Source organism: Thamnophis sirtalis, unplaced genomic scaffold (genome assembly GCF_051295495.1).
Source record: "Thamnophis sirtalis isolate CommonGarterSnake01/CBP01778 unplaced genomic scaffold, rThaSir2_p1.2 scaffold_15, whole genome shotgun sequence".
Lineage (NCBI taxonomy): Eukaryota > Metazoa > Chordata > Lepidosauria > Squamata > Natricidae > Thamnophis > Thamnophis sirtalis.
Genome location: NW_028261395.1, coordinates 43,059,348 through 43,130,708, shown reverse-complemented (window position 1 = coordinate 43,130,708; position 71,361 = coordinate 43,059,348). Strand labels below are relative to the sequence as shown.

Genomic DNA, 71,361 nt, shown 5'->3' with positions numbered 1-71,361 from the left:
CTGCCTTCCCTATTGACTTTGCTTGCCAAAAAGTGGCTAAAGGGAAAGGTTCCCCTCGCACAGGTGTGCTAGTTGTTCCTGACTCTAGGGAGCAGTGCTCATCTCCGTTTCAAAGCCGAAGAGCCAGCGCTGTCCGAAGACGTCTCCCTGGTCATGTGGCAGGCATGACAATGCGGAAGGTGCGCAGAACGCTGTTCCCTTCCCACCAAAGGTGGTTCCTATTTTTCTACTTGCATTTTTGACGTGCTTTCGAACTGCTAGGTTGGCAGAAGCTGGGACAAGTGACGGGAGCTCACTCCATTATGCGGCGCTAGGGATTCGAACTGCCGACCTTTCCGATCGACAAGTTCAGCGTCTCAGCCACTGAACCATTGCGTCCCTTCTCTGCTAGTTAGTCATTGATAAAACAAATCCCATGGCACTGGCTCTTCGACTTTGAAACAGAGATGAGCACCGCCCCCTAGAGTCGGGAACGACTATATGCGAGGGGAACCTTTACCTTTAGCTAACAGAGACAGACGTTAGAAACTTAAAAGCATAAGGAAATGATTAATAACACTGAAGATTTACTAAAATGGATAAGCAAATATTATGTGATTACTATTAATTTTATGAATATGATTGTTGTTGTTATTATTACCATCTCTTAAAAACAACAGTACTCGGACAACACACTGTTTATATAGACATTGAATTTTGATGTTTAACATTGTTAACGAAAAACAGAATCTTGTCCTGGTGACACATTTTCTGTATCTCTGCTTTGACGGAGCTTCGGTGTTTCTGCTTCCTCCCCCCGTAGGTTGTGTCTTTCCATTACTGATTTCCACCCCGACACGTGGAACCCAGCTTGGTCCGTCTCCACAATCTTGACAGGCCTCCTTAGTTTTATGGTTGAAAAAGGACCCACTCTGGGCAGTATAGAAACAACAGAATTTACGGTGAGTCCGGCTCTGTGGCTTATTTGTTCGCTGCCGATTTAAAAATCGGCCACGGAGGAATCCAGAGGCAGGGATGGGGACTCTTGATCTCTTTTCCATTCAAATGGAAGACTCCAAGACTGACTTTTTTCTCTCTCTTCTCTTTCTCGTTCTCTTCTCTCCTCTTCTGGCTCCCTCAGAAGAGGCAATTGGCTTCGCAGAGTTTAGAATTTAACATAAAAGACAAAGTCTTTTGCGAATTGTTTCCCGACATGGTGGAGGTGAGTGACAGGCTAGTCCTTTTCCTTGGGCGATATTTGCAATTGTTCTTTTTTAAAAAAACAAAACAAAACACAATTACACCCGGTCATTTAAAAAAAAAAAAAACGTTTGTTTCACCTAGAACTCTGAGGGTGAACCTGTGTCATGTGTGCTACAGGTGGCACAAGGAGCCCTCTCTGGGTATGTGAGCCGTTGCCCAGCTCCACTCCACCGCACATGAGCACATGCCTCCTGCCAACCAGCAGATTTTCGGGTCTCTGCTGCACATGTGTGGCGCTGTTTTTGGTCCCAGGAGGCTTCAGGGAGGCCTGCTAGGCCCAAAACGGGGGTTGGGGGTGCATGCATGGGGGGGGCACATGGGGTGTCGCTCAGGGATTGAATTGTGAATGGCGCCACGCGCGCCACGCACACCACTCATTTCTAGCCATCCCTGACCTAGAAATTCAGCCGTCCTTGGGGAAAGGGTCCCAAGGCTCTTGATTGTGTCACACACACCCCACCCGAGCAGGGGTGTCAAACTCAATTCCATTGGGGGCCACATCAAGGTTCTGTTTGTGGGGGGCCTGGCGAACTGTTACTTGTCGAGGCCCTTTCTTCACTGGCAGAGGGCTGCAGGAGGCAGTCGCGGCCAAAAACGGAGCCCGGGCAGGATGTGCGCGGCCTCCCTGTACAATGTTTTGTGCTGGCGGAGGGCTGCAGGAAGCTGTTGCAGCCAAAAACGGAGCCTCAGAGGGGCTGCACACGGTCCTCCTGCGCGTCATTTTCGCTGGAAGAGGCAGCTGCAAGAAGCTGGTCCTTCGCTGTTTCCAAGAGCAGCCCCGTGGGCCAGATCTAAGCACCCTGCAGGCCGGATCTGACCCATGGGCCTTGAGTTTGACACCCTTGTGTTAGAGGATGACCATGGACCTCTGAACACCAGACCAGAAAGTTTCTATGAACACATACGCATTGTTCTGACAATCTGGGTATTCATACTATAGCGGGAGGCTCATTGGATCCTTCCATCTGCACACAAAGAGAGCTAAGGCAGTGACCTTTTTCTCCTCACATGTGCGACAGCGTACGCATGTGTGGCCACACCCATAATGCAATGTGTCCCCCTATGCATGTGCACATGATCCCCCTGTGCATGCATGCGATCCCCCGCACTCCCCCTGCACATGTGCGGCCCCACTCCGTGCTCCTGTTTGAGCCTAGCAGGCCTCCCTGAAGCCACCTCCTGGGACCAAAAATGGGGCACGGGGGGGTGCACCATACCCCATGCATGCCTGTGCGTCTCCCACATGCATGACAGAAATCCGAAAATTGGTTGACTGGTGGGCGGCGCATGTGCGGTGGAGCTGAGCTGGGCAACAACTCGCATGCCCGCAGAGAACGCTCCATAGGTTCGCCATCAACCAAGTCAAGGTGGCGCAGAGCCAAGGTGGCGCAGTGGTTAAATGCAGCACTGCAGGCTACTGCTAGATCAGCAGGTCAGCGGTTCAAATCTCACCGGCTCAGGGTTGACTCAGCCTTCCATCCTTCCGAGGTGGGTGAAATGAGGACCCAGATTGTTGGGGGCAATATGCTGACTCTCTGTAAACCGCTTAGAGAGGCCTGAAAGGCCTATGAAGCGGTATATAAGTCTACTGCTATTGCTATTGCTATCATGGAACTAGGGAAAAACTAGGGAGTTTTGCCTACTTCTGAAAGCTCTGAAAAGGTTTTAGTTCAAACCCAGAATCGTGAAACTGCTGTATTTTTCAGAGTATAAGACGCTCCAAAGTATAAGACGCACCTAGCTTTTGGGGAGGAAAACAAGTAGGAAAAAAATCTGCCTCTGTCTCCCAGCAATTTGCCTCCTTGCAACAAACAGCACAGACAATATACACTGTTTGTGGTGTTCCATTTCAGGCTAGTACAGATGTTGGTAAAATTGATATGGCTTTCCGGAAGTATACATTATTCTCTGCTAATTAAAAGAAGGTACAATAGCACTGGGCCTCTTCAGATCAAGCATTTATTTTAAAAAGCTCCTTCATTTTGTTCAGTTGTCGAGAACAATAATAAAGCGGTCTTTAAAAAAAATAAGTCTAATTATTTGAACATTCTATAGGCATTTATAGCTATTGACTCACCTCCTTGCAGCAAACAGCAAACAGCCTGTTTCAGTTTAGCCTGATTGGAAGGAAAAAATAAATCTGCCTCTGCCTCCCAGCAATTTGCCTCCTTGCAGCAAACAGAAAGTTTCCCTTTCAATTTCAGCACCGCCTATTGCTGCCTCTTGCAAGCCCCATTTTCTCCGTTTGCTGCAAGGAGGCAATTTGCTGGGAGGCAGAGGCCAAAGGGTGGGTGGGCGCGGCTACATTTGGTGTATGAGATGCACCCAAATGTTCACCCTCTTTTAGGGGAGGAAAAGGTGTGTCTTATACTCTGAAAAATACAGTAAGTTCCATCTCGAACTGAACTTCGGTTTGCTTCGCTGAACCTGGCCCGTTTTGATGTTTGATCTCTTCCTGCTCTCTCTCTCTCTCTCTCTCTCCTGCCCTTCGTGGCTGTCCAGGAAATCAAGCAGAAACAGAAGGCGCGGGACGATCTCCACAGCCGGCCCACGACTCTCCCGCTGCCGGATGTCATCCCCGACGGGGAAGCCCACCACGGTCAGAACGGCCTGCCGATCCTCAACGGGCACCCGCCTTTGGTGGCGGCCAACAACCCCCTCGGCCTCCAGCAAGCTAACCGCCACCACGGACTCCTGGGTGGAGCTTTGGCGAACTTGTTCGTGATCGTGGGCTTTGCGGCCTTCGCCTACACAGTGAAGTACGTCCTGAGGAGCATCGCGCAGGAGTGAGCGACGCTGGAGTTCTCCTCCTCCTCCTTCCAAGTCTGGGTTCTGAGACCAAAATAACAGTAGCGGCGGGAAGGAAACCAAACCAAACATTTGAGACTTTGTGGGTCTCGCACTCCCGACTGTGGGCTAACTGCTGTGATGTGTACAGGGGTTGTGTTTTTTTTTCCCCTTCCCCACGTTTTGTTTTAATTACTGGTTTTGGCCCATGGAATTAAGTTTCGTTGGAGGGGAGGGAAAACCCCCCATTTGGGATGGAAAAGGATGGGATGGGATGGAGCAAGGAAGAGGACGCACACACATTGTCTCCCATGAAAAGAAGAAAGGGGAAGGGGGGGAAAAAAAACCCGCTTTCTGAAACTTGTAGGATCTAAATTTACCGGCCTACGAAATCCCCCCGTGTTTCTTTTTCTTCCTTTTTTTTCCCCCAGTGTACTCTTGAATCCGTTCTAACATCTCGGAGCTTTGGGGAACTTGGGCGGAAGCGTCCCCTCTTTAAGGCAACGTGGGGGCGATAGACGGGTTCGGGAGAGGATGGGGCAGCCCTTGCCCGTTTTAATACTGGCGGATAGCTGAAGAAGGGACGGGGGGGAGGAGCAGAGGAATAAGGAATAAGGGGAGCGCTCTTCGTTTCCTTAAGACGCACTTTTAGATCGCCTCGCTTGACAAGTTTGGTGTCTGCTGCTGAAACAGGTTCCCAAGCCCAGCAGATTGTTTGTGCGAATGCTTAGATCCTCGAGGAAGCCTTTCGCGTCCTAAGTCGGCGGTGCGGGAAGGCGAAGTTCAAAAAGGTTCTTTTTCAGAGTCGAGCGTGGAATCGAGCCTAAAGCGTTTGCTCTTTGGAATCGGCGTTGAGCCATCCCACAAAGTTAGGAGTTTTGGTGCTCACAGACAAGAGACCGTTTTCGCAAAAGAGAAAACGTTAACCGCGCGCGCCAGGCCAACCCCAGTGGTCGGCGGCTCTTGTCTGAGTTGACGCGGGGTGTGTTTTAAAGCAGGCCCCTTCTTGGCCCAAACTCCTCACAACAAAAGTACAGGTTTTTTTTCTCCTTTTTTTTTAAAAAATGCTGGCCCAGTGAAAAACTTGCCCTAATGCTCTTTGAGAGAGAGAGAATGAGGGAGAGAATGAGAGAGAGAGAAAGGAGAGAGAATGAGGGAGAGAAAGAAAGAAAGGAGAGAGAGAGAGAAAGAATGAGGAGGGAAAGAGAGAAAGAGAGAGCGAATGAGAGGGAGAGGGAGAATGAGGGAGAGAAAAAGGGAGAGAATGAGGGAAAGGAAGAGACAATGAGAGAAAAAAGGAGGGAGAAAGAAAGGGAGAGAAAATGAGGGAGAAAGAGAATGAAGGAGAGAAAGAAGGAGAGAATGAGGAAGACAAAGAGGGAGAGAAAGAGAATGAGGGAGAGACGTGATACTGAATAACCAGCTCTCTCTGGCCTTTTGATGAGCATTTCTTTAAAAAACAAAAAGTTTAAAAGTTTGGTGTTCTATGTTCCTTTTATTCCCCCCCCCTTCCAAAAGGACCCCTGTTTGATGACTTGGGGAGGGGGGGGTTGCAATCATGTTACGTTTTGTCATTCATCTCCAGGTTTTGCTGCTATAAAAAGAAAGGAAATGACAAAAAGAGTTGACACCGGTAGGATTTGAGGCTGTTGCCTGCATTGGTTTCTCTTGCTCCAGTTGAAGGCATCTCTCTCTCTCTCTCTAAAGCAGGGCTCACTCCCAAGCTAGGATTTAACATGCTTTACATGGGAGAAGTTAAACAGATAATATTCGCGGACGGACACCCTACTGATTTTCAACCAGAATAGCTGGAGCTTTAACATTCCTCATGCTGGGACAGGGAAAGAAGCTCCACAGTTATGCTTCTGGAATTGGTAGGATGGGCCCTGTCCATCCAGCTTACAGCCCGGCTTGGGGTCAAATTATAGGCTATGGGAAGATAGATTAAAAAAAAAAAAACAGAAGAAAAAGAGAAAATCTAAGCCTAACCCATTAAGCGTGGTTTTATCCACCCCACTCCGTTGGGATTGCCGAGGTCTTGCAAAATACGTCCTTTTAAAGCACTCAGAGGTATTTTTAAAGATGAGATTTCTGCTTTCCGTGAAGTTTTTGAGTTATTGGTTTTATTCCAATTTTTGTCACGCTTTTTTCTTCTTTTCCTGAAACAAATTGGAAAAGTGTAACTTTTACGGAATGATTATCGGGAGTATTGACCGGGGAAACGCCACCGAAAAAAGGATGAATTAAATCCATAAGGTGTTCTAACTTGGGCGACAAGTGAATTCATCTGCTTTTGACCAATTCTTCTGCCAGTAGGTGTGGTTTAATTGTCATTCCCCCCCGGTAGCTCTGTCCGCGAAACAAGACATTTGTTAAAATAAACCTTATCGTCGGCGTATGAATGGGAGAGAGGGAGAGATGACTACGACGGAAAACCATTTTAAGAAAGCCTTCTCAATGTGCCAGGTTGCTGATGTGGGACTACATGGCCCATTGTCCCCGGGCAACCCGGGATCCAGGACAAACTGGGGAAGGGTACTCGGTGGTGGAGGCGGATTTAAAATATGTATTTCCATTTTTAGAAATGCTTCAGGGACTGTGTGATGGTGTCCCATCTGCCCTGTCTTTTGATGAAACTTTGTGATCATCTTCCTCCTCCTCTTCCTCTTCAAAAGCTTGGCCTTCTGTTCACATTTTGCAGCCTGCGGTTGTCACGAGATCTTAAATGTACATATTCATGCAAAGGCATTTCTTTCTACTTGAAAAAACAAACAAACAAGCATACATTGCGTTCTTTAGTACCTTTAAAAAAAGGGGTAGAGAAAAGAGGCCTGTTCAGTTCATCAATGGAGCTAAGCTTGGGGTTTGTTTAACCATAGTTTGTTGAATAAATCACTGTCTTGAGTTCACACTTTGTGCTCGATTGCGTGGGGTGGCTCGACTTCCATATTAAGGCACTAGCTTAAATCGGCTTAATAAATTAATTGGACTGCTGTCCAAAAGTGGACTTTTTAGAGAGATGTGGCTCAGTGGCTAAGATGCTGAACTTGTCGATCAGAATGTTCGGCGGTTCGAATACCTAGCGCTACGTCGGGGAGGGAGCTCCCTTTACTTGTCCCAGCTTCTGCCAACCTAGCAGTTCGAAAGCACGTAAAAAATGGAAGTAGAAAAATAGGAACCACCTTTGGTGGGAAGAGAACAGCGTTCCGTGCGTCTTCAGGAGTTGAGTCATGCCGGCCACCTGACCACGGAGACGTCTTTGGACAGCGCTGGCTCTTCGGCTTTGAAGTGGAGATGAGCACCGCCCACCAGAGTTGGGAACGACTAGCACAGATGTGCGAGGGGAACCTCTACCTTTCAATAGCACCTTCAAAAGAGCAGAATTTTTCAGGGAATGTGTGTTTGTGTGTGTGAAGGGGAAGAGAATGTTGCATGAGTTCTAAACCAGGTGGAAAACCTTATTATTTTTAATCCAACAATATTTGGTTGGTCAATTGCCGAAGAATCCTCTAGTTGTAGGAGTGTCCAACCTTGGCAAAATTTTAAGACCTGCCTGACTTCAACTCCCAGAATTCCCTAGCCAGCCATGCTTCCCTATACTGGCTGGGGAATTCTGGGAGTTGAAGTCAGGCAGGTCTCAAAATCGGACATACCTCTGCTCTAAATTGGAGATATCTGCTCTCTAGTGTGTTACGATCTCAGCCAGCAGTCAGAGAACCAGTTGGGCCTATTGGGGGTAGAATAAATATTTATTTAGACAATTTTCAATTCAATTTCAATTTAATAAAATTTGTATGCCGCCCACTCCCTTGGGACTCTGGGCGGCTTACAGGCAAAGTAAAAGAAGCATTTAAAAATTTATGATAAAAGATATGATTATTAAAATTCCACACCATTCTGTCTAAGTGGGGTTGGATATTGATCAACAGCCCCAGGCCTGCCGGAACAGCCAGGTCTTGGTGGCTTTGCGGAAGGCCGGGAGAGTGGTAAGGATCCGTATCTCTACGGGTAGTTCGTTCCACAGGGCCGGCACAGCTACAGAGAAGGCCCTCCCCGAGGGGGCCGCCAGCCGGCATTGTCCAGTCGACGGCACCCGAAGGAGGCCCAACCTGTGCGATCTTGTTGGTCGTTGGGAGGTAAGTGGCAGGAGGCCAGGTCCTAAACCATGTAGGGCTTTAAAAGGCAACAACAGAGATTGTAGAGGGGGAATTGGGACCGAACAGAACTTCTGACTCTTTGCAAGATGTTGCAAGCCAAATAAGTGGGATTCATTTAAGTGGGATGGGTATTATTTTGCAGGGACATGATAGATGTAGATATGGAAAGTCGATGTCCAGAAGCTTCCAAGTATTGGATTCTGGGGACAAGTAACAGCAGAGTTCCACTAGTTTGGGGCAGATTTGAATATGGTTGAAGCAACTCAGTGCTTGGAAGAAGAATCTGTGTAGACTCTTAGAAGTCTAGTGTACCACACTAGGAAGTTGAAACAGGCGCCAGGAGAAGGTGGGGCAACTCACGCTCTTGCTGCCAAGAAGTAGTCCTCACGTAGTGACTTCTTGCTCAGCAACCATTCGAAGTTGCAACAGGGCTAAACAAGATGGCCGGTCCTTGAAGTTGTCGCAATTGTCCCTACGGTCACAGGATGTTGATTGCGGTGCTTGGCAACTGGCCCGCCTTCACAATGGTCACCGCTTCCCATAGTCACATCCCTCACCCCTTGCGATCTTCACGGCCAGCTTCCAATCAATCAAGTCAAGGAGGAAATGCAGCCGCCCCCTGATGTTGCGCTGAAGGACTGCATGATTCCTTAACGACCGCAAGCTGTCGTCGTACACTGAAGATCGCATTTAATTTTGTTGCACAAGGGTGCCATGACAATAAAGAAAACTAAACTAAGAAGTTACACGGGACGAAGGACCATTTTTCACGAAGGACGTCTGACTCGGAAGGTCTTTTGAAACGGAGCTATTTATTCATTTATTGATTTATTTGTTACATTTCTAGGCTGCTCAATCCCGGAGGACTCTGTGTGGGCCACCTACTCATTGTTGTATCAACAGATGCTTCTGCTTTAGATTTTTTTTTTTTTTTAGAAAGAGCTTAGATTCTTAGGCCTGGTTGCAACTTGATTGAAATAAGAGGGGTGGGGGGAGAAAAAGATGAACAAATGACCCCGAGATATAGAGAACCAGTGACTTCTTTCCAATGGTGAAATCTTTTTTTTTTTTGCCACTGGTTCTGTGGGCGTGGCTTGATGTGTGTGGAGGGTGTCATGTGACCGGGTGGGTGTGGCCCAAAGCATTTTTTTTCCTACCGATTCCGGCGAATAGGCAGGAAACAAAAAATGCTTTAAAAAGTGAAGGGGAAAAAAAAAGCTCCTGACGATTGCTCAGCACCTACCGGTTCGCCGAACCAAGGACAATCGTCCCGACCAGTTCTGCCGAACCGGCAGGATTTCACCTTTGCTTCTTTCCCTACATGTGCCACCCTTCACCTGGCTAATACACATTGGATACAGGTAATTTCTTCGGTAATGTCATCGTTTAACCAGCAGGTGTCGCTACGTCACCAACGTTCAGACAAATAGCAGATAAGCCATGTTCTCGTCTTAAGTTGTTTTATTGGGGATGAATTGAGTCATATCTTGGTTACACATCCTCTCTAGTTTCTGGTCTGTAAAATAAGGGGGGGGGGACCCACCTAGAGGAACCCTAATCTTGCAGGCCCAGAATTTGAAAGCTGCCATCCCCCCCCCAAAAAAAGGACAAATGCGAGGGAAAACCAGTCTTTAAAAATCACGTTTTCAGGAAAAGTGAAAACTTTTCAGGAAAAATTCCATGGGTGACCATGTGAATGCAACCTGGGGAATTTCCTGGTGGTCTATCCAATTGCTAACCAGATGCTTGCTCTATTTCTGGCCCCGGGATTAAGACATCAATTTACAGAAATAATTCTGAGAGAAGACGGGCGAGGGCATCTCCGACTAGAGTGGTATGCCCGAAAATAAGATGGGGTCTTATTTTCTTTTGACTCCCGAAATAAGCGCTTGGCCTTAATTATTTTTGAGGTGTGGCGAATGTGGTCACCTCGTGGCTGCTGCCGTGTTGCATTATTTTCAAAGATGGGCTTTTTTAAAAAAAAAAGTTATTATTTATTCTCTTACATACAATTATAGTTATACATTCACAGTTATTCTTTACATTTGTCCTTATATATTTGATATTCCTTTTAAAAGGTTGTTATATACAGTTTGGGTTGCTTTATTTACCATCCCATCCACCTGTTTTAACAACATTTTTTCCCTTTCTTTTCTACCTCCTCTACTTCCTTCCTTCTCTTTCCTTCTTCCCTTCCTTCTCCCCTACTCCTATTCTTCCTCTTCCCCTTCCTACCCTCTCTCCTTCTCTTTCTCTCCCTTCCACCTTCCTCTCCTCCCTCCCTTTCTTTTTCTGTTAGAATAGAGTAGAATAACAGAGTTGGAAGGGACCTTGGAGGTCGTCTAGTCCAACCCCCTGCCTAGACAAGAAACCCTATACCATTTCAGACAAATGGTTATCCAACATCTTCTTAAAAACTTCCAGTGTTGGAACTTCACAACTTCTGGAGGCAAGTTGTTCCCCTGGTTAATTGTTCTAACTGTCAGGAAATTTCTCCTCAGTTCTAAGTTGCTTCTCTCCTTGATTAGTTTCCACCCATTGCTTCTTTTTCTAACCTCAGGTGCTTTGGAGAATAGCTTGACTTCCTCTTCTTTGGAGCAACCCCTGAGATATTGGAACACTGCTATCATGTCTCCCCTAATCCTTTTTATCAAACTAGACATACCCAGTTCCTGCAACCGTTTTTCATATGTTTTAGCCTCCAGTCCCCTAATTCTCTTTGCTGCTCTTCTCTGCACTCTTTCCAGAGTCTCCACATCTTTTCTACATCGTGGCGACCAAAACTGGATGCCGTATTCCAAGTGTGGCCTTCCCAAGGCCTTATAAAGTGGTATCAACACTTCACATGATCTTGATTCTATCCCTCTGTTGATGCAGCCTAGAACTGTGTTGGCTTTTTTGGCAGCTGCTGCACACGGCTGGCTCATGTTTAAATGTTGTCCACTAGGACTCCAAGATCCCTTCTCACAGTTATTACTATTGAGCAAGGTACCACATATAGTGTACCTGTGCATTTTGTTTTTCTTGCCTAAATGTAGAACCTTACTCTTTTCATCATTGAGAACAACACCATTGTTGTTATAGGCGTATCGTTGAAATCTTCAAATGAGCCGGATTGCTCTTATTATCTGGGGAGGTCTTATTTTCGGGGAAACGGGGGTATCCATTCAATCCATTCAAAATCAAGCTTGTCGGTTTAAAAAAACCACATCGATTGCATTGACCCAAAAAAACCACATCGATTGCATTGACCCAAAACTCCAGGAGCCACTTTAAAAGAGACAGAATCTTCCTCGAACGACGAAATAAGTTAAAACAGCCCATCTCTCCTTCACGCCGTATCTTTTTTTCCCCTTCTCTTCCCCTCCCCTTCCCCAAAAATAAAAAACTATCTTGCATTCCTCGCAAACTATGCTGGCAACCATTCTTTGTTAATAATATTTAACTTGCTTTGGCGTCTCGAGCCCCATTCGGGGTTAGCTGCAGACAGGCTGCGAATCTGGGAGGGGAGTGTGGTGGGGGGGAACGATCACTTGATGACATGTTAATAGGACAATCTGTCATATGGCAGCTCAGCAACCCAGACAGTTTTTGCAGAGCTTGGCGAAGGCGAATCTTTTCTTGTGGTTGCGTTCTACTCTTGTTTTCTCACTTGGTTTTTCCTGGCTTCCTTGCTTATCCTCTTCTCCCTCCCCCACCCCCTTCGGATTGAGCGCACAACATCGCAAAACACGGGAGACGGTGCCAAACAGGCCCTCCTCTTCCAATTGGGAAAAAAAACCATTTTATTTTTAAAATAAAGATGTCGTAGTTTGCCATTTCCCCCCCCTTTTTTCCCCCTAGCTTCAGATAGCTCTATTCTGCCGGCAAAACCCGCAAAATGAAAACCTCTCGAAACCATCTTCTGAACAGGCCTTGATAGAATGGAAGATGAAATCTATTTATTTATTTATTGTACTTATTTTAGTCAACGAGTAGGAAAAGACGTGAAAAAAATGGCACAAATAAATGGCTATAAATAACCAAAACATAGCCATCAACACATAAAAAGAATACATATCAATGGGGACAATAGGACAGGGCGTGACCCGACAAATGCGCGCACAACAAAAGCACGCCAACGAAACCGTGGCGAGAAAACCGTGATGTCATAAACGCGCCGACAAAAGCGCACCCACAAAAGCGCGATTTAAGTTAAGGTAAGGGTTAGGTTTAGGGTTAGGTTCAGGGTTAGGGTTATTAGGTTGTTAGTTGTTTGTTGAAGGCGTGCTTTTATTGGCGCGCTGTTGTTGGCGCGCTTCTTCGCACATTCGTCAGCCGATTTCGACCTTGCGGTTTTGTCGACGCGCTTTTGTCGAGAGCGCGTTTGTTGGTGAACCGGACAGGGACGGTAGGCATGCTGGTGCGCTTAGGCACGCCCCGTTAGGGACCTCTTAAGAAATGTGTAAGGTTCACGGTAGACAGCTTAAGTTCAAAGGTATGGAGGGGTTAGAGGAACTAACAACAGGATCAGGTAGGGTGTTCCACACTACTCTATTGCTGAAATCGTTTTTCCTGCAATCAAGATTAGAGCGGATGACATTTAGTTTGTGTCTATGGATAGCCCTTGTGTTATTGCCGTTGAAGTAAAAGTAGTCATTTAACACACGGGATGTTATGGCAGATTGTCATAAACTCAAACCCTATGAATCTAGACACTTATGTGGGAGATGCTTGAAAAGACCAAGAGACAGACATACTTGTACACGAGAACTGCATGAGTGAATAATCCAATCTTTGGAGATTTCTGAAATCAAGTATGCAACCTCTGTAAAGCCTTAGTAAGGCCTTAGTAAGAGTACTGCATCCAGTTTTTGTCATCACACTATAAAAAAGATACTGAGACTCTAGAAAGAGGGCAGAGAAGATCAACCAAGAGGATTAAGGGACTGGAGGCTAAAACATATGAAGAACGGTTGCAGGAACTGGGTATGTCTAGTTGAATGAAAAGATGGATTAGGGGGGGACATGATAGCAGTCTTCCAATATCTCAGGGGCTGCCCCAAAGAAGAGGGAGTCAAGCTGTTCTCCAAAGCACCCGAAGGCCAGACAAGGAATAATGGATGGAAACTGACCAAGGAGAGATTCAACCTGGAAATAAGGGGAAAAAAATCTTACAGTGAGAGCAATCACCCCATGGAACAGAAGTTGCCTTCAGAAGTTGTGGGAGCTTCATCCCTGGAGGCTTTCAAGAAGAGATTGGACTGCCCTCTGTCAGAAATGGTGTAGGGTCTCCTACCTTACCGGGGGGTTGGACTAGATGACCTACAAGGTCCCTTCCAACTCTGTTAATCTAAACAAGGAAGAAACAGATCGAATTACTTTCGACTCGGCTGTTGCAAGCAAACGATGTAAAAGGCAATGAAATAACATCGGAGGCCAGCAGTAAACACAAATCTTTACAATTATTTTTTTAAAAAAAATGCAACATGCTAATTAAAACCAGCCCACTTAACAGCAAAACGCAATTAGTGGTAATCCTGAGGCTTTAAAAAAAAATGTGTTGATAAAAGCAGCCAATTAACTAAAGACTTGATAAATAATTAAAATATACAAGCCAGCATGCTACAACTCTGGCTAAGGATGAAAGTTTGCAGCGTTGCCTAGGTGATAAACTGCCAGATGATTGGTAGCAGCCAAGAAAAAGAGGATTTTTCGGTATGTTTTTTACACTTAATATTCCCTTTCCTCAGCCCCTTAAATATTTTTAAGTCTACGAATCTCTGATTTTGCTCTTGAATTGCAGTGAAGGAACTACCACGGTTTAGGCCTGGCTTTCTAAGTAAGAGGGACGCTGAGCTTGTCGATCAAAAAAGTCGGCAATTCGGCGGTTCTAATCCCTAGCGCCACCTAATCGAGTGAGCTCCCGTTGTAACACTGAATGGTCCATGAACTGTTGTAAGTTGAGGACCATACATGTACCAGCTTTGGTTTTTATCCGACAGCATTTGCTGGAATGGTTTTCTACAAGGTGAGGAAAAAAACAGAGGGAGACCACAGCCTACAGTGATGGGGAAGCCACTGGACTTCAAGATGTATTTGGAGTATCAAGATACTAAGATTTATTGGGCTGCCCACATTGGGGGGAAATACTAATTTAAAGCACAGGTTGTTGTTAGTTGCAAAGTTGTGTCCGACCCATCGCGACCCCATAGACCGTGTTCCTCTGGGCCTTCCTGTCCTCTACCATCCTCAGGAGTCCATTTAAGCTCACACCGATTGCTTTTATGACTCCATCCAGCCACCTCCTTCTCTGCCGTCCCCTTCTTCTTTTGCCCTCCATCGTTCCCAGCATGAGGCTCTTCTCCAGGGAGTCCTTCTTCCTTCTCATTAGGTGGTCAAAGCCTTTGAGTTTCCTCTTCAGGATCTGGCCTTCTAAAGAGCAGTCAGGGTGGATCTCCTCTAGGACTGACCAGTTGGATGGCCTTGCAGTCCAAGGGACTCGCAAGATAGATAGATGATAGAGAGATAGAGAGATAGAGAGATAGAGAGATAGAGAGATAGAGAGATAGAGAGATAGATTATTGTTGTTGTTAGTCGACCCATCGTGACCCCATTGACAATGTTCCTCCAGGCCTTCCTGTCCTCTCCCATCCTCTGGAGTCCATTGAAGCTCACGCCGACTGCTTCAATGACTCCATCCAGCCACCTCATTCTCTGTCGTTCCCTTCTCTTGCCCTCCATTGTTCCCAGCATGAGGCTCTTCTCCAGGGAGTCCTTCTTCCTTCTCATTAGGTGGCCAAAGTATCTGAGTTTCCTCTTCAGTATCTGGCCTTCTAAAGAGCAGTCAGGGTTGATCTCCTCTAGGACTGACCGGTTGGATGGCCTTGCAATCCAAGGGACTCAATGCAGGAGTCTTCTTCTCCAGCACCAGAGTTCAAAGGCCTCCATTCTTTGGCGCTCAGCCTTCCTTATGCTCCAACCTTCACAGCCATCCATTGCAGCTGGGAAAACCATCGCCTTGACTAGACACCCTTTTGTTGGCAGGGTGATGTCTCTGTTTTAAAGTACAGGTAAGTCCTTGACTTACCACAACTGAGCCCAAAATGTCAGTTGCTAAGTGAGGCAGTTGTTTAGTGCCTCGTTTTATGACCTCTTTTGCAACCGTCACAAATATATTCCCGTTTCCAAGCGCCCGGATTTTGATCACATGACTATGGGGATGCTGGAGCAGTCCTAAATGTGGAAACTGGTCCTAAGTCACTTTTTTTTACCACCGTCGTAACTTTGGTTGTAAGTCAAGGAGTACCTGCATAGCTTTCTACGAATGCTCTCATTCTTGCTTACTCCCTACCACAGTGGTGCTTCATCAGCCAGACGGAATGCTTTTCCGGTGGATATGTGGATGGACTTTACCTTGCAAGCTTTAATACCTCATTGAGTAGCTTCAACCAAGAAATACGAGTGAGTTATTGCCTCTTAGTCTGGAAGCAATGGGCAAAGTAGCAAAGCCCACTCGGTCCTGGGAAGACATAGCGATGGATTTCATTGTGGAGATGCCGGAGAACAGGGGGAATACTGTTATCTGGACGGTAGTTGATTTGTTCTCGAAACAGGCTCATTTCATTGCCTATCCAGGGCTCCCGTCAGCTAAAAAATTGGCCAAACTATTCCTAGTACATAGTTACCATTTGCATGGTGTACCTAAATGCATAATTTCAGATCGTGGGGTACAGTTTACTGCTCAATTTTGGTGCAGCTTCCTGAGGAGGGTGGGGTCCTCTCAGGGTTTGAGTTCTGCGTTCCATCTGGCTACCAATGGCACAGCAGAGAGGGCTAATGCTGCAGTGGAAAGGTATCACCGTTGTTATGTGCACTAAGAGCCAAGATGGCGCAGTGGTTAAATGCAGCACTGCAGGCTACTGCTAGATCAGCAGTTCAGCGGTTCAAATCTCACCGGCTCAGGGTTGACTCAGCCTTCCATCCTTCCGAGGTGGGTAAAATGAGGACCCAGATTGTTGGGGGCAATATGCTGACTCTCTGTAAACCGCTTAGAGAGGGCTGAAAGCCCTATGAAGCGGTATATAAGTCTACTGCTATTACCAGCAAACTGACTGGGCGCGTCTATTGCCATTTGCTGAAGTTGCATGTAACAATGCGGTACATAGTAGTACTGGGTATACCCCCTACTGTATTGTGAATGGGTTTGATTTCATGGCTATATCTGAATGTCCTCAAGCCACTGCTGATCACGGAACCATAAAGGAATGGATAGACTACATGCATCCAGTGTGGGAAAATGTCCGAAAAGCATTACGGGTAGCAGCAGACACGTACAAGACACATGCCAACAAGAAACGCAGTCCACAACCAACGTTTCGGGTCGGGGATAAGGTATTTTTATCTACCAAGTATATATGCCTTAAAGTGCCCTGCCGTAAGCTGGGTCCCAAGTTCATAGGTCCATTCCCAATCGTCAGAGTAATTAATCCCGTCACGATGGAACTAAAGCTGCCTCCCCTGTTGGGGAAAACCCACCCGGTGTTTCACAGTAGTTTACTCAAACCAGTGACCACCACTGGGCTGCGTAATCTTCCAACACCACCGTCTCCGGTGCAGGTTGATGGTGAATGCCATTATGAAATCGAACAGATAGTAGATTCCCATCGCCGTCATGGTACTTTACAGTATTTAGTAGTTTGGAAGGGATACCCGTTTACAGACGCATCGTGGGTGAGGTCATCTGAGGTGTGCGCACCATGCCTGATTGCCTGTTCCACCGTCGCTACTCTGATAAATCTATAGAGGATACCGCTAATAGCGCCTTTTGTCTTCCAGAGTCCTCTCCAGTGGTAGGAGGGCGGCATGTCAGCCCTTGGGCTGTCATTCAGGAGGGATCCCGTCCATCGCCACGCCCGCTCAGCGATGCTTACACACCACCAACACTGCCACGTTGATGTTGACTCTCTGATGTCGGCTGAGCCTGTAGCTGCATGTGGCTCTGCAAGGCTTCCCTCACAGAGTAACTCTTCTACTAGGGTGCAACTGCCTCCTCGGAAGTAACTATTCTACTTGGGTGCAACTGCTTACTCTGACGTAACTCTTCTGCTTGGATGCGGCTACCCAGGAAGGAGGCTATGATGATAGTGAGTGGGGGTGTGGCTGAGGGTGTGGGTCATGGTGATTGGTGATGGTGGGTGGGTGTCATCTGGGTGGAGTTGTGGGTGGAGCTGGGTGGGGTAATGGTATATACATGAGTGATGATGTTAACTTGGTTAGAACTGACTTGGATTTGCTTACCTTTGTATCATTGTCATTTAGTGCTGGTTATCACGTAATATTAGATAGAGATAAAGTTTTTCGCCAAACAAACTGACTCTCTGTTTGTATTCAATGTGAACGCCGGAACATGACACTAAGGTTGCAGACATCCAAGCTGTAAGATGAAGGACAACAGCACTGGATTGCTGGTGTGAATCAGGGCTTAGGGCAAAAGGCTAAGATTGCAGTCATCTAGGTTTAAGTGTTTCCTTGGCTGGGAAACCCGCTGTGGGGCTTTTTGCCAGCCTAGCTTACCTTGATAGTGGGGCTTTCCAATCGTTGACTAACTTCCCCAAGAAATAAATTGTTGGCTCTTAGCCTGGAAGCCTTCAATATTATTACCTACATGCTGTAAGATGAAGGACAACAGCACTGGATTGCTGATGTGAATCAGGGCTTAGGGCAAAAGGCTAAGATTGCAGACTTCCAGGTTCAAGTACTTTCTTGGCTGGGAAACCCGCTGTGGGGCTTTTCGCCAGCCTAGCCTACCTTTTGCTGGTGGGGTCCTCTCCAAGGATGAAAACCGGAGGCTGCGTTGCATTTTACGATCCTGTAAATGCAACAGGAGCACCTGTAAAAGCAAGAAGCCATGGTTTGTAAGTCCAACAGGTACGTAATATATATATATATATCTGCCTCGGCTAAATAGAGACAATTTTGCGAGATGGAAAAGAAAGAGGATCTGCAAAAGGCTAAACAAGACACAGTCAGGGGAAAGAAGTTTATTTCTGATTTAAACGTCTTTGGCAAAGGAGGGGAAGAGCCTGCTTCTCCCGACAGTCTCCCCTTAATAGGAATGCAAAGAGACCAGCCTCGACAGCTCTTTAGAATGTGGTTCCTCCCTCTCCATACAAATTACCCTCCCTTCCTCCCCCCTCCTCTCCTTCTCCTCTTTTTCACTCCCCTTCCTTTCAAGTTGATGCAAAACTCTCCCGCAGAAAAATTGTATTTATTCACGGGGAGGTATTACTCCAGGGAGGTTTCTGCCAGCCTGCAGCTGGCAGGCAAAGACACAAGGAGCTGGAGATTTGGAGAACCTGCCTTGCCAAAGGCTCCGCTTAAGAGACAGGGGCAGTGGGACATTCCTCTTGGTGGTGGTGGGGGGACAGGGAGAGAGAGAAGATTCAGGAGAAAAGTTGGTGGAAGGAGAAAGCGATGGTTGTCAGGTTGTATCTTAGGGGGCAGAAAAATTCAGGAAGGATTTGAGGTTTTTTTTTCTTGCTTTTTTTCTTTTCTTTGATAAGTGGGAAATTGTGGAGTTTTTAAGATCAGGGACCTGGCCCATGCAGAAATGCGATTTTTCTTTTTTTTTAAATCATCGGTAAAGCAAGCAACTCTGCCAAATTTCTGATATATGGGTAGATTTGAGCAGACAGCTTTGGACATCTGCAGGCGTGACGTCAAAAAGACGAACGGGAGTCCAGATTCCCCCTTCCCCACCTCCTGCACCTGATTCTTCACCTTTGGGTTTCGAAGGGGTTCTTGCAACTTTTGACACTTCGGACATATTTTTTTTTTTGGCCCAAAAGGGGAAGAAGACGAGGAATGACAAGGGGGATGCCGGTTTGAGGTTGGCAGGGAAGAGCTCAAGTTTTTTTTGTTTTGAGAAGGCTGCTGGCAGAGGGGAGTGACTCTTCAATGTGGGCCGGTGGTTTAAGCAGGCCATCTATCTGAAGACAGAAAAACGGCTGGCGATGATTCTGTGTTGCTTGCGAATGGGATTCTCTCGGGGTGATTAGGAGCCGAGCCAGTTTACGGAAGAAGAGACCAACGCAGCATTCCCAAGTCTGACCCATTTCTGATTTCCGTCTTGAAAGACGGTCGCTTCTCCTCTGGCTTGGAGATGATGATGATGATGTCTCCCAAAGAGAGGCGACGTTACTGGGGCTGGTTGGTGCTGGCGATGCTGATCTGCCAGGAATCCCCAAGTTTCCCACGGGTGACGGCGGCCAAGAGAGAGCCACGGAAGAAACCCAAGGATCCGAACCAATACACAGGGGCCCTTCCCAACACCACTCTGTCCAACAGCGAAGAATTGAATGGACACGCCAAGGTAAGGGAGTTTGGGAATCCAAGCAAATTGGGGTGGATTCGCTTTTCCCAAATTGCATGCCCCCTCCCTCCCCCAAATTTGATGAGACAAGGGGTTGGGATTCCCAAGACTTTTCTAATCCTCCTAAAAAAGATAGCCACACCAGCCAAATGGAGCCATGGTTTTGGGATGACATTGGGACGGCTGGTTTGATGACATTCACTCTGGCGATAGGGGGAGGATTCCTCTGGTTTCAGCTAGGATTGTAGGGTGAACGGTTAGCTCAGAGGCTGGGAAAGGGAGCTTCTGTTATCAAAGGTGGGTTATCTGACATTGGCAGGACCTCCCATCATACCTTGCTTGTAGGCTCCCCCCCCCAATGATAATCTGTCGGGTTGGAAATGGGGGACAAGGGAAATGGCTCTGATCAATCCAAACAATCTTGTCATAACTTTTGGAGAGATCTCGTCATGATCCAGAAACTAAAGGAGGCGGAGGGAGAGGGGAAATTATAATGTCTATGACTCTCTCCTTTTGCCAACGTTGTTGGGGAAGATGGCCAATAAAGCTATACTATTCTATTCTATTCTATTCCACTCCACTCCATTCTAATTCTACCCTTATCCTATTCGTATCCTATTCTCCATTTTCTTTTATTCTCTCTTCTATTTTCTCTTCTATTTTCTATTTTATTCTCTCTTCTATTTTCTATTTTATTCTCTTCTCATCTCTTCTCTATTCTATTTTCCCTTCTATTTTCTCTTCTCTCTTCTATTGTTTATTTTATTCTCTCTTCTCTTCTGCCCTCTATTCTATTCTATTCTGTCTATACTACATTCTATTCTAGTCTATCTTCATCCCTATTCTATCCTTATCCCTATCCCTATCCCTATCTCTGTCCCTATACTATTGGCACATCCACGGGGGCAACTCTCTGGGTAAGGGGGAATTCCACTGGTCCCAGCCCACATAGACCAGGCTGCAGTGCCAGTCCTCTGGACTACAAACTCCATACTTCTTGGGTTTGATGGGGAGAGGGAATCCAAACCATCTGAAAAGGCAGGTTGAGAATGGAAGGGATGGAGGTTTGGAAGAAAAACGCAGGTTGAGGATGGAAGGGATGGAGGTTTAGAAGAAGTGGGATTAACTCAGGATGGGAGAGGTGTAGGGGTGGGAGGGAGACTTATAACATTACAAGCCCTCAAGGTTTGTGTAAGAGCGCAAAAGGCAGAAGTAATTTTGCCACCTCTTTCTGGCAGCCCCTCCTAAAAGCTAAGCTGGCCAAACAACAACAACAACAACAACAACACCCAGAGCAGACAGCAGTGCTTCTTTGCATCCAATGTCTAGGGGCTCCCTTCAGTTTTACGTGAACTATTTTTCCTTTCCCCCCCCCCCTCGTTTCCTTGACTTGCAACTTGCTTTTGCCTAGCCCAGTCATCCGTTTCCCCACAACTCTATGGAAGCCACAGCGAAAGGAAGCTAAGACAAACTAGCAGCAGTCAAGCCTAGAGAAATCATTAGCCAGCATTTCAACGTCTAAACCTGGCTGGGAAGAGAGTCTTCCCCAATGTGCTTATCCAGCAGGGAAATTATCCCCTTAATAATTGCAGAAAAGGAACCATGGATAAGTCCATCATGAAGCGGAGGGAGAGATGGAAGCAGGAGGGGGAGAAAAATCAATCAATCAAAAAGAACTCGCGGGATTCAACCGTGCCTCTGAAAGTTCCAATCCTTCCTAAAAAGGAAAGTTTTCACGGAGCAGCTGGAGGCCCTCAAAGGAAGACTCCTATTATTTTATTTCCGTTCCTTTATTCCAACTTTCCAAGGCGACTTATGGGTTTAACTAAGAACGAACTTTACATTAAAGGTAGACAAAGTTTAAATAGGGCCTTAGAATTGGATCTGTCTGGTGAGGGGTTGCTAAATGCAACGGGCATCCATGGTCAAAGGCAGTCTACCTCTGAACGTCAAGCGGTGAGGAGAAAACCGTCCTCCTTGGGAGCAGGCGGTAAGATTCGAGAGGATACCCCCCCCCGTTGAATAGAATAGAGTAGAACAGAACAGAATGAGGAATAGAGTAGAGTAGAGCAGTGTAGAATAGAATAGAATAGAATAACAGAGTTGGAAGAGACCTTGGGGGTCTTCTAGTCCAACCCCCTGCTCAGGCAGCAAACCCTACACCACTTCAGAGAAATGGATATCCAATGTCTGCTTAAAAACTTCCAGTGTTGGGGCATTCACAACTTCTGGAGGCAAATTCTGTTCCACTGATTAATTGTTCTCACTGTTGGGAAATTTCTCCTTAGTTCTAAGTTGCTTCTCTCCTTGATTCGTTTCCACCTGTTGCTTCTTGTCCGGCCCTTAGGTGCCTTGGAGAATAGCTTGACTCTCTCTTTTTTGGAGCAGCCCCTGAGATATGGGAAGACTGCTATCATGTCTCCCCTAGTCCTTCTTTTCATCAAACTGGACATACCCAGTTCCTGCAACCGTTCTTCATATATTTTAGCCTCCAGTCCCCTAATCATCCTTGTTGCTCTTCTCTGCACTCTTTCTAGAGTCTCCACATCTTTTTTTACGTCATGGCGAGATAGAGAGAGAGAGAGAGAGAGAGAGAGAGAGAGAGAGAGAGAGAGAGACAGAGAGAGACAGAGAGAGACAGAGAGAGGGAGACAGAGAGAGACAGACAGAGAGAGAGAGAGAGTGTGTTACAGCCCCCGGTATGCCCAAATATGGGAGGAAGTTCACTACTTCCATACTCTGTCCATCGGCTCATCACAAGAGACCATCCAGACAGAAACCCAATATTATTATTATTTTTTATTTATCATAATTTTATTTATCCCTTTATTTATTTATCAACACAAATACAACATACATACATACATACATACATACATACATACATACATACATACATACATATATGAGGATCTAACAAGGAGGGAAAGTTTATCCCACCTCGTTCGGGATCTCTAGAGTCTAGACTTTGGTTGCCATTGCAAATGATGAACTGGCCTTCAATTGCAAACGCTAATCCTGCAGTTAAGACCATAAAGGGCAAATGGATTTCTGGACGATTTGCATAAATCATTGAGGCTTTTTAAAAAAAAAATTATCATCCCATGCGGGTGCTCCATTTATCCGTCTGGAAGAACCCATTGCAAACCCCATCCACATTCATATACAGTATACACCAAAGAAGTCTTTCATTGATTTTGAGCCTGACTTTCAGAAGTGGTACTGACACTAACAGTGAGTAACACGGATGCTTAAGCTTCCCCTTCAACTTTGCTTGTTGGAAGTGGGGATCACGCAACCCTGGCTGGGATGCTGCAATTGTCATCAGCCGGTTGTCGAGCGTCCACATTTTGATCACCTGACCCCGGGGAGGCTGCAATGGCCGTAAGTGTGAAAAATGGTTAGAAGTCACTTTTTCCCTGCGCCGTTGTTATTTTGAATGGCCAAAATGATTGCTGAGACAAGGAGCACCTGTGTTTTGAACCGGGCTCCCAAACACAACAAACCCTCTGTAATTAAGTGTTCCCTTTATTAGACGCGCCAGCAGCCCCAGAGAAAAATGGAGTTAGATGATATGTAGCCATAACAACATTCTTTCTAGAAAGCCAAGGTCATCCTTTGTCTCAGCACCTCTGCACCTGACCGGAACTGGATGGGTGGAAGCTGCCAGCATGGCAGTGGGAGATTGGACCATGGGATGGACTGGTGGGTGTGGAGGGCAAGATCTTGAACTTTCAACTAGGTGGGGAAAACCGGGAAGCTTTCAGATTTCGGGTTTTCCCAGATGTGCCAAGATGGCTCTCTTCATAAATTGGGACTTTGAGGAATCTTTTGCCTCGGACTCTGATTTACTTTTGGATGCTATTTGGAACCCTGACACTCTCACACACACACAGGGCTGACCGGCAGGAGGATCAATACTTGTCTGCCACATCTATTCATCTCCACTCCTTGCCTTTTATCCCAGAGCTAGGGTGAGGCTTCTTCCGTCCCAAGGACCGGCCCATTGATTTCCACTGCTCTCCTCTCCTCTGTCTTCTCGCATTCACACGTCAGGCACTGGACCCAGCTGTTCCTCCTCTTCCTCATCAGCCACCTCCAGACCTGGGGGCTGTGGATTCTCCATCTGAGTGCTGACGGACAGCCCAGGCTCCGCTTCTGTCTGACAGCTCCATTCCCCTCTTCTCCCTCGGAGCTCTCAGGTTGCCTTGATGCTGGCCCTGACTCCCACGCCTCCTCCTCTGAGTCGGCTGTCGGAGGGGCTGCTGGCTGACAGGCCACAACAACCTGTAGCTCACTTGTGACTTGCACTTGTGATCTTAATCTATCCTGGTTATGACGTGGGGGGGGGGGAAAGCCAACTCAAAAACGAAAAAGAACCAAGGTGACACAGTGGTTAGAGTGCACTACTGCAGGCTACTTCAGCTGACTGCTAGCTGAAGTTCGGCAGTTCGAATCTCACCAGGCTCAAAGTCGACTCAGCCTTCCGTCCTTCCGGGGTGGGTCAAATGAGGACCCAGATTGTTGGGGGGGGGGGGCAAAAGGCTGACTCTGTAAACTGCTTAGAGAGGGCTGTAAAAGCACTGTGAATCAGTATATAAGTCCAAGTGCAATTGCTATCTTCCTCCCTCCCTCCCTAGTGGTTAGAATGCAGTATTGCAGGCTAACTTTACCCACTGGCAGCAGTTCAATCCTGACCGACTGGCTCAAGGTCGACTCAGCCTTCCGTCCTTCCGAGGTGGGTCAAATGAGGACCCAGATTGTTGGGGGCAAAAGGCTGACTCTGTAAACTGCTTAGAGAGGGCTGTGAAGCACCGTAAAACAGTATGTACGTCTAAGTGCTATTGCTAAAAAAAAACCCACACACCCAGTTCCAGATTCCCAGCCCACAAAAGATCACACACACACCTGTATGGTTTTATGGGGAGTTTGCAACCTGAATTTCTTAACTGGAGATGTGGGGAGAAGCTCTGCCCACCGGATGCTCCATCCTGCCAGAGAACCAGAATGATAAGGAAAGTTTCCCGTCCCCCGTTCGAATCGCCGCCTCCGTTTCACTGAACGGCAACTCGACGATTGCCAAATTGCAAAGGATGTGGTGTCCCCACGCAACTCGCAGGTGCTGTGTCTCTTGGCCGGCATGGAACCGAAACGGATAATACCTCCCAGCTCCAAGGGGTGCGATCACAATAGCAGCAGTCTTTCAACCCCCCCCCCCTAATAGGTGCTTTGTCCTGACAAGCAGTTTCAAAATACTTAAAAATGCCATTTATTGCTAAGCTGTGGTTGTCTGTGCACAGAACTGGGTAATTATCCCCCGGTTGGTTAATTAACTAACTGGGGTAGGATTGGGAAGTAATTAACCTCCCGGAGGGAAAGGCGGGACGGTTTCCCCTTTAGACAGCCATGAAAGGCAATTGTGTCTACTGTACTTAAGAGTTGTGGGTCAACTGATTGGGAAGAGTGTAGTTTTACGACAACAGCGTGCTTTTTCCTAGATCAGAGGCCGAATTTTGCCTAAGAGGTTGCTTGTCAGGAAGCAGCTTAAAAGACGCTGTGAGATAATGACCGGAGAAGGAAGCTTAGCGATACAAAAAGGGCCTAATTTTATTTATTTTGCACTTGGGTATGGTATCCTCCGTTGCAAGGAGAAAGCAAGGTTTTGGCTTGTGGCCTTCCACATGAGGGTGAATTCCAGCCTCCACAAGCTTTAGCCAGCATGTCAACATTGAAGGATGATGATGGGATTGGAGTCCAGGAAGAATAGTTCTTGGGAGGCTAGTCTAAGTGGAGACGAGTTATTAAGAGGCACGAGTATTAAAAATAAAAGTTTTCTTCCCTACCCCTCAATCCAAAGAAGAAAAACACACTGGCAGACTATAACGATTGGCTAAAAGAGCCTCCCTCTTGGGCTTATCTAAATTGACTTAGAGTGGGATTTTTTCCCTTCTCCCTCTCTCTTCCTCTTCTCTCTGACTCTCTGTTTGTCATCTCTCTGTGTTTCTCGTCTCTCTCTCTCTCTGTCTCTCTCTGTGTCTCTGTCTCTCTCTTCCTCCCCCCTCTCTCTTCCTCTCCTCAGTGTCTGTCATCTCTCTCTGTTTCTCATCTCTCTGTATCTCTCTCTCTGTTTCTCTCTGTGTCTCACTCTGCGTGTGTGTCTCTCTCTGCCTCTCTCATATTTCTGTGTGTGTTTGTGTGTGTGTGTGTGTGTGTGTGTTTCTCTCTCTCCATCTCTCTCTCTCTCTCTTTCTCATCTCTCTCTCTCTCTTTCTCATCTCTCTCTTTCTCCCTCTCTCTCTCATCTCTCTCTGTCTCTCTCTGACTTTCTCATATCTCTCTGTCTGTGTGTGTGTGTGTGTCTGTGTGTGTGTGTCTCTCTGTCTCTGTCTCTCTGTCTTTCTCATATCGCTCTCTGTCTCTCTCTGTGTGTGTCTCTCTGTCTCATCTCTCTGTCACCCTCTCTGTGTCTCTCTGTCTTTCTCGTATCTCTCTGTCTCTCTCTCATCTCTGTCTCTCTCTCTGACTTTCTCATCTCTCTCTGTCTCTCTCTCTTATCTCTCTGTCTGTGTTTGTCTTTCTCTGTGTGTGTGTGTCTCTGTCTCTCTCATCTCTCTCTGTCTCTCTCTCATCTCCGTCTGTCTGTCTGTCTCTCTCTCTCTGTATGTCTCTCTGATCTCTCTCTGTCTCTCTCTGTCTCTCTCTCTCATCTCCGTCTGTCTGTCTGTCTCTCTGTGTGTGTGTCTGTCTGTTTCTCTCTCATCTGTGTGTGTGTGTGTCTGTGTCTTTCTCTCTGTCTCTCTCTCTCTCATCTCCGTCTGTCTGTCTCTCTCTCTCTCTGGTCTCTCTCTCCCTCTCTTGTTCTGGCTGCTGAAGCCAACGATTGCCAAGATAAAGAGAGTCTGGCACATTTATCCCCCGGATTGTTCATGCCAGGCCAAGAGGATTAAATAATACGACCACAAGGGCAGAGCGATTATTTTAACCATCAATCATGTCGCTGTTGGGGCTTTTGGGCAACAGGCTGGCTGCAAGCAAAGGAAGCTAGGGACACCAAGAGGGCCAGGCAGTTGCCAGCCGTCCAGAGTTCCCAAGGGCACTGCCAGCCTATGGCAGGCAGATACAATTCGGGGGTGGATGGGGCACAGGAGCCCAGCTTTCTTTAAGCAGAAGAGCGGCTGATTTGCTCCTTTTTGCTTGTTTTCCCAGGCTGTAACCCCCTCCTCATTTTAAGGGGAAAGTTGTCTGTTGGGTTCTTCCAACAATTTTATGAAGAAAGAAATAGAGTTGAGGGAGCTGCCTGCCACATTTTCCTTCTTCCAATTCCTCCTTTTGTCTGAAATTTTGTTGCTGGAACTGGGTATGGCTAGTTTAAGGAAAAGAAGGACTAGGGGAGACATGACAGCAGTCTTCCAATATCTCAGGGGCTGCCCCAAAGAAGAGGGAGTCAAGCTATTCTCCAAAGCACCTGAGGGTAGGACAAGGAGCAACGGGTGGAAACTAATCAAGGAGAGAAATTCCTCCTTAGTTCTATTTCCTGGCAATGAGAACAATTAACCAGTGGAACAACTTGCCACAAGAACAACTTGCAGAAACGCCTCTCCCGCTGTGGTGCAGGAGGCCGAGTTGGCCACATCCATCATGCCCAGGCCCACCCAGCAACCAGGGAGCGAAACCTTTGCTAAAATCTTTGAAGCCCACCGCTTCTGCCTTACTTTAGCTGCTACTAACATCTTGGTGGGGGAATGGGCCCCAAACCTTTCGGCGTGATTCCAGGAAGCTTTGCTGGAGAAAAATAATGGCAAAAGGGAGCCAAAAGATCGGGATGGACTATGTGGGTGGAAATTGGCCCTTGTATTAAGCCATCTCTTCACTCACCGTCACTGTTTTAACTTTTCAATGCCCTTTTGACATTTATGTTCCAGTCTCTGAAAGTTTTCTGGGAAGGCAACTTTGTAATCTCTCTCTCTCTCTCTCTCTCTCTCTCTCTCTCTCTCTCTCTCTCTCTCTCTCTCTCTCTCTCTCTCTCTCTCTCTCTCTCTCTCCTCCCTCCCTCCCTCCCTCCCTCCCTCCCTCCCTCCCTCCCTCGACAAGGGAAACTGGAGTAGGTCTTATTCAAGGGGGCACCCTGGAGTTAGCTATTTGCATATTGTGGGTGAACCCGAAAAATGACGCTCGAGAACTGCTCGTGAAATTCTCATTTCACGGATAGCAATTTGGGGTCCCGGGGAAAAAAACGGTAGAGACTTGAACCGTTGCCAGCGAAATCTGCCTGGCTGCAGGGCGTGCCTGACGGAGCTAAACATTGACACTAATTATTCAATTACCGTGGAATGCGCTTAGCCCTCCGCTAGGAGTGACTCGGGTTCCCCCTCTTGGCTCACCGTGCAGACAGCTGTGGTTCCGACGACATCTGCCTGGGGCAACGGAGGCAGAGGAACTTCTGGGGATCTCTTACAATTCCTCCCCCCCCCCGGTGGCCTTTTCGTTTATAAATGGGGAGGGGGGGAAGGTGTCCGAAAGGGCTATCAGAGTGATGGCTAAGATTTTGGTCGTCGCGGGCTGAAATGCAATGAGTGCACTACACCACCACGCCGCGTAACCGACTCCCCTGTGCATGCACATGTGACCCCCCCATACTCCCCCTCCCACTGCGCATGTGCGTGCAACCCCCCACACCGCTAGTAGGCCTCTCTACAGCCCCCTCTGACCAAAAACAAACTGTGGGGAGGACGGGGACGCTGTTCCCCTGCATTCTCTCCCTGCCTCCCATGGACAACCCATAGGTTCGCCCTCATGGGACTCTTAGAATCCAGGAGTTACCTGGACTGTATGATTAGCAATTTCTCAACTGAGAAAGTTGGCAGGAACTATCCTGAAAAGGCGAAGAAGGAACAGGGATTCCCCCCCCCCATGTCTTGTAGTGGACACGAAACTTCCTGGCTAATCAAATGTAGGTTTTAAGATGACATTTGCACCCAAGATAGTAACAGCAGTAGCCCTTAGACTTATATACCGCTTCACTGTGCTTTACAGCCCTCTCTAAGCAGTTTACAGAGTCAGCATCTCTTGCCCTCAACAATCTGGGTCCTTGTTTTACCCACCTCGTCAGGATCGAACTTTTGGCTGTGGGCAGAGTCAGCCTGCAATACGCACTGGGCCACCAGGAAAGAGAATGAGGAAGGAGGGAGGGAAGGAGGAAAGGAAGGAAGGAAGGAAGGAAGGAGTAGCAATAGCACTTAGACTTAAATACCGATTCACAATGCTTCACAGCCCTCTCTAAGTGGTTCACAGAGTCAGCTTCTTGCCCCCAACAATTTGGGTCCTCATTTTAACCACCTAAGAAGGATGGAAGGCTGAGTCAACCTTCAGCCTTGGTGAGATATTTGGAGAGCTGCCAGGCTGATATCTGCAAAACTTGGCAAGGAGTCTCGGAGGGTCACGAACCAATTAAGCAAACTAATTGTCTCCTGCAAACTCCACTCCCCTTTCGCTCCTCTCTTATTTCCTCTGGGAGGGGCCATTCATCGTCCACCTGTGGCCTTCCTCCTAAGTCGCCCCCTGTTCTTTAGCTCTTCCCTTCGACTGGGCACTCTGCGCATGCACACACTGGGAACAGGCTCCAGCTGTTCGTCTGCTTCACGGATGTCTGACTCTGAAGGCAGCCAATAACTGGCATACAGCTCTGGCCCCCTCTCTGCCTCCGACCCAGAGCCCTCGTCCGAGCCTTCCCCAGACTCTAGGATTGGCCCAAGTTCCTCCCCAACTTTCTCACTGGCCGCTGGCGAGCCACAACAGAAGCCTTCTTTAAAGCAGACCCTGGCCTAGCCTGGGGTTAGCTGAAACGACATCATCATCCCCCACCACCCTGCCCATTAGTAAATGAAGTAGCAATAAATCAATTGTTGGACTACAGCGGCACAGTGGGCAGAGTTCTTCACGAGATGAGTTATCTTTCCCTCCCCTTGGATAGAAAGCCAGCCGACCGGCCTGGATAATGATCTTTTAAGATGGATGGGTAGCAATTTCCTGGATCTTGGGGAATCCTGTCTAGCAGGGTCAATGAAAGACCCAGAGACCTTAGCAAAGGCAAGAGACATTATGTGCATTTTCAGAGCTCCAGCAAATTGATTGGAAGCCAAATATGGTAGACGTTGAGAAAAATGTTTGGCTGTGGCCGGCTAATATATTTAGCTGTGCAGGTAGCATCCTTTTCATGGAGCGGTGCGATGGCCTAATGTTGGAGCTCTCACCTCCCCAATCAGAAGTCTGTGAGTTCGATCCTAGGTAAAGGCAGATATTTCTCTCTCTGGGCGCAATGAGAATATATTTGCTAAAGAAAAACTCTGCTCTGGTGACTGGAAGGGCATCTGGCCATGAAAACACTCTGCTAGCTCCATTCAGTTGCCCAGACTCCACCCCGCAAGGGATTATGGGGGTCGTTAAATGAAGATGGTGATAGCATCCTTTTCATCTATGTTTAGTGTCTCATGGTTGAATCTTACCTTTTCATTGGTTGGATTCTTCAATGCACTGTATCTTTTGACGGTTTAATCAGAATTGCATTACGGCCTAACGAAGCACATATACAGTTTGCTCCTTTCTATTCCCGGTCTGTGGGCCAGTTGTCTATTGTGCTCAAGTCTTGGTGTTCCCTAGCTGTATTTTATTTTTTAAGAGCACTGGTCCAATTTGCTATTTGTTAAATGGATACAGCCACTTCTCTATGTCGTTGCTGGCTTTTAACTCCCATTCTTCTTTCTATGAACTGATTTCCATCTTAACTTTTTCTCTTTCGTCTTTGATCCTTTTTCATTCCCACGGAGTTGCAAATCTTTTTTTTTTTAAGAGCTGAGGTGGCGCAGTGGTTAGAGTGCAGTACTGCAGCCACTTCAGCTGGCTGTTAGCTGCAGTTCGGCGGTTCAAATCTCACCAGCTCAAGGTTGACTCAGCCTTCCATCCTTCCGAGGTGGGTGAAATGAGGACCCAGACTGTGGGGGCGATATGCTGACTCTGTAAACCGCTTAGAGAGGGCTGAAAGCCCTATGAAGCGGTATATAAGTCTAACTGCTATTGCTATTAAAGGATGCGGGGGGGGGGAATCTGCAGGCTATAAATTTCATGATCCCTCCTCCAGTGGTGGGTTGCTCCTATCGTTGCTACTGGGACACTGCCCGTGGTCCGTTTGTGCACATGCGGGCCGTGCGTTGTCCATGCGCCTGACGTGCGCTGCGCATGCATGCCCACTCCACTGTCCCTGTGACACCCAGCTGTTCGTTGGAGGTTGTGCGCAATTGGCTCAGTTGCTTAAAAAACAGGTGTGGAACGCGGGCGGGTGGGTGGCCAAAGGAACCACCGTACTGGTACGGTGGCCGCTGCTCCTGACTACTACCGGCACTGCCGTACCACCCGGAACCCACCACTGTCCTCCTCCTTCGGTGGAAGTTTTGTTTCTTGGATTTCAGATCCAGAATTGGGAACTGGAAGGGTGATAAGGCAAGAAAGGGGATGAAAAATCTCTTTGCCAGCCTGCCTGCTAGGCATCCCTGGGCTGAAGGATCTCAGTGTCACCTTTTTACTCTTCCTTCCTTTAGATGCTAGGATCCCCAGACCCGCGCATCACCGATCCACGCAAGACATGGATTTCATTTGTGCACCGTCCAGTGGAAGGCAGCAACTCCAAAAAGAAATGCAAAGGGAAAGATAAAAAAGTAGGTCATTTCTGGAAGCTTTTGCTAGCTGGTAACGATAATGCTGACAAAGATGATTCCCCCCCCCTCTTTTAAATGACCCCATAATACCCTTGAATGGAGCTAGCAGAGTGTTTACTGGCCCGATGCCCTTCCTGTCACCAGAGCGGAGTTTTGTTCAGCAGTTACATTCTCATTGTGCCCAGAGAGGACCCTGCCTTGCACGCTTGTGCTCCTTCCCGAATTTTCCTTGCTGATTTGTTTTATCTCCACCACCTTCTAATCATCCAGGCTTTTAATGGGCTCTTGAATTGCCCCTTTCGGACCCACACAAGGGAAGGTTTTTCAGCCTCTCCTGCGGTCATTACTCAGGAGACACTGATCTGATTCCTAAGCGACATCTCCAGTTTGAATCTGGTCTGTGGCAGATCTGAGAAGTCTCCTTTTTCTCCAAACAGCTGTTGGTTCCTTTGCTCACTGCCTTTTCTCTCCTTTTTCTCAGCCATGACTTCAATCTCTCTCATTTCCATTTCTGTTTGAGAAAATCCCCCACATTCAGAGGTGCTTCTTTCCCAATAACGTATACAATTCGAGGGATGCGGTTTTGCTTAAGGCAAACCAATTTTCTCCCCAATGGACATTATTCTCTAAAAGGGATGTTATTCTCACCATTACATACATGTCGGTTTCCTTAAAAAAACACTTTACACTGAGTGGGGGATCCTAAAGATGATATCAACAAAAATAGCATTGATGCGGTCACAAAGGATCCAATTTGATTTTTACTCAGATCGAGGGAAAATATGTTCAGAATGGAAGCTTTTTCATGGAAAAAGGGATGGTTTTTTTTTTGTATGCACCGTTATTTTTCTTCTGAACATCTAACAAAGCTGCTCAAGTTTACACTTTTCTTTTTTCCCCCTCCATTGTCCTCATCTTTCCCAGGATAGATAGATAGATGATAGATGATAGATAGATAGATAGATAGATAGATAGATAGATAGATAGATAGATAGATAGATAGATAGATAGATGATAGATAGATGATAGATAGATAGATAGATAGATAGATAGATAGATAGAATAAGATAAATATAAGATAGATATAAGATAAATATAAGATAAGATAGATAAGATAGAAAGATAAGATAGATAGATAGATAAGAGATATAAGATAAGATAAGGTAGATGATAGATAGATAGATAGATAGATAGATAGATAAGATAAATATAAGATAAGATAGATAAGATAAATAGAAGATAGATATAAGATAAGATAAGATAGAGAGATAAGATAGATGATAAATAGATAGATAGATGATAGATGATAGACAGACAGACAGACAGATAGATAAGATAGATATGGTATAAGATAAGATAAGATAAGATGATGGATGGATGGATGGATGGATGGATGGATGGATAGATAGATAGATAGATAGATAGATGACAGATAGATAGATAGATAGATTACATAGATAGATAAATAGGATAGATAGATAGATAGATAGATAGATAGATAGATAGATAGATAGATAGATAGATAGATAGATAGATAGATAGATAGATAGATAGATAGATAGATAGATAGATGATAGATCTGGCTAACTGACTGATTGACTGATTGATTGACGGATTGATTTTTGGCCAAGTCTGTGCCCAAACAATCCCTGGCATGTTGCCATTTCCCCAGTTGGATATCCTGTATGCCCTGGGGAAAGACTGCAGGAATCAAGCAGAATTGAACAATTTCCTGAAGAATTGTTCAGAAGCAGTTGGGGATGTGATCTCCAAAGTCTTTGGCCCAGCTGAACAACGTCCCTTGATTTCTCCAAACGGGTCCAAATCAAACCATGAATTTGGGACTTGGCTAATGGAACGGCAACTGATCCTTCGGCGTAAGAAAGTTTCTGAACATCTTCTGTTTCTCCCACTTTTTCTCCCCCCTAGCGTGGTCTCGCTGGACCTCCGGGGCCCCCAGGTCCTCCAGGGCTCCCTGGCCTTCCTGGAGCCGAAGTTACCCATGAAGTCTTAATGCAGGAATTTAAAGACATGTTAAAAGGTAAAGCAGTTCATTTCCGGCTCTTTGACTTTACTAGTAAAGATTGATAGAGGGCAGTGATGGCAAACCTATGGCACACGTCCCACAGGTGGCATGCAGAGCCATTTCTGAGGGCACGCAAGGCGTTACCCTGTTAGCTCCAGTGTGTAGGTGCGTGCAGGCCAGCTGATTTTTGGCCTTGTTTTTCAGCCGTTTTTCAAGGAAGCCTCCTGAAGTCTCCGGTGTCAATTTGTAAACCGTTTCCATGACTACTATCGTTGACATAAGAAAAGGGAGGGGAATTCCATGCATACCTTTGGCCAGAGTCAGGTCTCATATTCCTACAGCTGGCGTGTGAAATGCGCATGTTCATAGCCTGCCGTAGCACCTTGTTGGTGGATGTGATTTATGACACAGACAGAAGGGAGGGGATACAGGGATAAAATTCAAATGCAATTAAGCCGACGTCAGTTTCGGTTCCGCAGAAGAACATATCAAAATGTTGATCCTAATAAATGAATGGATTTCTTTTGAACTTTGTCTCGAGGCTCATAAATTAATTAGGTCATCTTTTGGAAACTTCACATCCGGAGGGAGAAAAACTGCCCAACAGGCAACCCAGAAGTCCATTCTCGAACTTCCGGTTTGCGTATTGTGCCATTTATCGCCCTCCCCAGGCTTCTAGAAAACTGTGTGCGCAAGCATGGGGCAGCAGGGTGGGGTCATGCACGCATGCGCAGGCATTAAATTATGAGGGTGGGCACGCAAGTATGGCATCCAAGGCGAAAAGGGTTCGCCATCACTGGTATAGGGTAATCGCATTTGCAATCCTTTCTTCCACCCAGAAGCTACTGAAAGGCGGGCATCTTCAGTTCTCCCAGCCCATCCCAGTGAGATGCCGGTGATGTTACCGCCTCTGGAGGAGATCTCCTTCTACCGGCGAGTGGAGGAAGCCTTCCATTGCAAGCTCAAGGGGCAAATCATCGTGGACAAGAAAACCTTGATGGAACTCCAGAATTTCCAGATGGTGAGGCCAGGCAGGAGCCCTTATTAGGTGTTTGGGGAATGTTTACAAACACACACACCACAAGGTGTGATTACAATGCAAATAGCAATAATAAGAGCACTTATATATATATATATACCGCTTCACAGTGCTTTAAAGCCCTCTCTAAGCGGTTTACAGAGTCAGCCTCTTGCCCGCAACAATCTGGCTCCTCATTTTACCCACCTCGGAAGGATGGAAGGCTGAGTCAAACTTGACCCAGTCAGGATCGAACATGTGGCAGTGGGTAGTTAGCCTGCAATGCTGCATTCTAACCACTGGGAAGGAGGGAGGGAGAGAGGGAAGGAAAAGCCAGTGGCAACTATTTATATACTTTTTAATTTCTTTAGTTAGTTAGTTTGTCAAACATGTACAAGATAGCAGGTATAAGTATGAAGATGGACATGAACACAGGAAATAGGTACGAATAAATGCGGATGGTAGGACAGGGACAGTAGGCACGCTGCTACGCTTATGCACGCCCGCTTTACGGACCTCTTAGGAATGGGGTGAGGTCCACGGTAAGTTTAAGGTTAAAGCTGTGGGGGTTTGAGGATGTAACAACGGAGTCAGGTAGAGAATTCCAGGCGTTGACCACTCTGTTGCTGAAGTTGTATTTTCTACAATCGAGTTTGGAGCGGTTTACCTTGAATTTGTATCTATTGTTTGCCCGTGTGTTATTGAGGTTGAAGCTGAAGTAGTCATTGACAGTAGGATGTTTTCTTCTTCTTTTTTTTTTCAAAATACTTTTTTTATTTTCTATTTTCATAACATATAATCACATGTATACTATTACATAGCCAATATCCTATTGTATTAAGTAGTAATTACATCAGTTCCTCTTTCCATCAACGCCCAGAAAGATAAAAACCCATTATTAGCTCTTCTGCTCTCCATACACCTCTTTCTTCTGCCTCTCTCCTACCTCCTTTCTTCCTGCCATCATGCTTTTCTACTCTACTTCTCCTTCCTTTCTCCGTCTCCTCTCTCTTCATTCCACTCCTCCTTATCCTCCTCATCTTCCCCCCTTACCCACTCTCCTATCCCTCTCTTCCTATCTTCTTCTCTCCTCTGCTTCCCACTCTTCCTCTCATTCACTTGGTGTATTTCAGCTTCTGAGCAAACTTGCTCAGACAATAGGACGTTGTAGCAGACAATTTTGTGTACTACGCTTAGGTCAGACCATAGGCGGCATAGTTCTAGGTTATCCAATCCCAAAATTTCAAGCCGGGTGGCATAAGAGATTCTGTTGTGAGCAGAGGAGTGGAGTTCTCTTCTCGTGAAATACCTCTGGACTCACTCAATCATATTAATGTCTGATATACAGTGCAGATTCCAGGCAGACGAGCTGTATTCGAGGATTGGTCTGGCAAAGGTTTTGTATGGCCTAGCTAGCAGTGCAATATTACCGGAGAAGAAGCTTCGCAAAATTAGGTTAACAACTCTTAACGCCTTTTTGGCAATGCTGTTACAGTGTGACAGTCTACGAGGTCGTATCCACCCAACTTGTATTTGGTGCTCTGATTTTTGTTGCCCATGTGTAGGGCAGAGCATTTGTTGGTTCACATTTGGAGTCGCCAATCGCTTGACCATTCTGACACATAGTCATACTCTTGCCACACGCAAAAAAACCCTCTACACGGTGTGCATATCCATGTGGCGATCAGCAGTTGAGATGGCCCCGATTAGGATTAGTTGGAAAGTCATGGAGCCGTATTGAATGTGTTGGCTTGTTCCAACGTTGGTTCTCTTTTTGTGCTGGAGTTACATTTCCACACACACACACACACACACGCACACCCTCTTTGTATGAGTTCTTATGAAACCACAGCTCCTGTGCTTGTAGCAGCTTAGTCTTAAAAAACAAACAAACCAAGAAATGTATGGGAGAGAGGAGATTAAAAGTGTCTCTTGGAGTCCAGGCAGGGTCAGAGTTCCCTCCAAGGATAAGAGTTGGTGCCACTCTAATTGGCCTGTAACAAGACATCTTAATAGCCATCAGTGCACAGGCGAAGGCTGAATTGAGGCAGGCTGTGCTTTTTCTAATTGAGCTTTGGCAGATTCTCAGACGCCTGCCCTGCCAGCCAGCACTCTTCGTGCCATCTTCGGAGAGGCTCCGCCAGATGGGTTTTAAGCGCATTCCTTACAATGATGTATCCGAGGCACGGCGGCCTGTGGGCCCTGCCAGGCCCGATGACAGAGCCCTTGGCTGGGGGCGATGAAAAGAAAACGAGGCCTGTTGTCATGAGGGTTTCAAAACATTCTTCGGCGGGCGCGTCCGCCGCCATCTCTGCCACAGGTCTCTTAATGGGCATTTGATCCTCCGTCAGCGAACAGCGTTCACGAAGTGCAATTATTGTGGCTTTAAAGTAGGTTTTCTCCTAAGCCACTTGGACAACATCCCTGCCGGGAGAGCGGATGGCTGCCCAAATTTAAGAGAGGGATGACAATCTTAATTCACGCATGTTGATCTTTTAAGGCGCCAAAAAAAAAAGCCATTCTGGAGCATGAGGAGAGGAATATCGGGAGCCCAACATTGGTCGAAAGAGGGTTTTAAAACAAAATGAAGGCAGAGGGGTTTTATACCAGATGCAGAGCAAGGAGTTAGACTAGATAATTGTTGTGGCCTGCCAGCAGCCAGCAGAGCTGGCAGCAGATTTGGACAGTGAGGAGATTGGGGAGGAAGATGGGCCAGTCCTGGAGCCTGGGGAAGGCTCGGATGAGGGCTCTGTGTCGGAGGCAGAGAGGGGGCCAGGGCCGTCTGACAATTATCAGCTGCCTTCGGAGTCAGACATCACTGAGGCAGACGAACAGCTGGGGCCTGTTCCCAGTGTGTGCATGTGCAGAGTGGCCAGACGAAGGAACTAAAGAACAGAGGTCGACTTGGGAGTAAGGAGACCGGTGGATGGTGAATGGCCCCTCCCAGAGGGAATAAAAGAGGAGCGAAAGGGGAGTGGAGTTTGCAGGAGGCAATTAGTTCACTTAATTGGTTCGTGACTGTCCGACACACCTTGCCAAGTTTTGCAGATATCGGCCTGGTAGTTCTCCAAGCCAGATAAGGTCTGTGACTGTAAATCCTCCCTTGAAAAGACTTTGCTGGATGTGAATGAGCAGAATTCACAGTGAATGAATAAAAGGAGTTTTTGTCGGGACAAGGAGTTTGCTTCAGGCTCCTGGGAAGCCTCGCTCAGAACAATAATCTTCCATATCACTTCAGCTTCTAGCATAGAGTAAACAGCAGCCACCCTACCATACTGATTTAATACCACTTTAGAATGTTAATGGACCGCTAATACCACTTGTTAATGCCTTGGTAAGATCGCATTTGGAGTATTGCATGCAGCTTTGGTCGCCTTAGTTAAAAAAAAAGGATGTTGAGACTCTAGAAAGAGTGCAGAGAAGAGCAGCGAAGATGATTAGGGGACTGGAGGCTAAAACATAGGACGGTTGCTGGAATTAGGTTTTATGTAGTTTAATGAAAAGAATGACTAAGGATGATGTGATAGCAGGGTGCCAATATTTGAGGGGCTGCCATAAAAAAGAGGGGGTCAACCTATACTCCAAATCACCTGAGGGCAGAACAAGAAGCAATGGATGGAAACTAACCGAGAAGAGAAGCAACCTAGAATTAAGAAGAAATTTCCGGACAGTGAGAACAATTAATCAGTGGATCTTGGCTCCAGAACTTGTGGGTGCTCCATCAATGGAGATTTTTAAGAACAAATTGGACAACCGTTTGTCTGGAATGATATAAAGTTCCCTGCCTGAGCAGGGGGTTGGATTAGAAGACCTCCAAGGCCCCTTCCAACTCTGTTATTCTGTATTTTTCTGGTTGTGCTCAGATGAGAAATATTCAGGTGTAGGAGGATGGGAAAATTGTGGTAGGCATGTAATGCTTTGAGAAAGTATAAGGTAGCTGGTAAGAATTCTAAAGAGTGAGAGCAGGAATCTTAGCTGGTTTGGAAGTGAAATGCATTAGAATTTGATAAGGGAGGTTAAATACAAACTTGGAGGAACGCAGTGGCTTAGTGGCTAAGACTTGTTGATCAGAAAGGTCGGTAGTTCAATGGTTCGAATTCCTAGCGCCACATAATGGAGTGAGCTCCCGTGACTTGTCACAGCTTCTGCCAACCTAGCAGTTCGAAAGCACGTAAAAATGCAAGTAGAAAAATAGGAACCATCTTTGGTAGGAAGGGAACAGCGTTTGATGCGCCTTCGGGAGTTGAGTCCTGCCGGCCACATGACCAGGGAGACGTCTTTGGACAGCACTGGCTCTTCGGCTTTGAAACAGAGATGAGCACTGCCCCCTAGAGTCAGGAATGACTAGCACATATGTCCAAGGGGAATCTTTACCTTAATGCAACCTTTGTGGGACATTTTCACCCGGTCCTACAATTGAGGAAAATGAATATTTTATTCCAGCATCATCCTATTCACCCCTGGGCCACTGATTCCAAACACCATCAAGTCTTTCTCTCTTAGATCTTGTAGCTCGGACGTGAGATCAGAGCAGGGGTGAGTTCCGGCAGGGACTACTGCTAGTTCACTTGTGGGTGCACCATGCATGCACTTGATGTGCACTGTGCACGCATGCGCACTGCAAAAAAAATGCTCTAAGCATGTGCAGAAGCAAGAAACAAGATGGTGCTGCCGGGAGAACCGGTTTGGGGGCATGGCAGAGCTGGGTCGCTGCCAGTTCCAACGACCCAGGCCACCAACCCATGACCAGTTTGGCCAAACCAGTCCGAACTCCCCACTGGATCAGAGGATGCTGGGGGTTTGAACCTGGGATCAGATTAAGAGCCAAACAGGGATTTTACTGCCAAGCGACCCCCAGGGAAAGAATAGCCAAGCATTCTGGGACAGAGGAATCAGCCCAACGAGGATGGCTCTGATTTATGTCTCAGGTTTTCTTCCTTAGCGCGTGGGAGTTTTTCAAGAGAAATCAGCAACGAGGCGGAACTAAAAGAAAAGGGATTTTGGCTTGTCCGTTGCCCCAAATTAAACAAAGGATGGCGACTCCATGTTGCAACCCAAAAAAGATTCAGCGCCCCAAATGCCACAAGTTGATCATATTTGCGCTTGGAAGTGGGGGGTGGGTGGGTATATTCAGGGCTGGCGCACATAAGTATCTCTATGGCTGCATCCCCCTTCCCCAGCTATAATTAAACCAATTTTGCAATCTTGGGGGCTTAAGGGCTGTGTCAGGGAAACTGGCAGATTGTTCTAACTGGCGAGCAGTTTAACCTATTAGCGCATCGCGATTAATTCCATTCCTTCCCAGAGCGCCGCGTTAATTCTCTCTCTTTGTGCGTGTGTTGAGAGAGTGGGAGCGAGAGACGTGAAGAAACAGGAATGTTTTTTCAAGCGGCAATTTACTGGTGCCGGAAAACTGCTTTCTATGTTCAAGTCAGCGGTTTTGAGGGGAATTAAGTCACTGCCTCTGATATATTTTTAAAAAAAATGGTTTTAATGAAACAGGCAAGAAATTGGAGCTGTCAGAAAGCTTTGCCATTTCCAGAGAAGAGGGGAGTAAACTTTAGCAGGGATCAAAGAATATCCAGACGAGAGAACCTTAAGTCTAATTTCTTCCTCGTCCACTGTCTAAACTAGTATTTTCTCCCCCCCCTCCCAAAAAAAATTGGCAAGTTTTGAGATATGGGGACGTCAAATATCCCCCCAGAATTCTCCAATAATGGTTGGGAAATTCTGGGAGTTGAAGTCCACTCATTGTAGAGTTGTCAAGTTTGGGGGGAAAAACCAAGCTTTATAGTATAGTTTTTATTGTCATTGTACAAAATAGATAAATGAAATTGGTTATACTTTTATAACAACACAGGCAGGGGTGGGTTCCGACAGGCACTACTGCCGATTTGGTTGGGTGCGCGCCGCGCGTGCATGCACAGTGTAATAAAAATTATTCTGCGCATGCATAGAAGCGAAAAACGGAAAACTATGGCGCCACCCAGGGAATCGGTTCAGGGCCGTGGCAGGCCTGGGTCACTACCGGTTCCAGCGACCCAGGCCATTAAACCGCTACCGCTTCAGCCGAACCAGTCCGAACCGGTAAGAACCCACCACTGAATACAGGAGCCTTTCATCATAGACATAATGCACATCTGTTATAACCTTTTGGCAAATGGACATTATAGGCTGTTTGATTCATACAGGGAGTTTAGGGATTGCAACCAGGGGTGGGCTGCAACAGGTTCGCCCGGGTTTGGGAGAACCTGTGGCTAACGTTATGGCTGGTTCAGAGAACCTCCAAATCCCCCCCCCTCCGCCCCTGCTCCTCCCACCCCACCCCTCCCAGGAGCCTCCATGGGGCCCGTTTTGGATGCAAGATAAGGGCCAACATGGAAGCTCGAGGAGGGGGCGTAAAGGTTCCCCTCGCAGATATATGCTAGTCGTTCCCGATTCTAGGAGGCGGTGCTCATCTCCGTTTCAAAGTCGAAGAGCCAGCGCTGACCGAAGACGTCTCCATGGTCATGTGGCGGCATGACTAACACGGAATGCTGTTCCCTTCCCACCAAAGGTGGCCCCTATTTTTCTACTTGCATTTTTTAATGTTCTTTTTCGAACTGCTAGGTTGGCAGAAGTTGGGACAAGTCACGGGAGCTCACTCCGTTACGCGGCGCTAGGGATTCGAACCACCGAACTGCCGACCTTTCTGAACGACAAGCTCAGCGTCTTAGCCACCGAGCCGCCCCGTGTCCCTTATGCCTTATACCGCTTATTAATTAGGCATCTTATTATGGCGATAATAAGGTGCCTAATTAATAGATTTCCCCTCCACTCCCCTCCAAAAAGTTCAGTAAAGTTCATTTTCTCTTCCCCCCCGCCCCCCCCGAATTTGAGCCAAACCCGCATTGCACGAGCCAAAACTAACAATAAACATGCCATGCTGGGTTTATTTTAAGTTAAGTCCGATAATCTTCCCTGCACGCAGCCTGTCTAGGAATGAGTCGCTTGCCGGAGTGCCGCTAAAGCGGTGGCTTTCGGCTTCTTCAATTGCCCCGACACACTTTATAAAACAACAAGGGAAAGAAAGACCCCGAGAGCGTTAACCGCTGCAGAAGAAAGCAATTTAAGGTTGCTTGAGGGAGGTGTGAGATTGCCTGGAGCACTTTGGAGCTAGTCATCTTTAAAAAAAAGACTTTTTTTTGGCTCCTTTTGAAATCCCACAGATGTTTTGCGGACTTAAAAACAACAACAGGTCTCCAGGTTTTTGTCCATTTAGATCTGCTGTTTTTCTTTCAAAGCTTTTGGGATTTTCCCCCTTCATCCTTCTTAAATTTGAAACGTTGGAGAATGGAAAGTGCAAACTTCTGAACATTAGGACAGGGATGGCAAACCTTTTCAGCACCGAGTGCCCAAACTGGATCATGCATGCACGCGCCCCTGGAGTGGGTTCTGCCCGGCTTTAATGCGGGTTCACTCACAGGCTGGATGCGTGCATGTGCGGAACTAAAAAAGAAGATGGTGGTGATAAGAAAACCGGTTTGGGAGTGTGGCAGGCCTAGGTCGCTGCCAGTTCCAGTGACCCAGGCCGCTATACCACTACCGGTTCGGCCGAAGCAGGCCGAACCGGCAGGAACCCACCACCAGCATCGGAAACCCAAGGACCAGCTGGCCGGCATGTGCGTGCCTGGTTCGGGGGCATTTTGGGGGGGGGGGGTTCAGGCCATTTTGGGGCTGTTTTTCAGGCTGTTTTTTAGGGGCGTTATTGGGCTATTTGTGGGGTGTTTCGACCATGGAGACGTCTTCGGACAGCGCTGGCTCTTCAGCTTTGAAATGGAGATGAGCACCACCCCCTAGAGTCGGGAATAACTAGCACATATATGCGAGGGGATCCTTTACCTTTACAGTTTTCAGGAAGTTTAAAGGCAATTTTTTTGGGGGGAAAGAAAATTGGAAAGGCTGAGGACAGACATAGTGTATATAAACCTATTTGATTACATATTATGGAATGGGATATTAAGGAATGGGAATAAAGAATTGGTTGAACAGGTGTGAATAACATTTCAATTCTATTTTTTTCCTCCTTTCTCACACAGCCTTTAGCCAAAGGAGCTTTTCTCCGAGGATCCGGATTAAACTTAACAACTGGGAGATTTACAGCTTCGGTATCTGGCATTTATCAGTTTTCAGCCAACGTCCATGTAGGTGAGTGATAGAATTTATTTAAGGTATGGTTCAAACACTTTTTTCCCCCTCTTTCCACGGGGAATTTTCTGGTTTAAGAGAATGAATGTTACCCACACAACCCCAAAATCTATCCGGCCAGAGATCAATGGCCAGAAAACACGAGATGTGTTTTGTTCAAAGAATAGAATAGAATCAATGGAAGAGCTTGTTGTGTAGATTTTACACTCAGACACACATTCAAAACTCTTCTGTTGGTTTATCCATTATTTTCAAATGCTTATAATTATTGCTTTATACCAAGTTTACCATGTTGCACAAAAAAACATTTTGTGTACAACAAAAGGAAGAGTGGCTAATTTTGTCCACTGTTTTCCTCTTGAGACAACAGTGAGGAAGTGGATGAGATTCACAGCGTGTGTTATTTGTGTGAGAAAGTCAAAGCAACAGCATCTAATTGATGCCCGAGATGGCCAAGGACACAGGATTTCACCCACTAGCTTAGTTACACATTGCTGTGGTGCTGAAGCTACAGGACCTTGGACAGCTCCAAGCATTCAAATTGCTTTAGCCAAGTCTGTTTTTATCCTTCTTGGGCAGTTTTCCCTTTCTCGGACTCTTTCATCTCCCTGCCATCTATACTCCATAACAAAATATTTAACAGGAAAAACAATAATAATAAACATATATATAAAAGTATAAAAGAAATAAGAGCTATTATTAATAACTAGCTGATAACCCGGCGTTGCCGGGGTATTTATTTATAGGGGAGAAATATCCGGACCAAACGTAATTTCTAAGGTTGGATATTTCACCTCACCAAATGGAGCCCCCTTGTTCAGTACTGTGAAGCTGTTACCACGGCAACTCCACTGCGCTGTACAGTAGAAGCCGTTTTAAGGCACAACAGGCTGTATCGTAATAGAACACACACCCCAAGGGGTGTTAGGAGTGTGTTACCCCCACAGTATTTGTTTCCAGAGAGTAAGTCATCTGTGTACCAAGTTTGGTTGAAATCGCTCGAGGCGCTCCAGAGTTATGCTGGAACACACACACACACAAGCACTGCATATATATATATATATGGATAAAAGAAAGACAAGATTGAAATTCCAAAACCCCCTGTTCGCAAACTGTTATTGTAATCAACTCATAGAATATTCACCAAATCATTCCAAATGTTAACCTTAATTGGTCCCAGATGAAAGATTCACGTTTGTTTCTTAATACAACCTCTTATCAATTCTGATTAATTGAATACAATGAGTCCAATCTCCAAAGCCAATCTATTGATTGGCTTCCATCCATCCTCAGCCTTCCATCCTTCCGAAGTGGGTAAAATGAGGACCCAGATTGTTGGGGGCAAGAGGCTGACATTTGTAAACTGCTTAGAGAGGGCTGTAAAGCCCTGTGAAGTGGCATATAAGTCTAGCAGCTATTACTATTGCTATCTCCCTCCCCCAAAAAAGACAAATAAGATCGTTCCTCAATATTACATTTAACTTCCCACTTGCATTTCAAGCCCCTTAAAAAGACCCATTTGCCACTCATCCACCAGAGATTTCTCTGCTGTTATATCAAACTAGCTGATAACCTGGCATTGCCCAGGTATTTATTTATAGGGGGAAAATTTCCGGACGAAATGTAATTTCTAATGTTGAATTTTCCCCCTCACCAAAGGGTGCCCCCTCATGGAGTACTATGAAGCTGTTACCATGGCAATTCCACTGTGCTGTACAGTAGAAGCCATTTTACAGCAGTACAGTAGAAGCCATTTGAAGGCACAATAGGATGTGTCATAACAGAACACTCCCCCACCCCGAGATGTGTTAACGGTGTCTTACCCCCACAGTACTTGTTTCCAAAGAGTAAGTCATCTGTGTACCAAGTTTGGTTGAAATTGCTCGTTGGTCCTGGGAAGTGAAAGGAAGGTTTGGGTTTGAGTGGGGGGATAGGTCTTAATTTAAGAGAGGGTCTGCTCCTGATTGCACCTATGGGGTCAGAACTTAGTTTTACTGCTTTTATTAAATTGCTCCAATACAGTTATTTTCTCTCCTTCTGTGTCTTGCTTTCTGCCCCCTACATATAATTATGGCGGCAAGGATTGCCTTTGCCCAGAAATGGAAAAACAAATTAATTCCAAGCGAAGATGAATTAATAAGAAAGGTTATGGATTGTGCTGAAATGGACAAACTAACTAAAGAAATCCAAGGAAAAGAAGAATCAGAATTCTACCAGATATGGGATAAATGGTATAGGTGGATGGAGGAAAGAAACAAAAATCAATGAAGGAATATAACAAAACTAAAAAAATAATAGTTATGAGTAAAATAAGAGGGTTAAGAATGGTGAAATCCAAATGAAATACAATAGAAGGGGAAATAATATAAGGTGTGCGGTATCGATTGATAAATGCTATTATAAAGAACAGGAAGCCCCTGTTCGTATTGTATTGTGTAAATGTGGTGTACGTCTAAGTTTTGTGTGTGTGTGTTTTACATGTTTGTTAATAAAAAAAAAGGAAGATTTGGGTTTGAGTGGGGGGGTAGGTCTTAATTTAAGAGACGGTCTGCTCCAGATTGCACCTATGGGGACAGAACTTAGTCTTACTGCTTTTATTAAATTGCTCCAATACAGTTATTTTCTTTCCTTCTGTATCTTGCTTTCTGCCCCCAACCATATTTATAATTTCTGAAGGCGGGGGAGAGAGAAGAATGGGAAGCACCTTTCAAGAAATGGTGAAATACCATTTCTTTCAACCAGCCAAGGAATCGTGGTCAGAATGTAAAACCGATTGGAAGGCCAATGCTGGAAAATCCATTCCTTTTGCACTGAATGTTCTTGAATGCTTAAAACAGAAATGATTTCTTTTCAACCTTTCTTTCTTTTTTCTTTCTTTCTTTCTTTTTCTTTCTTTCTTTCTCTCCAAGACCACAGTGAGCTGAAAAGTAAACTGCAACTTCGAGCCAGAGACAATGTCCGAGTCTTGATCTGCATTGAATCCCTCTGCCACCGATATACGTGAGTGCATCAAATTCCTTGAATTGTGGGTTTGTTTCATCCAGGAACTATGGAGATCTACCACATATGACCTTTCGGCATCTTAATTTGATTCCTCCTGCCTCTTCTTTCTGCAGGAACTCTCTTTCCTACATGCTATGAGCTCTTTCTTTATATATGTTTCTATTTTGATAAGCGTCCTCTTCCTCTTGTCCCATCATTCCAATTTATTCCTTCCCTCCAATCCTTTTTCCAATCTCGGTAGCCTCTCAGCAGAATTCATTGGGCCTCTTTTGGCTCCATGGCCCATACATGCATGAATGCATCACAAACTTAAAAAAATAGTTTTATATTTTTGGGGTTTTCACTAGCCTCTTTTGGACAACTGTATTTCAGTAAATACTATAGCAGCCATTATCTGGAGGCAGTAAATGTAAAGTTAAAGGTTCCCCTTGTACACATATGCTAGTCGTTCCCGACTCTAGGGGGCAGTGCTCATCCCCTTTTCCAAGCCGAAGAGCCAGCGCTGTCCGAAGACGTCTCCATGGTCATGTGGTCGGCATGACTCAATGCCGAAGGCGCACGGAACACTGTTACCTTCCCACCAAAATTAGTGGTTCCTATTTTTCTACTTGCATGTTTTACGTGCTTTCGAACTGTTAGGTTGGCAGAAGCTGGGACAAATCACGGGACCTCACTCCGTTATGCAACGATAGGGATTCGAACTGCCAAACTGCACAGGCTCAGTGTCTTAGCCACTGAGCCACCGCATCCCACTATCTGGAAGTTACAGACAGGAAAATGAGAGGATGAGGCAGAGACAGTTAAAGATGCTCTTTACAATGAAACTAAGTCCTCCTAGTTAAGAATCACAGTTTAATAGTGACACGTACAGTATAGTACTTATTAGCATCTTTAAATCTATTGATCGTTGGTCCACCTGTCTAATTCACCTTGATTGATTTCAAAGCCAAACAGTACCAGGCCTGATTAACATTTGGATTGGAGACCACTGGGAAATCCTAAGCTTAAAAGGGAAGGCAGAAAACTTTCTAGAATAGAACAGAATGTAGGATAGACAGAACAGAACAAAATAGAATACAGGATGGGATGGGATGGGATGGGATAGGATAGAGCAGAGTAATTCCTCTCCAGCAACGTTCCAGCCAACAGTCTTTCATGAGATTTCACAACTATAGATCTTTATCAGGCTTGGAGAGCTGCCAAGCCGATATCTTCCAAACGCCATGCTGTAGCAGCAATTGCTTGGCAAGAAGTCACAAACAAATCTTCACACTAATTAAACGAACTAATTGTCTCCTGCAAACTCCACTCCCCTTTTGCTCTTCATTCCCTATGGGAGGGGCCATTCACCATCCACCTGTGCCTTTAATCCCGAGTCGGCCTTTGTTCCTTAGCTGTTCCCTTCTCCTGGCAGCTCTGTGCATGAGCACACTGGGAACAGGTTCCCGCTGTTCTTCTGCTCCACTGATCTCTGACTTCAAAGGCAGCTGATAATAGTCAGACGGCCCTGGCCCCCTCTCTGGCCCTCATCCGAGCCTTCCCCAGACTCCAGGGCTGGCCCATCTTCCTCCCCAACCTCCTCACTGTCTGAGTCTGCTACCAGCTCTGCTGGTGGGCCACAACAACTATGTTTCAATTTAATTTCAATTTAATAAAATTTGTATGCCGCCCACTCCCTTGGGACTCTGGGTGGCTTACAGGCAAGATTAAAAAAACATTTAAAAATTAAGATAAAAGATACAATTATTAAAATTATGCACCATCCATTCTGTCTAAGTGGGGCTGGATATTGATCAAGAGCCCCAGGCCTGCCAGAACAGCCAGGTCTTGGTGGTTTTACGGAAGGCCGGGAGAGTGGTAAGGGTCCGGATCTCTACGGGTAGATCATTCCATAGGGCCGGCGCAGCTACAAAGAAGGCCCTCCCCCAGGGAGCCGCCAGCCGGCATTGTCCGGTCGACGGCACCCGGAGGAGGCCCAACCTGTGAGATCTTGTTGGTCGTTGGGAGGTAAGTGGCAGGAGGCGGTCTCTTGGTTTATAGAAACCTAGGGCAGAATCGGCTAAAGAATTTGTGTTGTGAAGGGCAGGAGAGAACAAGGGCTCAGGCAGCGTTTGTAGTGCTCCAATAAGCACTGGAGGTTACCAGAGTCTTTTAATCTGTGAAAATATGGTCAAGCTTGTCAATCTGAGACCCTCCTTCCTATTTGATGTCATCTCAGTAGTTACATCCTGACTGTCTCCTCCTTTTTGCACCTGCCTAGATCTTTGGAGGTGATCGCTGGATTGGAAAGCAACAGTAAAGTTTTTACCGTTTACGTTCACGGATTGCTCCAGCTCCAGGTAAGGATTATGCAACAGATGGTTCAGATGAATTGTGAGTTCCAAGAACTTTGCCCGCCATCTCTTTTCTGCGTCCAAATGCTGCCAGCCACACGCTCTCCGGGTGTGTCCAGTTGTCCTGTCCAAGGAGTCCAGTTCCAACCAGGGAATTCTAGGAATTTTGCACTAGCTAAAGGCTGGGTGTCCAAAGGGACACCAGGTAGACGGTTATGTTATGTTATGTTATGTCAGAGATCTTTTGCGACCAACTGAATTGAGGTGTCATCAGGATTCAATTAGTTGCTCTGGGAATCCATTTGAGATCGAAGGACTTCTGGATTTCATCCATTTGATAGCCCAGCTCTGCTCATCCGACTCCTGGTTTCAAATTGCTTGCATCTCCCTCGTCATCATCAAGCCCTAACTCTGAGCTCCCTAGAAAGTTTGATTTGATTGGACAGCCCTTTGTCTGAAATGGTACAGGTACCCCTCGATATACAACCACACAACTGAGCCCAACGTTTCTATTGCTAAGTGAGACAGTTTTTAAGTGAGTTTTGCCCCATTTTATGAATTTCCTTGCCACACTGGATAAGTGAATCTGGCTTCCCTATTAACTTTGCTTGTCAGAAGGTCGCAAAACATGATTACATGATCCCAAGACACTGCAACCCCTATAAGGATAGGGTCTCCTACTTGAGCTGGGGGTTGGAGTAGAAGACCTCCAAGGTCCCTTCCAGCTCTACTCTGATTAACCGTCATAAATATGAACCAGTTGCCAAGTGTTCAAATTTTGATGAGAATAGAATAGAATTAGAATTAGAATTAGAATTAGAATTAGAATAGAATTAGAATAGAATTAGAATAGAATTAGAATAGAATTAGAATAGAATTAGAATAGAATTAGAATAGAATTAGAATATAGAATAGAATTAAAATTAGAATTAGATTAGAATAGAATATAGAATATAGAATATAGAATATAGAATATAGAATATAGAATATAGAATATAGAATATAGAATATAGAATATAGAATATAGAATATAGAATATAGAATATAGAATATAGAATATAGAATATAGAATATAGAATATAGAATAGACTAGAATTCGAATTCGAATATAGAATAGAATTAGAATTAGAATAGAATATAGAATAGAATAGAATTAGAATATAGAATAGAAATAGAATAGAAATAGAATAGAATATAGAATAGAATAGAATAGAATAGAATTAGAATAGAATCAGAATAGAATAGAATTAGAATAGAATCAGAATAGAATAGAATATAGAATAGAATATAGAATAGAATATAGAATAGAATCAGAATCAGAATCAGAACATAGAACATAGAACATAGAACATAGAACATAGAACATAGAACATAGAACATAGAACAGAATAGACTAGACTAGAATAGAATAAATAGAATAGAATAGAATAGAATAACAGAGTTAGAAGGGACCTTGGAAGTCTTCAAGTCCAAGCAAAATGACCATGGGAATGCTGTCACGGTCTTTAAGTTTGAAAAATGGTCACAAAGCCACTTTTTTCAGTAACTTCGTAACTGCCAGCATTCACTAAACGAACTGTGTAAGTTGAGGGTTTTCTGCTTGAGCAGTGGGTTGGACTAGAAGACCTCCAAGGTCCCTTCCAACTCTTCTGTTATTCTGATTTGTCGATCAAGCCAACATGCATGTCTCATTCATTTTTCCTCTTCCTTTCTCCCCTCTTCCTTTGGCATCCGTGGCGCAGGTTGGACAATACACCTCCATCTTTGTGGACAACAGCGCCGGAGCCCCCCTTACCATTCAGAATGGATCGGACTTCATGGGCATGTTTGTGGGAATCTAACTCCCAAGGCAATCTGTAACGGAGAAAGTGGGGTGGGAAGAAAACACTCGTCTGGCCATCTGATGGACAAGCTTGAACTCGGAACCCTGCCCACCCAAAGGACCTGCCTTCTCGTCGCCGTTAGCATTCTGCAGCCGAATGAAGCAAATGTCTTTCTCCCCCCCCCACTTCCCCAAGGAGGCCTAGCAACAATCCAAGAGAAAAAGAGAGAGGATAGTTTTCAACGGGGGACCCAAAACCCAGACATCGTTTCCTTCCATTGGCAAATTCAGATTTTTCCATCTTAGTTCCGAGATCCAAGGAAATCTTTCCTTCTGTGATTCCAATAAGGCTAAGGGGCAGTGGTGAAATTCAAAATTTTTACTATCGATTCTGTGGGTGTGGCTTGGTGGGCATGGTGTGGCTTGGTGGGCATGGCTTGGTGGGCATGGCAAGGGAAGGATAGTGCAAAGTCTCCATTCCCACCCCACTCTGGGGCCAGCCAGAGGTGGCATTTGCCGTTTCTCCAAACTACTCAAAATTTCCGCTACCGGTTCTCCGAACTATTCAAAATTTCCGCTACTGGTTCTCCTAACTACTCAAAATTTCTGCTACCGGTTCTCCGAACTACTCAAAATTTCCACTACTAGTTCTACGAACTATTCAAAATTTCCGCTACCGGTTCTCTGAACTACTCAAAATTTCCACTACTAGTTCCCTGAACTACTCAAAATTTCCACTACTAGTTCCCTGAACTACTCAAAATTTCCACTACTAGTTCCCCGAACTATTCAAAATTTCCGCTACCGGTTCTCCTAACTACTCAAAATTTCTGCTACTGGTTCTCCGAACTACTCAAAATTTCTTCTACCGGTTCTCCAAACTACTCAAAATTTCCACTACCGGTTCTCCAAACTACTCAAAATTTCCGCTAACGGTTCTCCAGAACCTGTCAGAACCTGTTGAATTTCACCCCTGCTAAGGGGGCTGAGAATATGTTGGGCCTCAGAGCTTATGGGTAGCACCCATGTGTCCCATATATTCAGGAAGTCAAAACACCAGAAAATAAAAGTGCCCTGTGCTTTTAGTATTATTTTGGTTTCTAGGAATGCCTCGGGTTCTAACTTAAAGGTACCTGCAACGAGGGTTCACCTGGAAAGGTATTCATTTCCCTGTCTACAGAAGAAGACAAATGTACATTAGAGAAGCCATAGATCGTGGCCGGAGTCTGGAACCTTTCTGGACTTGAAAGCTAAATCCTGCCGACCCAGCACGGGAGATCTCTAGGAATCTGCTTGTCAAAAAAGAATCTCCATGGGAAAATATCCCAGTGTTGGGCTCGGAAATGCTGATAGCCACAAGTCATGATTTTGGGCACAAAATAGATTTGGTCTTTATAGTATTGGTATCTCCCAGATTGGTGGGATCAGAAAAAATCTGTTTAGTCTTTGGAAAGCTGCTGCCATGGACAAGTCGATGGACTGGCACCAACTAAATGTTTGTTATGTTCTCCGTCTTCTGTTCGGAACTAGCCAACCAGATGATTGTGGGAAACGCATCAGGAGGGCAGCCAAGCCCTCCGGCTTTTCCCATCCTGAGTATTGTGTGACACGCTGAGGATGGCCCGAGAGTTCTTCTCTGTCCCTATTCAAAGCAGGACATTGTTAGATCCTCTTCTCGTTAGTTTGAAGATTTTGGACTCTTTTAGATTGACCTTAATGTTCAAAAAATCGCTTGCAAACCTAGAGCCAATTTATGCCTGGGCGAAAAATTCTTGGTTAGTCATTTTATTAGGAGTGGCTAATTTGACCTTGAGTAATTTCTAAAGAGGGACACAGTGGCTAAGATGCTGAGCTTGTCGATCAGAAAAGTCAGCAGTTCAGCGGTTCAAATCCCTAGCGCCGCGTAACGGAGGGAGCTCCCGTGACTTGTCCCAGCTTCTGCCAACCTAGCAGTTCAAAAGCACGTAAAAAATGCAAGTAGAAAAATAGGCACCACCTTTGGTGGGAAGAGAACAGCGTTCTGTGCGCCTTTGGCATTGAGTCATGCCGGTCACATGACCACAGAGATGTCTTCGGACAGCGCTGGCTCTTCGGCTTTGAAACGGAGATGAGCACCGCCCCCTGGAGTCGAGAACGACTAGCACATATGTGTAAGGGGAACCTTTACTTTTACCTAATTTCTAAAGGGGTAACTTTGCAGGAACCTCCAGAAATGTCTTGGAAAGGAGGCTTGGAAAGAAAATGCATGCACTTTGGTTGTAGAAAAGCCCAATTTAAATTCTCAGATTTCTGGGAAGGCTAAGCAAAGCTTCCTTACCTGAAATTCTGGAGAGCAATCGAAGTGGCTGAGAAAAAATGTTCCTCCCTAAAGGAAGTCTGGGATATAAGGATTGAAATAGTTATACTGACTAAATCTAATCAGAAAATTTAGATTTTGAGTTAGGGCTGGGAGACAAGATCGTGTTAATTGAAAAAGGACACATCCGTGTATATTATTTAAACTCTTCATGCTTGACCCTAAGATCCCAGCCTTGGTGTCGGAAGATGGCACAAGGCCAGATTGGAGCGAAGCTTCAACACAAACTGAATTGATTTCTGTTGAGACGGGTCTGCTGGCTTTGTGGAGCTCATTGCAAGGGAAGGGGAAGGATTAACGTGATTCTCTGCCTTGCACATACACCGAGAGATGGAAAAACGTGTACACGAGAACTGCAGGAGCGAATAATCCAGTTCCCATCTTTGGAGACATCTGAAATCAAGTATACAACCTCTATAAAGCCCTAGTAAGGCCACACCTGGAGTACTGCATCCAGTTTTGGTCACCGCACTGTAAAAAAAGTCATTGAGACTCTAGAAAAAGTGCAGAGAAGAGCAACAAAGAGGATTAGGGGACTGGAGGCTAAAAGATATGAAGAACGTTTGCAGGAACTGGGCCTGGCTAGTCTAGTGAAGAGAAGGACCAGGGGAGACAGGAGAGCAGCCTTCCAATATTTGAGGGGCTGCCACAGAGAGGAGGGGGGTCAATCTACTATTCTTCAAAGCACCTGAAGGCCAGACAAGGAATAACGGATGGAAACTGACCAAGGAGAGATTCAACCTGGAAATAAGGAGGAATTTTCTGACAGTGAGAACAATCCACCCATGGAACAGGAGTTGCCTTCAGAAATTAGAGGAGCTTCATCCCTGGGGGCTTTCAAGAAGAGACTGGATTGCCATTTTTGGGAAATTGTGTGGGGTCTCCTACTTGGGTGGAAGGGTTGGATTGGATGAACTATAAAGGACCTTCCCAACTCTGTTAATCTAATCTAATCAAGGGTTGTTGGAAAGTGACAATGATCGGACTTGGGACGGTGCTGAAGAAGGTGGAAGCGACCCCATTGAGAACTTTCGTGGGATTCCCCAAGGCAAAAAACCCCCACCAACCACTGTGTGAAGTAAGGTGCTTGTTCCCCTTCCCCGTCTGTAACACCTCAATTTATCCGTTGCAGCATGTGACTTTGCCTTGTGCCCACCTGTAACCCCCCCCCCCCACCACCAACAGCAGGCTAAGGGTGAAATGGTGGGATTGACTACTGCTCATTCGGAAAAGCTGAATCTCAGTGAATTCTCACTGGTGGCCGAAGAGCTGGGGCAGGCCTGGTTTCTCTCTTTCTTTCTAAAAGTTCAGAAAGGCCCCAGGCCTAGAGGAATGCCTCCTCTGTAGATGTGAATAATTGCCCCATTTGGAACCGATTTGATCGTATGGCTGCTTTCTGAGAGAAATTATACCCTGTTTCCCCGAAAATAAGACTTCCTCAGATAATAAGCCCAATCGGGCTTTTGAGCGCATGCGCTAAAAGAAGCCCTTCCCCGAAAATAAGCCCTCCCTGAAAATATTTAAGCGCATGCGCAGCCGGTCCCTGTCATTTCCTGGGGGAAATGAGGAGGGGGGCATGCCCCAAATTCCCCTGCCATCCACGCGGAATGGCATTGCGGAAGCCACTCCCACAAACTTTAGCTTCTCTTAGTGGCGGCCACAAAAAGAGCGGCAGGCCCAGCAATGCTATGGTGGTGAGAGTGCGCCAGAAACAGAGACAGAACTTCTGGCCCTCTCTGGATCAGCTGATCTGCGGGCCTAGGTTAAGAGGGGCTTCCTGCACCACTAAAATAATAAGCCTTCCCCGAAAATAAGGCCAAGCGCTTATTTTGGGGGTCAATAGAAAATAAGATCCTGGGTTTTTTTTAAAAAAAAAAGTTTTATTTTTATTTTAGTTTTTCCTTTCCATATACATTCCCCAATATACTTTTTCGTAAATATTATTAACATTTATCTGCAGACTTCTACATTTTTCAAAATCTGCTTAGTGATACAAAAAACACAATTGGGATCGCTTTCGTGCCACCCCGCATCTCCATCTTATTTTGCAACAACCTTACTCCTTCCTTCTTTCTTCCCAACCTCCCTTCTCTACCTTCTCCTTTCCTCCTCTCCTTTCCCTTTTCTTCTGCCCCACCCTCTCCCCCACTCCTCCTCTCTTCTTCTCCATCTTTCCCTCTCTCCTACTCTCATTCCCCCTCCGTTGCTTCCTCTCCTTCACCCCTTTCTTCTTTCCTTCCTCTTTTTTCCTCCTTCCGTTGTTGCCCTTATTTATTTTTCTTTCTCTGGTGGATTTCCAGGGCGACCTTCCAGCGATCCTTGCTTTATATTTACATGAAAATAAATTTCCTCTTCCACATTTTTTTTCCCTATCATAAGTCCACTTTTATCATTTTATAAGACCCTGTTTTATTTTTGGGGAAACACGGTGTACTGGTTGTAACTATGGGAAGTCCTTCAAACCTCAAATCTGAGTTAGGGAGCTTGGTATATGTTCCTTTTCCTTTTCTTTTGGGCTGGGTATATTGCGAAACACACAAGGATGTCAGGATACAGACAAAATTGTAGAAAGAATTGCCGTAAGGATAAATGTGACAGAAGAGTGCCATTAGAGATGCGAGTCCCAATTCTCTCCTGTTTAATCCTGCTCTAAAAGACCAACATTTTGACTTTTTCCTGCTGGCTGGGTCATACTTTTTATTTTATTTTTATTTCGAGGTCGAAGAAGATGTCAAAAAATTGGAGGGGTGGGGGGAAACATTTCAAAGCAAGCGCAACTGTTATAGCAAAATGTCTTGGCTTTTCTTTTACTGTCTTATGTTTTAATAAGATACATAAATAAATCTGTATATTTAGCCGCATTGTATACACTGTAGTCTCCTCCCCACCATTCCCGTCTCTCTCCCCAGCCAGGGTGAGTTTAGAAAGTTGTAAACAGATCACAGGACACTGAGTTGGTTGCCAAGGGGGTCTGGCATGATACAAGCTGGGTTGGCAAGGTGCATATTGACTTTTAACGTAAGGCTCAAAGAGGGCAGGGAATAGCAGGGTGCTGCTTTACGGGAAGCTGCTTAGGAGAAGGAGTTCCTGGCTAGCTTTCGACGTCACCACTGAAGCCGAGTGATCAGTTTTGAAATTCAAATGGTGTCAACTCTATGCTGTCTCTTGTGCATGGCTCTTCCGTCATTTGAACTGACGTGGTAGCAGTGCTCCAATATCTAAGGGGTTGCGGGAGTGCAAGGCCAGGTGCTGGCGCCTGGAGGCTCAGCGGGCTGAGATGGTCAGCCAGTTCCAGGCCGTGATGCAGTCCCACTGGAACGAGGCCCTCCAGCTCTTCACCACCAGTGATGCTTCCCTCCAGCCTTCACTTAAAGCCCCCCACGAGGAGGCTGAAGCAGACCCCAAGTTGGGATTTCTGCCCGCTCCGACCCGCACAAGAAGACCCCGAAGGGGGAGACTCTCTGCAGCAACACAAGCATTCATTGCACGTATCCATCCCAGGGGGGCGTAGTTTGAGGACCCCTGATTTGGTGCAATATAAAAAATGCAAACGTTTTTTCTGCGGACCAGCAAAATTTTCTCGCGGACCACAGTTGGTGACCGCTGTATTAGACAGCTCCGTGGAAAAATCGAGGCGCTCTGTTTTCAGGCTCAAAGAGGGAGCCTTAGCCCAAAATTGCCCCGTGCCCTTTCCATCGCGTGCCTGCCTGCCCTCTCCCCTTCATCGTTGCTAATGCCACCAAGCCGTTTAGCACTCCGATGGCTCCGTGGCTCTGCTCTCGTGTTTTCCCTGGCAGGGTTTCCGACAGGTTACGTCGTTTTTAAAGCCCTCGTCAGATTTCAGGGTTTTTTTTTCGTAAATGATTATGATGCCACGTTCCAGACTGACTCCATAGGTATTTATGTTGGATTAGCGGCAGCTTTCTGCCTTTCCTCGCCAGAGGAAAAAATAATAGATGAAAAGCAGTGGGTATATAAACTCCTTCTGACTGGCAGGGCGTTTAACCCTTCCTACAAAACCCTTTCCCGGCCTTATTAATAGTTTGCAAGGAGGGAGCAAGTTAGAAGTAACGATCCAGAGATAAAACCATGCGTATCCCTTTGAAGAACTGGGCATCTCCTTATTTAAGGGCGCACAACTCGCACATGTATTTGTGTGCTGGGTGTCGCAGAAACTGGAGTCGTGATCGTTACGATTAAGGAAACACTCCAGATTCCTGGGATCTTTTAAGCCAGATGCTTGCAGTGGATCTCCTCACCGCTGTTGTTTCTTTAGTCCAAATCTCTGGAGAGTTTCCTACCAAAGAAATTAGGTGACGGTAATGGTTCCCCTCGCACATACGTGCTAGTCGTTCCCAACTCTAGGGGGCGGTGCTCATCTTCATTTCAAAGCCAAAGAGCCAGCGCTGCCCGAAGACGTCTCCGGGGTCATGTGGCCGGCATGACTCAATGCCCAAAGGCGCACAAAACACTGTTCCCTTCCCACCAAAAGTGGTTCCTATTTTTCTACTTGCATTTTTTAACGTCCTTTCGAACTGCCAAGTTGGCAGAAGCTGAGACAAGTCACGGAGCTCAGTCCGTTACGTGGCGCTAGGAATTCGAACCGCCAACTTTTCTGATCGACCAGTTCAGTGTCTTAGCCACTGAACCACTGTGTCCAATAATCCTATTACCCCGTAAATTTGTCAGGCCTTATCTCTAACCTGCAATACAGCATCAACCTGGACTCGACCCCCACACAAGCTCTTAGTTCCACCTTGTTTCCCACTAGAAGTAGCCCTTGAGTTAACACAGTTCATTTAGTGAACTGTTCAACGTTGCAACGGTGCTGAAAAATGCGGCGTGACCTTTTTTCACACACTTACGGCCGTTGCGGTACCCGGATGTCACACGATCGAAATTCCCGATGCTTGCCAACTCACTCGTATTGATGGGGGTTGCCGACTCGCATTTATGACGGCTGCAGTGGCCTGGGATCGCCTTTTTTGCGACATTCTGACACACAAATCAATGGGGAAGCCAGATTCCCTTAACAACTTCTAGCTGATAACTTAACAACTTCATGATTCATTTTACAATTGCGGGAACGAAGGTCGTAAAATGGGGGGGGGGAATTCACTTCGCAACTGTCTCACTTAGCGATTTAGAAATTTTGGGCTCCGTGGTGTTCGTATGTCGAGGACTACCTGTCCTTAAGTGAACACAGGCCAACCTAAGGTACTTGAGAGACCGCCTGCTGCCAATTACCTCCCACAGACCCATTAGATCTCACAGGGTTGGCCTCCTCCGGGTGCCATCTACCAGCCAATGCCACCTGGCTATTACCCGGGGGAGGGCCTTCTCTGTGGCAGCTCCGGCCCTCTGGAATGAACTCCCCGCAGGGATTCGGACCCTCACCTCTCTCCAGGCCTTCCGAAAAGCCGTCAAAACCTGGCTTTGCCGGCAGGCCTGGGGGTGATGAGTTCCCTCCCCTCTCGACATGTATGGTTGTGCGACTGTTGTTTACTTTTATTATTTGTATTTTGTCTTTTTATGTTCCCCTTTTCCCCCCTTGAATTGTTCGCCGCCCTGAGTCCTCCCGGAGAAGGGCGGCATACAAATAATAAAATACAATACAATTTTCCATTTGGGACTTGGGTGCATTTATTTTTCTGTCCTGTTTTTTTTTGACAAAGTTCCAAAGAAGAATTTTTAATCTGCCTGGAAGGAGAACCAGGAGGTGAAGGAGGAGGAGAGGAAAGATAGAAAAATATTTGGGGGGATGAGTGGGGGGAAGAAGAATAGGCCTTGAGTGAATTATTTGCCTTCTAAATTAGCAACACTGCTGACATGTTGTTAAAAGGACCTGTCTTTGCTTCCCGACATAACATTTATGACATGCTGTAGCTTTGAGGCATTTGGTGGGTTCTTGCTTACATTCTACTTACACTCACATACATGAGCTTATTTCTGGTTCCTCCCAAAACTGTTTTTTTTAAAAAAAGGCATTCCTTCCTTCCAGTGGCATGTCAGAACACACGCTCCCCCAGGAATGATTCAATTCTAAGCGGAAGGCTACATCCTCACAACCAAAACAAGACTCCTGGGATTTAGCCACAGTAGATTCTCCAAGTGAGAATCTGTTCCTCCAAACCTTCCCATCTATCCTCCTCTCTCTCTGTCTCTCTGTCTCTCTGTCTCTCTCTCTCTCTAGATCCCTCTCTCTCTCTATCTAGATCTCTCTCTCTCTCTATCTAGATCTCTCTCTCTCTAGATATCTCTCTCTCTCTATCTAGATATCTTTCTATATCCCTCTATCTATTTATCTATCTATCTATCTATCTATCTATCTATCTATCTATCTATCTATCTATCTATCTATACACACACACACACACCTGTCTCTGTCTCTATCTATCTAGATCTCTCTCTCTCTCTCTCTACATATATATATATATAAATAATATAAATAAATATATAAATAAAAACACAAATATAACAAAGGCAACAGTAAAAATATTGGGTTTCTGTCTGGATGGACTCTTGTGACGAGCCTAATGACAGAGAGTGGAAGTGTGACCTTCCTCCCACACTTGGGCATACCAGGGGTTGTGACTTTAAGTATATATATATATATATATATATATATATATATATATAGATAGATAGATAGATAGATAGATAGATAGATAGATAGATAGATAGATAGATAGATAGATAGATATAGATATAGATATAGATATAGATATAGATATAGATATAGATATAGATATAGATATAGATGATATAGATATAGATATAGATATAGATATAGATATAGATATAGATATAGATATAGATATAGATATAGATACATAGATAGATATAGGGATATGGATATGGATATATACTCTATCTATCTATCTATCTATCTATCTATCTATCTATCTATCTATCTATCTATCTATCTATCTCTATATCTCTATCTATTTATCTCTGCTTTGTGAAAGCAGAGAATAGATTACACTTGTTGGGGAAAAAATCATCCATTTGGAGTATAATGTCAAACCAGCATTCTATAACCAGATGCAAGTTAGCCTTGTGGGCCCAGTGCTGGCTGAAAATTTGGAAGATTATAATCTCGTCATATCTGGAGGCCACCAAATTGGGGAAAGGCTTAAGTGGTCAATTGTTCCCTACCCCAAAAACCTGCCATCATTTGTCCTTTTTGCTGTTCTCTATTTAGTTACAAGAGGAATCAAATATGGTACCCAAAGACTCCTCAAAGTACAAGTAGAGTTCAATTGGGAGAAAAAACCCCTTCAGGGTAGGTCAAGAGAGGCAAAAATCTGGTTCAGAACCTTGGTCAGCTCCCCATTAGCCCTCACTGACTGAGTTTGGGGGGAGATGTTGGCTGGGCTTAGTTGCTACACCCTACCATCATGTGGCTTGCTTAGATTCTACATTCTGTGTTGTGTGAATCCAGCCACGGTGGCTTGCAAAATCAGGATTAGGGCTCTGCTCAAAATCTAAGCCCGCCAGCAGTAGCTCATTCAACAAATCAAAGTTTAAAGCATGGCTTTACATGAACTCAGTTTCAGAGCTCAAATTCTCAAGGAGCGTATAGGAACAACCAGTGACTTTTTGGCTTGCATAGTGCACTATATTGCCAAAAGTATTCGCTCACCCATCCAAATCATCAGAATCAGGTGTTCCAATCACTTCCATGACCACAGGTGTATAAAATCAAGTCCCTAGGCATGCAGACTGTTTTGACAAACATTTGTGAAAGAATGGGTGGCTCTCAGGAGGTCAGTGAAGTCCAGCATGGAACTGTGATAGGATGCCACCTGTGCAACAAATTCAGTCGTGAAATTCCCTCGCTCTTAAATATCCCAGGGTCAACTGTCAGCTGTATTATAAGAATGTGGAAGTGTTTGGGAACGACAGCAACTCAGCCACGAAGCGGTAGGCCATGTAAACTCGTCCAACATCAGTGTACGACCTCACAAATGCGCTTCTGGAAGAATGGTCACACTCCTGAACCTTGTGGACAGCCTTCCCAAAAGAGTTGAAGCTGTTAAAGCTGCCAAGGGTGGACCGACTTCATATTGAACCCCATGGATTAGGAAAGGGATGTCACTTACAGTAAGTACATATGCAAGTGAAGGCAGGTGAGTGAATACTTTTAGCAATATAGTGTATCCTAAATCTCAGAGCCCTTCGCAATTGGCCGGTTCAGATCTTTGTTAAGGATGAGCAGCGGGAACAGGCGGGACAAAGAGATAGGAAGAAAGGAAGAGGAGTCAGCCTAGGGCGCCTTTCCTTGTCGACACATGCAAGCAGAGGTGGTATTCAGCCGGATCGGACCGGTTCGGCCAAACCGGTAGCGGAAATAGCAGGTGCGTCTGCCCACCCACCCTGGCTTTATGCTGTCTTATTTAGGCATGTTTTTGAGAGGTGGCGCATGTGCAGAAGGGGTGCATGTGCCCGCAGCAAATTGGTGGTAACAAGATGTGAAACCAACTGCTGCATGCAAGTTATATCATCCCCGAACATTTTCTTCCAGAGAAGGACCTTACACAAAATCAAAGTCCTTCAACCTTAATTTGTGTAAGTTAGCAGGCTGTGGATTATTGGTAGACCAAAACCAGCGGTGGGCTTCGCTTAAGTTTACAACCGGTTTGCCTTGCGCGCATGCGCTTTGCTCACACGGGCGCCTTCCATGCATACACCTGGCCTCAAAAACGTGGCTAAATAGGATGGCATAGCACAGGGACGGCTGGACGGGCTCACCCATGATCTCCGCTACCAGTTCGTCCGAACCGGTTTGAACTGGCTGAATATCACCTCTGGCCAAAACTCTCTCTAGCACAGCTGACCCTTTGCTATTGGTCCCCGACTGTGTGGAGTCCTATTTCCTAGAGATGATGTGGCCAATGATTCGAAATTCTAGGAATTGGTAATATGGATGGAGAAAGTTTCTTATTTTCCTCCCCAAAACCAAGCTGAGTCTTATACTCCGGAGCGTCTTATACTCCGAAAAATATGGTGATTTTTGTTGAGCTGTGTGCCACTGGAAACCTCTTCCAGATTTTTAATATATGGTATAATAGCCATAATATCCTGGTGCCAAAGGATTGTTTACTAGGCTGGATCTAATTATCTTTACTTTATCATTACTTCTGAAGAAAAAACAGATTATTTGTGAGCGGAAAATCTATTTTAGGGGATTGTTGAGGCAGGCTTGTACTTTTAAAGAAAGAATCGGAAAACGAGAGGGGAAGGAGAGGAGGAAACCAATCTAAATTCATATCGTAGGCTCCAAATGTGGAAGCGGGAGGGGGAAAAATCCACTAAGGCCAGCATAATTGGGTCCAAGCCCTTGGCTGGAAATCCAGAAGCTGGATGGATTAATGGCTTTGTGGGTGAAATTAATGAGCTCCCAATAGCCCAGCTCCTAAGTGCGTTCCTCTAACCAATTTTGCTTCGCTCAGAGCCACACAACGGAGGCCGTCTTAGATTTCACAAGGCTCCCCTGTGTCCTCCTGGCTTGGCAAAAGTTTTTGGTTTTTTTTTGTTAGAGAATGTGGCTTAAAGCTCCATTCCTTTGCCGGGCACTGTCTGACTTCACAGTCATGTCCACTGCCGCTGAGCGTGAGGCAACCCGAGGGCAGCATCCAAACCACGGGACTGCCAAAACACCTGGCAACGTGGCAAGACTGTCTCTAAAGTGCCCATCCTGGGGCAAGTTGAATCGGGGTCAGAGCCTTGTAACGGGCACGGCTGAGGACTTCAACGGTTGGCCTCTGAGCAGAGATGGAATTCCGTCGGTTGTAGGGTTTCCTGCCTAAGCATGGGGTTGGACTAGAAGACCTCCATGGTCCCTTCCAATGCTGTTATTCTATTCTATTCTACTCCACTCTACTCCTTATTCTATTTTATTCTATTCTGTTCATTATCTATATTCTATTCTACTCTATTCTTCTAATCCTTCTATTTTATTCTATTCTGTTCATTTTCTACTGTATATTCTATTCTATTCTACTCTCTTCTATTCTTATATCCCTTCTATTTTATTCTATTCTGTTCATTTTCTATATTCTACTCTACTCTACTCTATTCCTTCTATTTTATTCTATTCTATTCATTTTCTATATTGTATTCTATTCTACTCTATTCTTCTGTTCCTTCTTCTATTTTATTCTATTCTGTTCATTTTCTATATTCTATTCTATTCTATTCTATTATCTGGGGGATATAGGCAGCACACAAAACCATGTCCACCTGTGTGGAAAAAAACCCACTCTATGGAACTGGTCTCCTTTGCCCAAAAGGTTGTGCTTTAAATAATTCAAACACAAGAACTAGATTTGGACTTGAAGCTTTGGGATCATCCTTGCCTTGTAAGGAATGCCCCTCAATCAAGAGGCGTGATCTCTTCTGCCTCGACTTTCCCCAATTTCTTTCCCTCCCTTGCCAAGCCCGCGTATGCTTCAGGTTTCCAGACCCAACGAGACCCTTCCATGCCGCGGATGGCGAGCGACTCCGTAGCTCAGACTGCAAATCTTTCAAAGGATTAGGGTTTAAACTTCAAATAGAAGAATGTAAATGTGTCTGGCTCCACACTGGCTGGAAACTTCTCGCCGGAGCCAAAGTTGGTCCATACTTGGCGAAGACGAGCCGTTTGTCTGCCCACCCCCGATTGCATTCCAGTTCTCGGGGCTGGAAAATGTTTGAAGACGGGCTGTGCTTGCCCGCGGACGTCGTACAACGGATCCAACAGGGCTGCGGAAAAACAGGGAGTGAATTCGGGGAGGGGGTTGGAGATTGGGCCTAGAATGGGGTTTCTGCAAAGCAGTTGGACAAACTGAAACTGTAGGTCAGGCCACTGGGGGTTTAGAAGATGGGGACCAGCGCGATAGCGTGGCTGCCTAGAGGGGAGGCTTTAGAATGCCTTTCACTGGCTTTCCCCAAGTGTCGAAATCTTTACTTCCTCGGGGCCCTTTCTAAGTGTCCTTCTCAGCCCCCTGTTGTATCTCACAATATTCTGCAAAGGGGAAGGGAAACAGGACACGATGTGGTGGGAGAATCAGTATGAAGACATCGCGCAAGGCAAATTGAGGACTTTTTATTTGGAGGCCCCATTCCCATGTGGCCCAGAGCATCTTAATGCGGTTTTGGTTTCATGTGCTGTGGCACCCCAGCCGCCGGTATTTGCAAGACAGAGGGCATGGCTTGGCACACTGCACAAAAAGCCACGCTTTGAATACCGCATCCGATTTTGGTCGCCACGATGTAGAAAAGATGTGGAGGCTCTAGAAAGAGCGCAGAGAAGAGCAACGAAGAGGATACTGGGTACGTCTAGTCTGATGAAAAGAAGGGGATTCAGCATAGCTACCATACAGCTTTGTTATTCGATAGTAGAATAAAACATGAATTTGTGGCTTGGGGGGGGGGGGTGTCCTGCAAAGCCAAACAGAGCATATCGCTCAGCAATAAGGGTTATGCAAACATGGATTGACTAGGGGAGACATGATAGCAGTGTTCCAATAGCTCAGGGGCTGCCCCAAAGAAGAGGGAATCAAGCTATTCTCCAAGACACCTGAAGGCAGGAGAAGAAGCAATGGGTGGAAACTAATCAGAGAGAGAAGCAACTTAGAACTAAGGAGAAATTTCCCAACAGTGAGAACAATTAGCCAGTGGAACAACTTGCCTCCAGAAGTTGTGAATGCTCCAACACTGGAAGTTTTTAAGAAGATGTTGGATAACCATTTGTCTGAAGTGGTGTAGGGTTTCCTGCCTGAGCAGGGGGTTGGACTAGAAGACCTCCAAGGTCCCTTCCAGCTCTTGTTAGTCTATTCAATATACGGCATGCGGATGATAGGGGAAATATCTCGTTCAGAAGGGGGAAGGCTCATGCATTTGTCCCCAGCTGTTCACAAGGGATCAAGCTCATCCTTCTGTTTTAATTGATGGATGAGTCTGTAAAGTTTTGGGTGGGGGGCGCTGTGGAGTATCAACTCTGTCGTAATTGCAAACACCTCCTGAGCAAGATTCTACATTGAGCTGTGTACGCATAACAAGCATCTAGATACAAACAACTAGACACAAGGACAGTTTTTTCCCGAATGCCATCACTCTGCTAAACAAATAATTCTCTCACCACTGTCAAACCATTCACAAAGGCTGCATTACTATTACTATTCATCTTTTCATCATTCCTATCCCCCATCTCCTCCCACTTATGACTGCAGGACTGTAATTGTGGCTTGTATTCTTATGATTTATATTGATATTGACTGTTTCCTGACTGCTTATTTGTACCCGATGACTATCATTAACTGCTGTACCTTATGATTCCTGATGAATGTATCTTGTCTTTTTATGTACACTGAGAGCATCTGCACCAAAGACAAATTCCTTGTGTGTCCAATGACACTTGGCCAATAAAGAATTCTATTCTATTCTATTCCATTCTACTCTACTCTACTTCTATTCTACTTTTATTCTATTCTATTCTACTCTAATTCTATTCTACTCTACACTTCTCTAATTCTGTTCTACTACTCTACTCTACTCTACTCTAATTCTATTCTACTCCACTCCACACTACTCTACTCTAATTCTATTCTACTACTCTACTCTTATTCTATTCTATTCTACTCTATTACAGTATATTCTGCTCTACTTCTATTCTATTCTATATTTTATTCTAAATTTTATTGATATTGATATTGTTTCCTGATCGCTTATTTGTTCCCTATGACTATCACTAAGTGTTGTACCTTAGGATTCTTGACGAATGTATCTTGTCTTTTTATGTACACTGAGAGCCTCTGCACCAAAGACAAATTCCTTGTGTGTCCAATCACACTTGGCCAATAAAGAATTCTGTTCTATTCTATTCTATTCTGTTCTGTTCTAATTTCTATTCTATTCCATTCATCTATTCTATTCCATTCCATTCCATTTATCTATTCTGTTCTATTCTATTCATCTATTCTATTCTATTCATCTATTCTATTCTATTCTATTCTATTCTATTCTATTCTAATTCTATTCTACTCCACTCTACACTACTCTACTCTAATTCTATTCTACTCTATTCTATTCTGCTCTACTTCTATTCTACAATATTCTATAGCAATAGCAATAAGAGCAGTTAGACTTATATACCACTTCATAGGGCTTTCAGCCCTCTCTAAGCGGTTTAGAGAGTCAGCATATTGCCCCCACAGTCTGGGTCCTCATTTCACCCACCTCGGAAGGATGGAAGGCTGAGTCAACCTTGAGCCGGTGAGATTTGAACCACTGAAACGGCAGATAACAGTCAGCTGAAGTGGCCTGCAGTAATGCACCCTAACCACTGCGCCACCTCGGCTCATTCTACATTCTATTCTGCACTCTATTGATATTGATTGTTTCCTGATTGCTTATTTGTTCCCTATGACTATCACTAAGTGTTGTACTTATGATTCTTGACGAATGTATCTTGTCTTTTTATGTACGCTGAGAGCATCTGCACCAAAGACAAATTCCTTGTGTGTCCAATCACACTTGGCCAATAAAAGAATTCTATTCTATTCTATCTTGGAATTGTCTGCTTCTGGAATTTTTGAAGGGATCCACTTGCCAACAGGGAAGGGGTGAAGCTCCATACAGCTTCCACCACACACACACACACATACACACACACACACACACACACACAATGCCTGCATTCAAGCCAGCTCCCAACTCTGGACGTCAGTCTCCGTTTTTGGTCAGTCTGGACCGCTTTACGAGAGGCTCTACGGAAGCCACAGAGCAAACCAACTGAGACAGGAGGCTTTGCGAAAACAACCCACACATCTCTTTGCCAGCTTTGGGGAATATCTGGCCGGACGAGGCTACCTGGACCGTTCCAGTTAAACACAATTTCTTTTCTTTTCTTTTTTCTGCAATGAATCAGTTACAAATAATACCGTGTGTCCTTGTGGCAAACCAAGTTTCAGACCACGTGATTTTGAAATCAAGGGGGGAAAAGAAAAAGAAAAAAACCAGATCCGTCGAACCTAGCTTCCTCTTTCTCACAACAGCCAGCCAGTTACTTTTAGAAAGCTTGCAAGTTGGGTTTCCCTCCTGTTGTTTTCCCCTGACACCTAACAGAAATTTACAGATTAAAAGAGTTGGAAGGAACCTTGTAGGTCATCTAGTCCAACAAGCAGGAGATCCTTCACCCTTTCTGACAAATGGCAGTCCGGTCTCTTCTTGAAAGCCCCCAGGGATGAAGCTCCCGCAACTTCTGAAGGCAACTTCTGTTCTATGGGTTGATTGCTCTCACTGTAAGAAATTTCTCCTTATTTCCAGGCTGAATCTCTCCCTTGATCAATTTCCATCCATTTTTCCTTGTCTGGCCTTCGGGTGCTTTGGAAAGTAGATTGACCCCTTCCTCTCTGGGGCAGCCCCTCAAATATTGGAAGATTGCTATTGTCTCTCCCCTGGTCCTTCTCTTCACTAGACTAGCCAGGCCCAGTTCCTGTAACCGTTCTTCATATGTTTTAGCCTCCAGTCCCCTAATCCAACATCCTTTTTATCGTGTGGTGGCCCAAACTGGATGTAGTATTATAAGTGTGGTCTTACTAAGGCTTTATAGAGTGGTATCACTTAAGGGATGTGGTGGCTCAGTGGCTAAGACGCTGAGCTTGTCGATCGGAAAGGTCGGCAGAGTGAACTCCCATTACATCAGCTGCCAGCTCCCAAGGAGAAGCTGCCCACGGTATGATTAGGCTGATAAACCTTGGAGGACCTCAAAGAGAGAGACATTGTAATTGCAGAGTTGCTAAGCCTCGGTAGCATCTCCCAACCTTGGATAATTCAACAATGGGCCTTTTTCCCCCGTTTCCCAGTGTTCTCTCGAGACTCTGCTATCACAAATTGCCAAGGAAAGCTGAGAGCAGAAAGCTAACTTTTTCTTAGTAAGGTCATCTTCTGGCTTGGTTCCTCCCCAAGCGGACCTCTCCAAATTCTTTTTGATTCCTGCCGAACAAAGAAAAGAATAGTCCATGTTTCTTCAACCTGGTGCCCACAGTGTGGCTTTGAAGCTGATTCAGTTCCTGGGTTGGACCAAAAACATAGGCAGGGGTGGGATTCACTTACTTTCCCTACCAGTTCGCAAATGTGAACTCGCGCAATCACTTCGCTCACATGTGCCCGGTCCACACATGCGCTCAGTCTTCCACCCATGTGCTTTGATCGTGCACGTGGCTTACACATATGCATGGGGCTTCAAAACATGCCTAAATAGGACGGCATAGTGTCAGGGCGGGTAGGAAGACCAATCTGCGATTTCCACTACCAGTTCGGGCGAACTGGTCCGAACTGGCTGAATACCACCTCTGAAGGTGGGACACTCCACTGCTTGAACAGTTGCAACTCCCTAAGGCGTGCACAGCAGGGGATGTTGGGAAAGGTACTCTGGCAACATCTGGAACATCTGGAACATGAAGCTTAGAAGAATGGAGGACGCCAGAGACAGCTGGTGAAGGTCTTCAAAGGAAGATCTCCAGGGAAAGGAAGCTCTGGATCCAACCAGGAGAAGCGTGTGTGATCCTAAGACCTTTCTCCCATTAATGAAGTCTGCAAAGACCCATCTTTCTAGCTCAAATATTCCATTTGCTCCTGAGTGCAGATTTTTCTCCGTCTGCGTTTCTACAGGCCTCCTTGATTTTCCCCATCCCTCTCCGTTGACTACCATGTGTCTGAGATCAACGGGCAAAAGGGGAAACGGGCTTTTAAATGGAGCAGCCCCCCCTCCTCAAAGCCGACAGCAAATCCACATTAAACAGGATTAAGAGTGTGTTGAGATAGTGTCATACTTGGCTCCCGCCCAAGAATCTCGGCTCCCCCGAGTGCTGAAGTCAAGCTGCCCTTTAAAAAAAAATAAAAATGATAGCCTGGAATTTTGATATATTTTCTTTGTAGAATAAACACTTCGTCTTGCGCATGGCCTTCTTTTCATCTGGGCAAGATCATCACGTCAAGCGTTTGCGGGGTGTGTGTAGGAGAGTGAGTTACAACGCCGGAGGAATAGCCTTGGGCTTGGATTACAGAAATGGCAGCCTGGCCTGAGTTTCCTAATTTCTAAAACCCGAACCTCCACGGAGGCTGCATTACGGACTAGCCTCGGATCAGATCAAAGGTCACTGTAAGTCCGCGTGCCGTTTCTCAAAACTGCCAACCAACGGCTTCCTTTGACTAAGCCCTAAATTGTTCTTACAGCTGTTATAAATGACGATTCTACTGAGCTACAAATTGTTGTTAGTTGTGAAGTCGTGTCCGACGCATCGTGACCCCCATGGACAACGTCCCTCCAGGCCTTCCTGTCCTCTACCATCCTGTGGAGTCCATTGAAGCTCACGCTGACTGCTTTGGTGACTCCATCCAGCCACCTCCTTCTCTGTCTTCTTCTTCTTCTTCTTCTTCTTCTTCTTCTTCTTCTTCTTCTTCTTCTTCTTCTTCTTCTTCTTCTTCCTTCTCCTCCTCCTCCTCCTCCTCCCCCCTTCTCTTTTCTCCTCTTGTCCACTATGCCTTCTCCGTCTCTTTCTCTCTTTACATTTCTTGATTGTTGTTGTTGTTGTTAGTTGTGAAGTTGTGTCCGACCCATCGCGACCCCATGGACAACATTCCTCCAGGCCTTCCTGTCCTCTACCATCCTCTGGAGTCCATTTGACACCTACTGCTTCAATGACTCCATCCAGCCACCTCCTTCTCTGCCGTCCCCTTCTTCTTCTCTTGCCCTCCATCGTTCCCAGCATGAGGCTCTTCTCCAGGGAGTCCTTCTTCTTTCTCATTAGGTGGCCAAAGCATTTTGAAATTCCTCTTCAGGATCTGGCCTTCTAAAGAGCTGTCAACCCTGGTTGCTCTTTAGAGCTATAAACAAAAACTGCCCAATTGTCAGGATCTGGTATCCAAGAAGCGCCTGATACTCTTATGAATGTCTGATCTCTGCTACCTGGTGTGTCTGTGGAGATTCTCCGTCATCCAGATCATGGTGGTCCCAAAGGGGCTTTTTCCAAAGGTGGTTTTTTTTTTTCTTTTGAAGACGTTTCGCTTCTCATCCAAGAAGCTTCTTCAGCTCTGACCACAGGTGGTATTTAGCCGGTTTGGACTGGTTTGGGTGAACTGGTAGTGCCAACGATCAGTTGGCCCTGCCCACCTGCCCTATCCTGTCATTTATTTCCTGCTTTCTAGCTCATCTCAATCATATGGCCGAGCTGATTTCCCACCCTCCCATCACTGTTCTACTTACCGTTGCTGACTTGGAAAGTTAAGCAGCTGAGCGTCTAAATGCTCCATGTTTAGCGCTGCACACGAGCTTTAGGCGCAAAGCATGTGCTCACCAAACCGGTTGTTAAACCGGCAGCATCCCACCCCTGGCTCTGATTGGAGGGTGAGGAATGGATTACCTGGTGTGGTACCCAATCCAGATTAGATAAGGGTTCCTTCACTAATTGGCACCACAGTTTTTGGACATCTCCAGATTGCTTTCAAGGGCCTGGCCTTGCTATCAAGAAGCTTGGTACCACCACCACCCAAGAGTCATTGCTGAATGCCGCTATTCGGATATAGTGTTGTCTCTGTTCTTCATGGCCTCTAGTTGCTGATAGAATCTGTAAGATGGTTTGGGGGGCCCATCTCAAGTGTTATGCTGGAAAAGAAGAAAAGATTCGAGGAACTTCAACCGATTTTTGAAGTTTGAGGTAAAGGAGTCCCTGCGGATTTTACTCTGCTGGTTATTGCTGACTGTAGGGGGCGGTGTTCATCTCCATTTCAAGGCCATCATGCCAGCATTGTCTGAAGATATTTCCGCAGTCATATGAGCACTATTACTTCCCCACCAAAGTGGTACCTATTAATCTACTCGCATTTCCATGCTTTCGAACTGCTAGGTGGGCAGGAGCTGGGGCAAGGATGTCATGTAGCGCTCGGATCTCGAACCTGGGCTGTCAGCTTTTCAGTTGAGAAGCACAGCGCCTTAACCACTGAGCCACCGTGCTGCCTTTTAGACGTTTGAGGAGGGGGAGTCTGAATTCTGAAGCCTTCATGACATGTTGGAAGGAAAACCTCAGACACACATCATGATTTCTTGGGAAATTACCGGCCTGTTAAATAAGATTGTGACATTGGAACCTTGGTGGCGCAGTGGTTAGAGTGCAGTACTGCAAGCTATTTCTGCTGACTGCTGGCTGCCTACAATTTGGCAGTTCAAATCCCACCAGGCTCAAGGTTGACTTAGCCTTCTGCCCTTCCGAGGTGGGTAAATGAGGAGCCAGATTGTTGGGGGCAAGAGGCTCACTCTGTAAACTGCTTAGAGTGGGCTGTAAAGCACTGTAAAGCGGTATATAAGTCTAAGGGCTATTGCTATCTAGGACAGCTAAACATTCAAAAATCCAACAGATTCAGAAAAGGTTTCTTTTCTGAATCCAGGTGAAGATTTAAATTAACGGAGTTCTATTTATTTTTTTATAGGCATCTGAAGTGCACAGATAAATATTAAGCATCCCAGCCTAGATCCCACCGCTGATATTTGCTTTCTTGCTGCCATCGATCAAATCATCCCACGGTGTTTTTGCAAGGAGCCATTCTAGAAGACTCTTAGTTCCAGAAAGGGAAAGCACCTTTTTCTTAAGAGTGTCATCTTCGGGGGAAGAGAGAGGCCAACATGAAAATTTGCTGGAAGAAACACCTTCCACGTAACTTTATGCGCCCCATGGGAAGGCCCTTCTCCACCACCGCGGCGGCCCAAACAGTAGCTTGCCACATGGAAAGTTGGCATCAGGAACACAGTACAGAGTGTGTGAAGACGAGGAGGAGATACAGATGGACCAACCTCTCATCAAGGCCTTCACTATTTGTTTGCCAAGAACAGCTGCAGCGTCTGACAAGCCGGGAGTGATGTCCTTTGGCAAATGAGGTCCCAGTTGGGATGCTGTTTAGAAACTGTCTTGGACATGTTGGCAGAAAGAAAGTAGATTGGACCCCCTGCCTTGGCATCTTAACCTTGCTGCCAAGCCCCACCCCACCCCACCCCTCGGGAACACAAGTGTGGCTGGTGTTTACTGAGTGCTGTAGTAGGTAGACATTTCCAAATGGGGAGCATTTTTGACCAGGAGAAGAGGACAAAATGCTGGCATGGCAAGTCTTCATCTTCCCCCCCCACCCTGTGCATTTCTAACCACACAAAATCCGCCCTAACACAGATACTCCGGCAAAGATCTACTGGCTACATTTGTCCCCACACACTAGGTTCATCCTGGTTTGCACTTTCTGTGGCTTCTGGTTCTGTGCTGAACCCAAAATAACAGAGTTTGGAAAAGGTCTTGGAGGTGTTTTAGTTTAACCTTCTTAGGGATGAAATCCAGCAGGT

General features: G+C 45.8%; 2 protein-coding genes across 2 annotated transcripts in view; both read left to right on the top strand.

Moving 5' to 3' along the window:
- The window catches only part of UBE2J2 (ubiquitin conjugating enzyme E2 J2), a 17,359-nt gene extending 12,197 nt beyond the window's left edge, over positions 1–5,162 (top strand). The window contains exons 5-7 of the mRNA XM_087702701.1: positions 803–941; positions 1,121–1,201; positions 3,745–5,162. Of these exons, the coding sequence (XP_087558827.1) occupies positions 803–941; positions 1,121–1,201; positions 3,745–4,032 (508 nt within the window). The 3' untranslated portion in view covers positions 4,033–5,162. The remainder of the gene's footprint in view (positions 1–802; positions 942–1,120; positions 1,202–3,744) is intronic.
- Positions 5,163–19,338: 14,176 nt separating this feature from the next.
- C1QTNF12 (C1q and TNF related 12) lies at positions 19,339–50,232 on the top strand. Its single transcript, XM_087701983.1, has 8 exons — positions 19,339–19,539; positions 31,131–31,247; positions 33,177–33,288; positions 34,113–34,294; positions 42,370–42,478; positions 45,388–45,478; positions 47,742–47,820; positions 49,557–50,232. Exons 1-8 carry the CDS (start codon positions 19,339–19,341, stop codon positions 49,653–49,655), a joined length of 990 nt encoding a protein of 329 aa, XP_087558109.1. The 3' UTR covers positions 49,656–50,232.
- The last annotated feature ends 21,129 nt before the right edge of the window (positions 50,233–71,361 follow it).

Coding starts and splice junctions, on each gene's coding strand:
- C1QTNF12 (XM_087701983.1), top strand. CDS start 19,339: ATGATGTCTCCCAAAGAGAGGCGACGTTACTGGGGCTGGTTGGTGCTG. Junction 33,289..34,112: donor ATTTAAAGACATGTTAAAAG/GTAAAGCAGTTC, acceptor TCTTCCACCCAG/AAGCTACTGAAAGGCGGGCA. Junction 34,295..42,369: donor AACTCCAGAATTTCCAGATG/GTGAGGCCAGGC, acceptor TTTCTCACACAG/CCTTTAGCCAAAGGAGCTTT.